Consider the following 72,089-nt stretch of genomic DNA (forward strand, 5'->3'; position numbering starts at 1 on the left):
CAAAAGGCCTTGGGGATGCCACTGCCGGAAGGCCATGGCTCGACCCACAAAAAAGGCGGTGACCAAATACCATCATCGGCACCGAAAAAGGCCAAAATAATGCAGAAGACTTCCGACTCGGGTCGAGAAACTGACACCGAAAAGAGTCGACATCGAGAGGTCGAGTCGAGCAACCCTCGGAAAAGCCTCTCAGAGCCGAGACCGACAGTATCCATTGGGGTTTCGGTACTGAAATACCGGCTTCGGAGCCAAAAAAGACTTCCTATACGGAAGAGCAGATGCTCTCTCAACAGCTCAAGGAAAGGCACAGATTCGAGCAGGAACTGGATTTGGAAGAGCTTGACCAAATTCAACCAAGGCTACAAATCCAAAAAGAGACAGGGAAAATACAAACCATCCCTCCGCTCAAGTTTCAAAGAAAACTGGCTTTTCATGAGACTGAAATACAACCAAAAGCCAAGGTGGTTAGAGAAAAGTCACCACCCCCACATTTCTCACCATAACCGTCCCCACTTCAATCACCGCAACCGTCACCAGTGGGTACACCAATATCACAGTCACTCACACATATTGGGATGACGCTGAACGATGCGGACCCCTGGGATTTATACGACCCACCAGTTTCCGACAACAGTCCGGAGTGTTATCCTTCAAAACCTTCACCTCCAGAGGATAGCACGTCCTACACACAGGTACTGGCCAGAGCAGCAACATTTCACAATGTTAGAATGCATTCAGAACCAGTGGAGGATGACTTTCTATTTAACACTCTGGCATCCACGCATGCTTCCTATCAAAGCCTGCCAATGTTACCGGGCATGCTAAGGGTCAAGAAAAAATACAAACAGCCCCCGTCAGACCCTGTGTTTATTACACAGCAGCTCCCTCTGGACTCAGTTGTAGTGGGGGCTGCAAGAAAGCGGGCAAATTCAGTCATCAGGGGATGCGCCATCCCCTGATAAAGCCGCAAGTTCGACGCGGCAGGGAAAAGAGTGGCATCGCAAGCTGCCAATCAGTGGCGTATCGCCAACTCACAAGCCCTCCTTGCCCGCTTACGACAGAGCACATTGGGACGAGATGCAGGATATTATCCAACATCTACCAAAAGAGCATCAAAAACTTGCCCAACAAGTGGTGGAGGAGGGACAGCCCATCTCCAACAACCAGATCCGCTCTTCACTAGACTCTGCTTTTACAGCGGCACGGACTGTTAATACAGCAGTTACCATTAGAAGGCATGCATGGCTGCGAAGTTCAGGTTTTAAGCCAGAGATACAGCAGGCAGTATTGAATATGGCGTTCAATCAACACCAAATATTCGGGCTGGAGGTGGACACCGCAATAGAGAAAATGAAAAAGGACACGGCCAAAGCCATGGGCGCGCTCTATTCTTCCCAATACAGGGGAACATTTAGGAAACCACAGTTTGGGGGAGGGTTTAGACACCAACCCTCAGAACCATCCACCTCCCAAACAAAACCCACTTACCCGTCCCAGAACCAGAGAGGAGGGTTTTGTGGTTCCTACAGAGGACAGTTACCAAGAGGAAGGGGAAAATTTCATCCTGCCAAGCAGACCCCTAGTAGCAAGCAGTGACTTCAATGTCACACTTCCCCAACACACGTCACCCGTGGGGGGGAGATTAACAAAATACCACAACCATTGGGCACACATTACCACGGACACATGGGTTCTATCAATTATCCAACATGGTTACTGCATAGAGTTCACAAAATTCCCTCCAGATGTTCCCCCAAGAATGCACCAGATGTCAATACAACACCTAGACCTATTACAAATGGAGGTCCAAGCACTACCAGCAAAACAAGCCATAGAACCAGTACCTTATCACCAGAAAGGATCAGGGGTTTACTCCCTATATTTCCTTATTCCAAAAAAAGACAAAACGTTAAGGCCTATTCCAGATCTCAGAACGTTAAATCTCTTCATCAAATCAGATAATTTCCATATGGTAACACTACAGGACGTAGTTCCCTTACTAAAACAAGGGGAATACATGGCAACACTGGATCTAAGGGATGCGTATTTTCACATACCCATTCATCCATCTCCCAGGACATAGACCGCCAAACACACTCTTCGCTTCAATGGTGGAACCCTGTAAATTTAAACAAAGGGCGGCCTTTTCAAGACCCAGTGCCTCACACCATTATCACAACAGACGCCTCCATGATTGGGTGGGGAGCACACCTCAACAATCACAGTATACAAAGTCAGTGGGACAGTAAAAAAAAAAAACAACTTCACATAAATCTCATAGAACTGCTAGCAGTCTTTCTAGCATTAAAAGCCTTTCAGCCCCTTCTAGTCCACAAACACATTCTTGTCAAAACAGACAATATGACAACTATGTATTATCTAAACAAACAGGGGGGGGGCACACTTGTCACAACTGTGTCTCCAAGCACAAACAATTTGGCATTGGGCAATTCACAACAACATTCGCCTGATAGCACAATATATACCAGGCATTCACAAATCAGTTAGCCAACAATCTCGGTCGAGATCACCAGCAAACTCACGAGTGGGAAATACATCCCCAGATTCTACAAGATTACTTCTACCGCTGGGGGACACCAAACATAGATCTGTTTGCAACAAAACAAAACGCAAAATGCCAAAACTTAGCATCCAGGTACCCACACCCTCAGTCCAAGGGCAATGCTCTATGGATCAGCTGGTCAGGGATATTTGCTTACGCTTTTCCCCATCTCCCGCTCATTCCTTTCCTGGTCAACAAACTGAGTCAAAACAAACTCAAACTAATACTCATAGCACCAATGTGGGCTCACCAACCGTGGTACACCACACTGTTGGACTTCTCGGTAGTACTGCACATCAAACTACCAAACAGACTAGATCTGTTAACACAACACAACCAACAGATCAGACACCCCAATCCAGCATCGCTCAACCTAGCAATCTGGCTCCTGAAGTCTTAGAATTTGGATACCTAAACCTTTCAAATTAGTGTTTGGAGGTCATTAAACAAACAAGGAAACCGACAACAAGGCATTGTTATGCTAATAAATGGAAAAGGTTTTTTTTCTACTGCCAGGCAAATCACGCCGCTAGAGGCCTCCATACAAACATTGTGAGTTATTTACTACACTTACAAAAAGCAAATCTCGCTTTTTCTTCCATAAAAATCCATCTCACTGCAGTATCCGCGTATCTGCAGATTAAACATACAAAGTCGCTTTTAGAATCCCAGTTATTAAAGCCTTTATGGAAGGCCTAAAAAGAATCATACCTCCAAGAACACCACCAGTACCTTTGTGGAATCTTAATATTGTACTTGCACGACTCATGGATCCACCATTTGAACCCATGCATTCTTGTCAAATCCAATTCTTAACCTGGAAAGTAGTCTTTCTAATAGCCATCACTTCACTACGAAGAGTTAGCGAAATACAGGCGTTTACTATCCAAGAACCCTTTATACAAATACACAAACATAAAGTGGTTCTCTGTACAAATCCACAATTTTTACCAAAAGTCATATCACCGTTTCATCTAAACCAAACAGTTCAACTCCCTGTCTTCTTTCCACAACCAGACTCATTATCAAAAAGGGCACTACATACATTAGACATAAAAAGAGCGCTAATGTATTACATAGACAGAACAAAAGCATTTCGTAAAACTAAACAATTGTTCGTAACGTTCCAAAAACCCCATGCCGGTAACCCTATATCCAAACGGGGCATAGCCAGATGGATAGTCAAATGTATTCAGACCTGTTACCTTAAAGCTAAAAGAGAATTACCCATTACACCAAGGGCACACTCCACTAGAAAGAAAGGTGCCACAATGGCTTTTCTAGGTAATATACCAATGACAGAGATTTGTAAGGCAGCCACTTGGTCTCCACCCCATACATTTACTAAGCATTACTGTGTAGATGTGTTAGCAACACAAGCCACAGTAGGACAGGCTGTATTAAGAACATTATTTCAAAAAACTTCAACTCCTACAGGCTGACCACCGCTTTTAGAAGGATTACTGCTTTGTAGTCTATGCACAGCAGGTGTATCTGCAGCTACACATGCCATCGAACGGAAAATGTCACTTACCCAGTGTACATCTGCTTGTGGCATGTTGCGCTGCAGATTCACATGTGCCCTTCCACCTCCCCGGGAGCCTGTAGCCATTTTAGTTGCATGTAAATTGTATGTATGTAAATAAATATTCCTTTACTACAAACTATATACATACAAATCTACTCCATTGCATGGGCATCTTTAGTATACTTATTTTACCAACTCCTACCTCACCCTATGCGGGGAAAACAATCTAAGATGGAGTCGATGCCCATGCGCAATGGAGCCGAAAGGGAGGAGTCACTCGGTCCCGTGAGTCGAAAAGACTTCTTCGAAGAAAAACAACTTGTAACACTCAGAGCCCAACACTAGATGGCAGGAACAGTGCACAGCATGTGAATCTGCAGTGCAACATGCCACGAACAGATGTACACTGGGTAAGTGACATTTTCCATATATAATATATATATATATATATATATATATATATACACACACACACACACACACACACACACGTAGATATATATTAAAGTGACATTATAGTGAAGTGAAAGTATTGGACCTAATGTATAATGCTTTAAAAGCAAAAAAAAATATCAGTTTTAGTTCAGCAAGCTAAGTATGCTCCCCACTGTGTCCTGCTTAGGACCTCACTTAACACATCATTCATTACATGTTCAATGTCATCATTGATGACCTCACTGCTACTATCACTGATGCCATCATCCAATGAGTGTAAGAGTTTTCTATACACTTACCACACTGAAAGGTATTTAGTAAGCTACATGTTCAGCAAATTATGTATACGTTTTGTCCTACTAAGTGTAAGTTAGTGCAACATATGTGACCTATAAAAGAGGCCTGGGAGGCTGGAGGGAGTGGACTTTTCATGGAGACTGCTATACAAGGTGACATTGTACACAGTAGGGACTTGGCCACCTATGGGTCTTTGATATCTAAGGGAGTGGGCTTTCAGTGAAGATGTGTGCATGGGGCAAAAAATGTCCATTGTGTAGGCTTAGCTAACTGGAGGGTGTGGGCTCTCCTTGAAGAGTTGTGCACAGGGTGAAGGCTGTGTGTAGCAGGAGTTGAGTCACCTAATGTGGCTTTGGTGTTTAGATGGAGTGCTTTCTCCATGAATAGGTGTATACAGAGTAAAGTATGTCCATAGTAGAGGTTTGTTCATGTAAATGGGCTTGAGTGCCTTGAGGGAGTGGGCTGTACTATATTAAATTTATATATGCACATGTGTTCATGTAACTTATGCTTTACATGATTATGCGCCAGTAAGTACTAATTTACCTATTTGAAAGGCTGTACTGGTTTGTAGAGTAATTTAGACAGTAGTAGGTTGGATGATGCCATCAATTATGTAGTTTGGAATTTCATCAGTGACGCTATCAATGATGTTGTTGAACATGTCCTGAAAGGTGTAATATGTGAGGTCATAAGCGGTGCATTGGAAGGGGGTTCTATATTTAGGTCACATGACATGTACTGTCTGCAAGGTGGAGTTCTCCAGGGGAAGCAACATGAAGTAGCCGCAGGACTTCTGTCATGTGGAGGCACATGCTGTCAATGCATCCTGTACACCTTACGCATGTAGAACACCGACAGGATGAGATGGAGGGTCCAGCACTGCCTTTGGATCATCTATCGGACTGGGGGATTAGGTGCCTGGGAAGTTCTCCAAGCATACTAGACTTTAATCCTGCATATTGGGAAACAAAAACTTGGAGGTGCAGCAAAGTGGTCTACAGTGGAGAACAGAGTACATCAGGAGGATTGTTACAACTGATGGATAGGGGCTGCCCTCCTTGAGACTCCCATATTGCGACCCTCATTCCCCAAAGAGACTTGATCTCCCAAACCTGTGTTATCAACCACTTTCGGTGCTCAAAGTTCCTTTCCTTTGCTTGGCTTTGTTAGCTCCTCCTGTTGTGGCCCATGAAGTGTTTTTTTTTTTCCACACAGGATGAATTGAGCAATCATGGCAATGAAGAAGTCAGCGTATTAGCTGGTAGACACGATTTATTTCAATGTCAGTTTCAGAAAATTCCATGCCTAAAAGTAGATGATAAGGTGTCAAAAAGGAGAAAACAATGTAATTAGCACGAACATTGATTACATTGATTTAAGCCAAGCAAGTCAGCAAAGTGAAAAAACTACTTTAGAGACTGGTGACAACGGAAACAGTTAGGGCTCTTGAAATTAAATAAACATGGTTTTTGATCAATCAGGCTTCTGTATTGAAAACATTTCTGTCTCACCATTCACGTAAATAACCCTCCGCAGGGAACCTTCCTCTGTAAGGGCTTTCCACTAATTGGAGATGTTTGCCACGTTTTCCAAACATAATCCAAGAACAAAAAATAGTATTATCATCCCCATATGAAAAAGCTAAGGCTGATTCAACATGTTTATTCTTCCGGTCTTTCACATAATGATGGGCCGTCTTTTCCTTAAAATGCTAAGTCAGAGAAAGCAGGCAACATATTAGATTTCTCCATACCTTAACATATTTTACTAACCCTTGTTTTGTACTAATCGTAAAAGCCGCTACTTCAGAATGCTAGACCTTTGTTATTGTACCAAAACAAATAGTGTTGACGCTTAATAAAGTGATAAAGTGGACCACAGCCAACCAATGGCATTGGCTTGCTGCTCCATGCTAAGTACTGCATTCTGTAAATATTCTCACATAGATCCAGTACTTGAGGAGGAGGATGATGTTCTGTCTCGGATTCTTTCAGTAGTTTATAGAACTTCATATCTACAGCAGTACTCTCACACTGTATACATCTAGGTCTGTACTCTGTGAGCTTCTTTCAAAGTTTGTTTCAATAAAAATGAAGAACTGCTTAACTTCCCCAGATTAGTCTGTCCTTGCTTTTTTTTTTTTTTTTTTTTAACTTGGGGAAACCCTTAATATATTATTTGAAAATCCGAGTCCTCATAAAACAAACACAATTTTTATGAATAATTTCAAGACGGCTCTTGGTCCCTAATAAAATCAACTTTTCGTTTGCAATAGTAATTAAATTGCTCCTAAAAATGATAAAAAACTGTTTGGGTGTGATCTGAGTATGGGCAGTTAGTATTGCACATTCTGCAAACAAGAGTACTGGAGAAGCATGGCTCTGCCCATCGCAGTCATTGTTTCAACAACATTGAAAATCCATCAAGAAAGCCCACACACATGGGAAAACATAATGTGCTTGGTACACATTTTTTGCTTACTGATTTAAATGCCGCCTGAGCTGGAATATCTAATGTAAATCTCCCAGATATCCACACAATATGCTAATGTTAGCTTGAAATGTACCCAATAAGCCGTATTTACGCCATGTCACCAAAACCGTTGTTCTGAAAAGTTTTTTTATTGTTCTGAAAAGATGCGTCTAAATCATTAGTCTCACTAAGGACTTTTGTGTTCTCTTCTGTCCAAGGCTTCATTGTTAAGAACTAAGAAGGGAGGAAATGCATAACCTTTGAATCTTTTCAGTTCTCAATTGTGCATCCAATACAATAAAGACGTATAAACAAAGTCAATTTTTTCGTCAAGTTGGAAATATATTACAGATGGTAACCCTACCGATACATTTCTCTTTAAATAAGGAGGGTGTTACTCTTAGCCAAATAATTAGGCCTCTTGGGTGTCTATCTTTAAGGTAAGGATAACTGGGGTCAAATCAGTAATACACCGCCCTTGGGTTTGGAGACAACATATTTGATAGGAACTCAGAAAGACTACCCACTCTTTGTTCCATTTTGTGATTAATTTATTCTTGCCCCATTCCAGGTAAAATACTGAGATGAGAAAACTTAGTTAATTCAGAAACTGGGAATGCTGGGGGCACCCAAAGTAGACAATATAAGGAGTACATATTAATTGACAATCACCTGATCATTTTTAGCATTTTAGCCAATTAAGAGAAATGGTAACAAAGGGATAACGTTTGGAACAGTGGCTGATACTTGGGTTTTGGAAAGTCCTGGAAAGAATGGATGTGTAAATAAGTATTAGGTCCGTTTGGAGGGATTGATCTGTGTGGGTTTGCTACAAGCCATTCCACACTATACCAATTTTTAAGTAATCTAAGTACGTATCTGTAAATTGTACCTTGTAACTTTGGAGGTCTGGCAGGAGTTTTCTTCCCATCTGTTTTTTTTGCTCGTAGCCAGTTCCATCCTCTGAGTTGATAGTGCTTTGGCTTGCATAGGTTGCTTCTTCGAAAAGAGCACAGGACTTCCCATACTTAAAACAGTAACTTCAACACCAACATACAGCAGTACCACCCACGAGTGATGATGCAGAGAAAATTGTTTTCAGGTGCAAAGTTTCCATGATTGATCCTGGGGTGTTTGTGTGTTCCCCAGCATTTATCAGAGACTCAGTATTCGTAGCTACTTTAAGAATCACATTGTATGTGCGAGGTAATGCCACTTCTTTAGGAGGATAGATGAGATGGGCAGCCCCATTATGATAGGTTAGCTGCCGAGTCAGTGTTGGAAACTGAACCTTGTGAAGGAACATAGGTGTGTCCTCAGATGTTTCTCTATCTCTCAGGCATGTTGGCTCAAGAAGGGTTCCAAGAGCAAGCAGGTACTCACTTCCACACACGTTCCACTTTCATCACGAGCAGGAAGATACAGAGTAAACGGACTGTGATTTCGACTCACAGAAAGATTACAGTTAGATGTTAGTATGATTTCACTCTGTAGGTGTATGTTGGCATTAATTATTTCCTTTATCAGACCTGTCTTCAGGGTCAAAGGTGAAACAGCAATATTAGAGCAAGGCAGACATCTCTGGTTCCTGACAACTGTGCTTTGAGCTGTGGTTTCTCGCTCTCACTCGAGTTTCTCATCTACTTTTTTTGTCTCTCCAGTATGTTGTAATTCTTTTTCTCGGAGTCCTCGCATCAGCTGCCCATTGTTGCCAGGAGGGTAGGATTTAGTCCTTGGAGTGTTTGTTCCTCTTCTACTGCAGGGGTGCTGTGGAGGCTGACCAACTCCTCTTTCCTGGTTGTGTGCAAATTTTCCTGGAATTCATCCACAATTATGAAAACACCACTAGAGAGATGATTGGTAAGTCGCAGACACAAAGTGCAACATTTCAGCTGTCAAAGTATAGCAATATCATTTATACACTGCTTTTGTCTTATTCTAGAGGTGGTTGTGCTCTCACAAGTATGTATGTACCTTTCTGTCTCCACCATCCTGAATCCCATGTGTAAATTGCTTTCCTCCATGTAGCAACTGGGGAGGTGTAGAGGGGATCAGGAGATTTTAAAAACCTGAAAATTAATCCCACTGTGATCATGGTCACTGTTCTCCGTAGCTTACGGTCTCCGTTGCAGCCAACCAGGTCTTCTAAAATTTCTAATATAGTGATTCCAGGAGAGGAGGCAACAGTCGTTCCTATAACTCTGGAAAGAGTGGTAAGTATCTTGGGCCAGTAAACCTGGAAAAAATCACTGTCTGTCATTGTTTCAGAAGTCCATTGGGAAGGAAGTCTTTCAGCGCTGCATTGCTTTCTAAAGGTAAAATAGCTCTTTCGTATGTGTACCCTGCCAAACGTCTCCCATTCTGGAGATTACAATGAGATTTCACCATGCAGAGCCTCCCAGGTGAGCACTATGAAGAAGCTATTCTCCCTGCCATAGAGGAGTTTCTACAATGGGCACTTTGTCCCATTTTAGAAAGTGGAGTGTTGATGTCCAGCTTACCAGAACTGCCTTTGTTACTTCAAGGAGTGAGCACAGGAGAGGCACTGTACATTAATCCCAGTATGTTCTCATTCCGAATTAGGCGTCCTGGGTTAGGGATGACCATTATTGTTGATAGATTGAGCTTGGGTGGGAACTTGGCTGTGTCAACAACCTCCAGACATTTATGCAAATGGTGTGGGAGAGAGGAACGATTTGAATTTTCTGCAATATTCGAATGGCAAGCAATTTAGTCCTGGAGGTTTGGCGTGGCTGTATGTAGCTAAAGGATTCTGCAATCTCTTCTGCCGCAATTGATTGCTGAAGCTCATTGTTGTCTGATGTGGACAGTCACTGGGGGGAGCCTCCATGAACGGAGCGGATCCCCCTCTTTCAGATCTCTCTTGTTGAGCATAGAGTGTTTGGTGTTAGGAGACAAAGATGAGGCAATCTCTGCCACCATGTCTCCCTTTCTTTCTTCTTGGTCTGTTATGCTAGGGATCACCCTAGAAGAGGCAATATCTATGGTTACGAACAAGCAGAGACATTTCCCAGACTTGTCCCCCGTTTTGAAGACCCATCTGTTTGAGGCCCTCCACTATTGCCTGGCTTCATTCAAGTAGTATTGTTGCTGGATCTCTTCATTCTGGTTAATGAACTTGTCACGCTCTAGGCAAGGAACTCTAGCTTCTAGCTTGGATACAATTTAATTTTTCTCCTTGTGCTTAAATAAGCTTTAGCCCAGCCATAAAGCCTGGCTTCTCCTGCCGCTCATTGTGTCCCAATGGATTCCACTGAGTCTTCACTAATGTCAAAGTAAGCCTTCAACTCCTAGGTTCGAAAATGTGAGCCTTGTGAATCAGTCGGTACCATGCATTTAGCCACCACATTGGGTGTTCTCCCATGTTAAGTGTCCTACTTTTTAAGAGTATTGAATAATGATTGTATATTCCCCAGGGAGGGATGTTTGCAGTTGTCATGTATGGCACATCTGTTGCAGGCTGAGAGAGGTACATTTTAGACATAGTTCTGTTGGCTGCTGAGGTGTGGCAATATTCTTTGTCTTGGGTTTGCCGAACCCACCATACACCACACAGCCCTAAAGCTGCATTAACATCTCTGCCTATGACGGTCTTGTCTTGCGGTAGCTAAGAGACCACTAATGTCATCTAAGATGGACTTATAAAGATGTACATTATGATAAAGGTGTAGTGACTCCCTTTCATCCATACTTCTCTTACTATGAATCAGCCTTCTGTGTCAGAAGTGACCTAGATGACTGCTAAGGGAAAGGATCTCTTGTAGTTGTATTGACATAACTCTTCATCCTTTAGTATGCCTGCATGGAATACTAAGATGTTTGCAAATCTGTCCACTAACGAAAAGCACAAACAAAGGACATGAGTCTCTTGGAGGAAGAGTGCTGCTGGAGAATGTCATTTCTTTTAAATTTGCGGGCTGCACCTGTTTTAATGCAGTCATTGAGTCCATGGATCTTCAACAACATTACTCCAAAGGAGGTCATGTGGGCGATAATGAGGAGATTGGCAGGTCTGGACCCTTATACTAACTGCAAATGATATCCTGCAGGACGTCTTATACTGGGGCAATTGTAATTCTTAAACTTTAAGGAATGAGAACACTGTGTGTAAAGGACCGACATAACAAACACCCACTTAATAGGTCCACGGCTACCAAGTTCCCCAAAGCATCCCCCACTCCATACGTCCACTCTAGAGTCATTTATCACCCTAACTTGCTCCAACAAACAGTAGGAACCTGCTACAATTGTTAAAAAACAGACTTTACCTGTAAAGAACAGAAGTTGAGGATACTGCACTACTGGCTCTGTAAACAGTACAAATGATACAAGATAAACAGGGGGAATTAATTAAATGAGTGAGGTGGAGGGCTGCCAGGTAATCAGATACAAGTTGAAACATGTAATGCTATTTAATGAATGGTTGGGTAAACCTGCCCATGCAATACCATGTTTAAACTGCCCACTTGGTAAACTTTTTTATACACAGAAGACAAATCCCCAGAATGAGAATTTGCTTTCTCTGAATGAAGAATAAATGACCCAACATGCAAGAAATAACATGGGAAAACAATATATTTGGTGGGGAAGAAGCACTAGCAATTTGAAGCAATGTTCCTACTCCACTAAAGACTAATTGAGGCTGTTAGTGTTTTTGTAAAGTGTTATGCAGCCATAATGTATGAAATTGGGTTATTGCTGATGCTAGGGGTGGAGATGGAAGCCCCACTTAGGCAACATCCACAATTCTTTTCAGGGTAATTGCAAAAGTCACTAAATTACCCTGAGCATAATTCTCTGGTAGCTTGGCACAAAAGTAGTCAGGTTTACCTTAGAGGCAAAGTGTAACGTATTACGCAGCACAGTAATAAAGTGAAAACACACCACAAGAAAAATCCCAAACCAGTTTAGAAAAATAGGCTACATTTTATTAAATAAAACGATACCAGAACTACAAAAATCCAGTCAGTAGAATCGGAGACATGCAATTTTAAAGATTTAAGTAGATATAGCACCTAAAAGCACAAAACATCCGTTGTGGTCATCTGATTGTGCTAGACTACGGAAAAGTCACAAGTTAAGGCTGACTACGATAGAACGCGGGCCGATTGCAGTGACCTAGTTAGTCAAGCTGAAAATGTTATATTCTCAAATTACGGCACAAAGAGTTCTGATTGCAGTGAAAAAGGCCGCAAGGAGTAGGGAGAGCATTGTGGATGGTCACCGCTGAAGGGCGAAGAGCAGGCCAGGTGTTGTGGATGATTGTCACTGTAGCAAGAAGTTCAGTCGGTCATCGCAGATGGTCGTTGCTGGAGCTTCGGCTTGGCAGTCACCTTGGTGCTTTTGTTGCTGTAGCGTGAAGGGCAGAAGGCGCAAATGATTAGGGAAAAAATGACAACTTTCTAAAAGTGACATTTTCAGACTTGTGACTTAAAATCCAACTGTACAACTGATTAAATTACAATTCATTTGAGTCTAAACAATATGTCCCTATGTGCTCCCAAACAAAAGTTATCACTTTTTTAAGGTAATAAGGTAACCTCATGTTAGTCAATGGGAGAGATAGGCTTTGCTGTAGTGAAAAATGACTTTAGGAGTTTTTCACTACCGGGACATGCAAACCTCAAACACACATAAATACTCTGCACCCTCCCTATGAGCTTTTAGGGCCTACTTTAAGGGTGACATAAGTATTAAAAAGGAATGTTTTGGCCTGGCAACATAATTTCAGGTTGAAATGGCAGTTTAAAACTGCACTAAAAGCTGCAGTGGCAGACCCCTGATGTTTTAAAAGGCTACTTTAGAGAATGGCACAATGAGTGCTGCAGGCCTAAGAGTTGCATTTAATTTACGGGCCCTGGGAACATGAAGTACGATTTACTAGGGACTTAAAAATTAATTAAATGTACCAAGTAGATGTATGCCAATTTTACCATGTTTTAGAAAGAGAGTTCAAGCACTTTAGCAGTGGTAAAGCAGTCCCAAGTCAGCAAAAATGAAATCAACAAATAAGAGGAGTGGAGGCAAAAGGTTTGGGGGAATTCCACACCAAGGATCTCAGTTCTAACATGTATATTGCTGCTGAGCTGTAGTTGAGCAAAAGCAACAGTGTTGACGGAAACAATTAATTCATTAATTCAAGTTATTAGGAGTGCAAATGCCTGATGGTACAGGTACGTCTTCAAGAGTTTACATCATTTTAGGAGCCTTAAGAGTACGGCATCAGTCTGAGCAAAGAGAAATTATAAGTGGAAGCCCTTAGGTTTCTGATCCAGAAGTGTGAGACAAGCATTATAAAAATAGTTCTGGAGTATTTGAATGCCAGGATTAGCAGGTCACATGTAGTTTCATTCATCCTTTTGCTTCATTAGCATTTATTACAGTATAACAAATGAATGGAGAGGTAATCATTTGTATTCTGCGGTGGAGGTGAAACAACACTACTCTTACACCACCTCTTGTTAGGTAAGGTCATACCACAGCAAAATGTTGTTTGTGAATTTTGTAAACACTGTAAAAGCACCATTTCTGGCAATTCTTCTGCTTTGCCAAAATGTATACACACAAATAACCATTGATTTTCACAAATGAAAAACACAGGAAAATATCCTCTGGAATCTAAAATCCCCTAATTAGACATAGCTGTTCTCTTTGGCAATTTGCTTACACCCTAGCTTTCAGTAAAATGTAGAAGCGTATTGCATACCATTTGCATCCCCCAAAAAAGAAAAAAATGCAGGTACGATAATTAATGGAAACACTTTTGTATGTTAATACCTCAGTGCGAATAGGAAACCAATTTGCTAAGGCAGAACACTTTGTAAGCTTATGGGAATCTATCTCAACCTGTACAGTTAGGTCTGTTGTATGGAAAATCGGGAGCAAGAACTAACCTCACAAATCCTCAGTCATCTCACAAGTAAAATTCCACTCTCCCTTGGCCTGTGGTAGTCATTCTAACTTCATCCTTGACTACTCATTTATAGCACCTACGCTTAAGGAATTTCTTTAGACATCCTACACTGGTCCTCTGGTTCTAAGTAGTAATTTCCCCTAATTCATGCTTGAACGACGAAGGAACCATGATAGTGCTGCTGAAGCATTCCTACAAAACTAGATTTGTAAGAATAGTTGCCAGAACAGATCCTGGTGTAGGGTGTCCATGGACCGGGAGGAATAGATGAGTAGGGTAAAAGGCACTCAAGTTTTCCCTGACTGCGTGCAACAGTTTAGGTGGCTAAGAGCCGATGACTTTCCGGCTTCCTGAGCTGAGATATTTCCAGTGCGATGCACACTTCTTGCTTGTCGTTCTATGGACTTGGTGGTTCAGCAGGTAAGCAGTTTCAGGCATTATAAAGTACTGTCTGCATCAGCCGTACATACACCACGTGGCTTGTAACCCAGAAGAACAATCAGTAGCCTTAAAGTGAAGAAGGAGCACTATTGTTTTTGGGCATTTGAAACAGACTATAACAAAGTTTCTGATACAATGCCGTTTACCCCTGGATCTTTACAGGATAATACCCATAATCTATTAGTCTGCATGTTACATTAGTAGTATCTTGGATATTGTTTTAGTACACAAAACTCTATTCTGTAGTGTCTACTGTTTCAAATACCAATATGAATGATGAGTCAAATGGACACTTGGTGACATGTCATGACAAACCGTGTGAACAGTTGTATGGATGGCCTTTTTCACACGTGCTGATTACACTTCCCAAAATATCTGTGACGTCTCCTGAAGTGACTTTACCTTCCTCTAACTCTCTAGTTATGGACTTTTGCGAGAGTATTCATGCTTTCAATAATTATTTTGTCACGTTTTCCCCACACATAGCACATCGTATTCTGTACAAATTGCCCTAAATTGGTCTCCCAGACTTCGCTCGTTTACACTCCTGGAATTGCACCTTCAAATCACTTCAGCTTTTGGTACGTAACTCATATTTTATTTCTTTCACTCAAATCCGACTAAGTTCGTATTTTTTTTTTATATCCATTCTCTTTTCCAGTAGGCCACCCCATATTATCCTCTTAGTTACCATATTCGTCTAACCGTGAACAGAGTTCTTCTTCCATTTGCATGGGCCTATCTATACTGAACCAAGATGGCATTCACAGTACACACCACTACACTGGCTTTGCATCTCCGACTTTCGGCGCACAACGAAAGCGCTTCCACCGTGTTACATGCACCGATGCCTCTTTCCCAGGGGTGCAGCTTAGTCAGATTTGGCAGGGGTGGGTGGTGAAATCTCAAAGTTCCCAGCAAATAAAGCAGTGGGCTGGAGGGTGAGATGACCAAGGGTCGGAAAAAGCTGTTTCAATGAGGATTTGGGTCAGTACTGAGTTGCATTATGTGGGCCTCTGTCTAGAGTGACAAAGTGGATTCAAAAAGATGGGTAGTAATGCTACCCCGAGCGATTGCGAATGGTTAAAGTATCTTCAAGCATTCATACCATCACCTTTGAGGAGTTTGACTGGCAGTAGTATGCCTGGATACTTGAGACTGCACAGCTTTCCAGACTAATAGGGTGAGCTGAGCCATGGCTCTGGCTTGGCTGTAAGTGTCTGTACTCGAGCTGAGCCATGAAAACGTTGGCATGTATATTGTGCAACAAACATAATGTACACATATGATACTTCTTAATATTTTAAAAAGTGTATTTGTTTAACGTGCAGAAGTGTTTTGCCTTAGTACATCAGAATATATCCGTGCACTCAGAGATTTATTAAAAGTGATAGTTTTTAGAAATATTCATGGCTCGCCCCAAATGATGATGCCATTAGTGAACTAAGAGGCAATTCACTAGTTATGTAAATCCCAAAGTTGGCTTTGATTCATAATTCAAATAAAGTAACATTAAAGTCTACTAAATCAAATGTAAGAGTTGCTTGTACTTCACACATCCCAAACTTTAGCATTTAAAGGTGTGCTCAATTGTGATAATAAAGATGAAGCTCTGTGAAATAAAGTATTTGCCTAGGGTCACATAATTTTGACAAGTAGGTAAGCCAGTACTCATTCCATGTTATTTGGTTTCACATTTTGAAATTCAGCCACCATGGGCCATTTTATAGAAGTGTCCCGGGGCCACAACTGGCATGTGTGCCCACTTTGCACGCCCCCGGGGCACTTTGAAGTTACAGAAAGGGCTGCCGACACTTGTGCAGCGCTTTCTGTAATATAGATAGCGCTGGCGTACATACTGCACCAGTGCTATTACCAGAGGGTGTCCCCTCATTTGCATGGGGCAACGGCCCATGCAAATGAGGAAATTATTTTGCCTGTGTGCCTGCACCATATTATAGATGTGGATGCAGAGACAAAGAAGCTGTCGGAGGGTGCACTGACAGCGCAACACCTGAAAGGTGCTGCACTCTCAGTGCGCCCCCTCATGACAGCCCAATGGCCCCCCCAGATATCCCCTTGCAGGGATGTGCAGCCACTTACTGCACCCGCCTGCAAAGGGATCTCTAATTCCCCCTTAAAAGTGCAGGCGGGTTGCCGCCTGCACAGGGAGACACAGAGCAGCTTTTAAACAGCTGCTCCTTATTTCTAGTGAACGCACTGCCCCGAGGGCAGTGCACGTTCACAGCTGCCATGGGGTAGTGCATTCATGCTAATATGGGCATTCTCCTTGTTTGCGCACTGTGCCCCCTTTGAAAGGTGTACCTGACGCAAACAAGGAAAATTATCCATATGTGTGTAATACGGCCCCAGATTGGGATCTATCTATCTATCTATCTATCTATCTATCTATCTATCTATCTATCTATCTATCAATATGTGTATATATATATGTATATATACCTAAAAAAAAAAACAAATGTTACAGGGACGTTATAGTTAGGATCTGAATTTACTTGCTCAAAACCATAGAAATTCAGCAGTTCTAGTTAACTCAAGTAACTATAACTCGTGCCCCAGCCATGCACAATTTTCGCCTAAATAATTTTACTGCAAATGTTACATTGATATTATGTCCTGTACTAACGGGTGGCATTAGCGAAAACATGCACCTCCCATAAGTGTCCCTGAGTATTCACAGCTGATAGGTGTATGTCCGAAGGTTCTGCCGGTGGTGCCATATGGTTGACTACCCTGTCCACCTACAGGTAGAAATATGTATCCTTTGATACACAGTACTTTTTTATATTACAACCAACGCACACAAATACAGTCGGAAAGAGTCCAGAGTTCAAAGGTGTATCAAATAGATACGTTCTGTGTTGACAAGTGTTCAATTTATTTGAAATCTACAATTCCATTTATGTTGACATATTTCAAATTTCTAATTCCATTCATGTTTTCAGTATACTTCTTCAATAAAGTTGGTTCATACTTGACAGCCAACACGTTTTTTGTCACAACGTGACTTTATCAAGGCTGTGAAGGTACAACAATCAACATATAAACATGGACATATGTAAATGTATTTCAGTAATACGTAAAACACACTTGTGCTCCGGCTGAAATATGAGAAAATTGCCAAAAAATCAAGGATATTCTGTGCACACTGTCACCAAACATTGGAAGAGTGTGTAAGAAAGAAGGAGCAATGTGTGCATGCATCAAAGGTACAGATACCCGCTATTAGAAAAATGTATAGCCCGTGGCACGAAAAACTGAAAAGTGAGTAGCAAGAACAACAATAGATGTCATAGTGTCTCTCCAAAAAGAAAGAAAAAGCGTCAGGAATGTGCAGTCACTCAGCAGCTTAAATGTACCCAGTTCCCACTGTGAACAGTAAAGAGTTACAGAGAGTAGCTAAGTAATAGCTAACCTGAAATTCAACAAGTCTCAAGGTGTCAAATGACCACGTCCGTATCCACAGAGTAATAAATCAGTTAGGTGTGACGGCCTGTGTTTATACATCACAAGGACGTGGAGTACTTTAATCCAACAAATATTACCAATAGCAACTAGCTCTAAGATGTTGAAGATAATCAAATGTACAGGCCTAAATCTGCAGGTAAAAGAACACAAATAAATTGGCAGAATATGGAATGCTAATGAGCAGATCCTAAGTAGTTAAACTTATGCCATATAGAGCCCCTACCAATGCTGGTAGACCTAAGTGAATCTTGCACAAATATATGGACTTATGTCAAGAACATAATCAGAGTACCGGCGCCACACGTAAGTTGTGTGACGTGTTATGTACTTGTTTATAAGGAGGGAAAAGAAAAAAAAGACATGCACTGTGTCATCCACTGTGATACACCAGTAAACTGCAAGTCAGACGGGAACCTGAACTGTAAATACAGAATGTGGTCTTACGTCAAGGACATGGTGAGAATATAGGTGGCACACGTATAATTTGTAACGTGTTCACATATTTTAGTATTTTATTTTTTATGTTTTTAGAAGGAGGGAAAAGGAAAACGACATGCCCAGTGTCATTCACTATAGTACATCAGTATACTGCAAAATGGACGGTGAACCTAACCGTAAGAACAACACGTAGAACGTGATGAGACAGAGAGTATGTTTAGAACGTCCCCATAAAGAGAACACCGGTGTGGAGTGCGCAAGTCTGAAAAGCCTCGTAATTAATACTTGCACAAACTACATAGAGTAATCCCGGCCTGCACAAAGTCTAGTAAGAATAAATAAACATCAAAGTAAGTAAACACAGTACCAGAAGTCTGGCGTAAACAGTCTCATCGGCGTTACGACCGAATACAGTCGGGAAACCATCTGGCAGCAAGCTGGAAGTCAAATAAATAAGGGTAATTAAACTCGAAGTAGGACAATGATCCCTACAGATATGTAAATGTGGCAGCCATCTTGGATGAGGAAGGCTAGATACAGTAATCTATAATGATTGTTTTTTAAGTGTGTATATATATATATATATATATATATATATATATATATATATATAAACATAGATAGATAGATTGATCCCCATCTGGGATGGTATCACACACGTGGCTCATTTTCTTTGTTTGCGTCAGGTACACCTTTCAAAAGGTGCAGTGTGCGCAAACAAGGAGAATGCCCATATTAGCATGAATGCACTACCCTATGGCAGCTGTGAACTTGCGCTGCCCTCGGGGCAGTGCATTCACTAGAAATAAGGAGCAGCTGTTTAAAAGCTGCTCTGTGTCTCCCTGTGCAGGCAGCAACCCGCCTGCACTTTTAAGGGGGATTAGAGGTCCATTTGCAGGTGGGTGCAGTAAGTGACTGCACACGCCTGCAAGGGGATATCTGGGGGCATCCATTGGACCCCCCTTTACCCCTTCCAGAGGGCTGTCATGAGGGGGCGCACTGAGAGTGCACCACCTTTCAGGTGACGCGCTGTCAGTGCACCTGACGACAGCTTCTTTGTCTCTGCATCCACGTTTATAATATGATGCAGGTGCACAGGCAAAATAATTCACTCATTTGCATGGCGTGCTCAGCCTTTGGCCATGTGAGGCAGGTTTGGCCACAGTGCCTGGCCTGGCCTGCAGCCAACCCGCTATAACTGCCAAACACCATTCCACACACGACCATTGGCTGCAGGGCCTGACCTTTGACCAGGCCCTGCGACCAACCCCCTATAACCACCCAACCCTGCACCTTGTACAGCCTTTGGCTGTGCACAGCAGGGTTGGCTGAGGGCCTGGACTATGGCCTAGCCCTGCGGCTAACCCCCTATAACCACCCAACCCCACACACAAGTCTCTGGGTAGGTCTGTGAGTGTGTGCATGAATACCTCAGTGGGTGCATACGTCTCTGCGTTGGTCTGTGAGTGGGTGCATGAGTCTCTGAGTGGATGTGTGAGTGGATGCATGACTGAGTAGGTCTATGAATGGATGCATGACTGTCTGATTGGTTCTGTGAGTAGGTACGTGCGTCTCTGAGCGTGTCTGTAAGTGAATGTGTGAGTGAATGTCTAAATAGGTATGTGAGTGGGTACATGAGTTTGAGTGTCTGAGTGGGTCTGTAAGTGGGTGTGTGAACGTCTGAGCGATTGGGTGCGTGAGTGCGTATGTGAGTGAATGTGTAAGTGTCTGTGTGGGTGTGTCAGTAGCTGTGTGAGTGATTCGGCCACAAAGGAACCTCACCTGCCCTTTTACCCAGCAAGAGTCCAAAGTTTTGCACAAAATATCTACTCATGTGGAGTTCTTTCTGCCTCCATGGGTAACTGTCCAGTACATATTCTACTCTACAGCTGTGTAATGGAGCACAACGAAATGTCACCAGTGACCTTGTGTACATTTTGGCAATATGATTGTACCTAGTGCTTGTTTACCCAGAAATATGTGATAACATGAATCCTCCTATAGAGAGGCCAACAATACTACAAAGACGTAAATCTCCACCAAACCAGGGTCCTCCCTGTTGTCTATACGATGTAAGTGCTTCTTTGTTTTGTGGAGATGTCCCAGTATTCCTCAGCATCGAGAACGCACCACTAAAATCAGCAGAAAACTCACTGGGGGACCCTTTATTAAGCTGTCCATCATCCTGGCAAAAGCTGGAAGACCTTTGCATACTACTAAGGTGGATGATGCCGGCCAGCTGGCAGACCTTCCAAGTGATTTGCACATTTGCATACTCGTAGCAACTTAAAAGGAGAACCATGGACTCTGCTCTCACCAGGAGAGCAGAAGAAAGAACCCACTCATCAGTGACATACTGATTATGCTTCAATAGATCAACGATGCATTCACCTCCATGAAAGATATTTTTTTGTTATGGAATTGCCAAAAATGTACACTTAATTGAGGAGAGGGGTTGGTCGGCCCCCCTCCCTGGAGCCAGGCCAAAACCAAATGGGGGCCCTGTGGCCCCCATCTCTGGATCAATTTCGGCCCAGGTTTCCCATCCCCTAGGACCTAGCCATGTCTCCTGGGTGCTGTGTGGCACCAAGTGGGCAGGATCGGGACCGCAGGGAAGCCTCAAGGCCCCCGCTGTCCCAGCCAGCTCCCCACCTCCTGCAGGAGCCGGCATTGCTATTGTACTCAGGGAGTTGCTAAACATGGAGATCCTTGTGTGCGAGAGCAATGGTTTTATCTGTTTCCCGGCGGGGAAATAGATGAAACCTCCACTTCCAGAGTGCAGGAGCACTTTGACAGCTCATGGACGCTGGAACCGGAGTGTATGCCTTTGCTTAGTGGGAGCTGTCAAAGCTCCTGCCAAGTAAAAGCAGACAGCTATGTCCCAGGGGTGGGCACCCCATGACGTAGCAGGAGCCTGCCCTGAGTGGTGGCCTTCCCTGGGGCCCCCTCTTTCTGTTTTTCATGGGTCACTCTGGGGAGGTGGTGGTCCCCGGTGCCAAGAACAAAAAAGCAAAAGAACGCCCTGGGAGGTGGTGGTCCCCGGGGCTTGGGGGGAGGGTTTGCATGGCCCCTCTTGTCAATTTATTTAGAGCCCAGGGAGGTGGCGATCCCCAGAGCTGCAGGGTGCCACGCACCCCCTCCCCCTTAATTTTACTCTAATTTGCCCTGAGGAGCTGGTGGTCCCTGGGGCTACAATAAGCCCTAGGAGGGAGGCCCCGTGCACACCCTGTCCTTTTTTTTTTTTTTTTTTTTTTTTTGTTGTTTTTTTTTTGCCCCAATGCCCACAGGACTTGGCCCACCCAGGGACAAACAAAAGTAGGAGGACGGAAGACCTCTCTATTAAAAAAAATAAAAACTCTGAAAAATCTTTTTTTTAAAGTGTTTTAAACCCTGGCAGGGTTCCCTGGGGACCCCTGCACCAAAGCTAGGGGCTCAGGCAGTTCGCTACTCTGCACCTTTTCTTCTTTTTTTATCTTTTCTTGTGGGACTCAGCTGAATCAGAGTTCTAAAATGGCTGCCGACACGTCCTTGCTGAAGTGTTGGCAGCCAATCGGATATCAGCATGGGGACAGTTGGACCCGTGGAGGATCCGCATCCCTACACATCTATATTTTTCCTAATGACTCAAAAACTAGTGAATAGATTTACACTGAATCCCAAACAGCATGCTTTTTGGACCAAGAGCTAGCTTTCTGACATATTTGGTGTAATTCTGTCCAGCGGTTCGGGCTGATGTTGTGTTTAAAATCCCTAGGGGAAAATGCAGAGAGAAAAATGTGTTTTGCGGCCACCCTTTTTCTCAGCCCCTTCTTGATGGATCACCCCGAAACTTTCAACTGAACCAACAAAAGTATACGTTTTGAAAATGTTGTGAAGATTCGTCAAGCAGTGCTAAAGTTATTGGCAAAACAAAAGACGCTGTTCCTATGGAAACTAGGTGCTAACTATTATTACCTACTGGCAACCTCCAGTAGGTAATATATATCCCTCTCTTTCTGTCCTTTACATCAAAGGTAACTGTTTTGTCTTTCATTCTTGGCTTACAACGAGAAAACTGAACACAGACAACAGACCCGACTCAGGGCCTCCAGTCCCAACTAGCAAGGCAAAATTGCATATATTTATGGATTGTCACACCCCAAACACTCCTTTCCTGTGAGTTATACCCCTATTCTTTCCATTCTTCATTTTCTACTACCTTTCTACTACTTTACTCCTGTTCTTTTTCACTTTAGGAATTTTAACAGGTGTGTCCCATCTGAGATATTGTTCCAAATGGGTACAAAAGTTCTTATACTGCACCACTGTGCTAATAAATATACAAAACATACATTCATACATGGTAAATGATTTACACCTGATCACCCTCTAGACCAGTGGTCTTCAAACTTTTTAATGCCGCGCCCCCCCCAATTGAAAAATAAAAATCATTGGGCCCCCCCTCAGAATTTTTCACATTTATTTTAGAAAGATGGCAATGTTTAAATAGGTCTAAACCTATTTAAACATTGCAGTTAAGTATTGTTACCTTTTTAAAACTGCAATAACATGCTTTTGCTTAAAACAAAGGCATGTTATCTATATAATATTTCTTTTGGCCAGAGTTTGGCGCCCCCCCCTGGGATCACTTGAGGCCCCCCAAGGGGGGCCCGCCCCCCAGTTTGAAGACCTCTGCTCTAGACGTATGCTATGTTCTTTTTCGTACTAATACCTGCCTTTATTTACAGATACTCATGCACATACACATCATGTTTTTATGTTTCCAATCAAAGAGACCTCAACTTTCACCTAGAAGAAATCACCAACCCAAACTCTACTGCCCTTTTACAAAACCTTGTAAACCTTGGCCTCACCGAGCATGTTACCAAACCCACCCTCGCCGCCAGACATGTATTGGACCTGATTTTCTCCGCAATCATTAACACCACATTCAACAAGCCTGGAACTATGACATTGACAGACCATGCCATCTTCAGTTTCAGCATACCCATGCAACACCATCATTGACTTACTATCACCGTAACCACCTGCCACAGCTGGAAAAGCATGTCAGAAAAGGAATCGTTTTCCTCGCACTCTGCGCACTGGCACAAGCACACAATCAATTTGCTGAAAGCCACCAAGAACCTAAACAGCTGGATCACTGCATGAGCCAACATCCCCAAGCACAACCCAATGGCTAGAGCTTGATCACAGGCCAGTTGGTACAAAGAGGAACTCAGGCTGACGAAAAGCCACTGCAAGCAACTGGAGCACAAATGTAGAGAGCAAGTCATGACATCAGAGATAAAGACATCACCAGCAGATGCAGGACACCAAGTGCAAAGCTCTTGCAGATCGCATTAACACCAGCACTAACCGCAGCAAGAAAATCATCGAAGATTTCACTGTGCCTCCTGCTGCCATGCGCAATATCACCCCCTTACAAGACCTTTGCAACAAGCTCTCAAAATTCTTCTTTAACTAAATCACCTCCATATACAGCATTTTCGATCCTTAGCTTCCCATTACGGCTAAAGAACAAACCTTGACCTTGTGGCCTGTCATCACCACAGTCCAAATTGCTGCTACCATGAACACCGTCCACTCAAGGGCCTCATCTGACCCTTATCCTCCCCATGCCCATCCTCAATTCTTTAATCGGCTTAGCCACCTGAAATCATACTAGCCCCTGCTGAAGAAACCATCTGCTTACTCAGCCACGCTTTCCAATTACAGACCCATCTACCTCTTACCATATCCAGCATAGGTCTTGGAGAAACCATGTCAGCAACCACATTCTTCTTGATGCAACACGGTCACAGCACTCATCGCCACCACAGACGGCATCCACGTGATCCTTGACAGAGAAGACACAGCAACCCTCATTCTCTTGGACCTCTGTACATCATTTGACACAGTCTCACATCCCATCCTTATCAGGAATCTGCACGAGATCAGCATCAAAGGACCCGGTCTCCATGAGATCTGCTTCTTCCTAACGCATAGAACACAAGCCGTTAGCCTGGAAACGTTCTCCTTGGAAGCCCGCAAACTCATCTGTGGCATGCCTCAAGGTTCATTGCCCAACCCCAGCCCCTTCAACGAATATATGATCCCTCTGGCCAACATTATCCATGCACATGACATCAACATCCTCTCCTGCACCACAACTCATGCTCTCCCTCAATCCAGTTTTGTTGGAAATTGCCTTTTTTGCCGGGTCATCTCTGGGCACTTTACCACTGCTAATCAGTGCTGAACTTGCATGTGCTTTCTGTGTAAATTGTATTGTTGATTGGTTTATCCATGATTGGCATATTTGATTTGCTAGTAAGTCCCATGTAGAGTGCACTAGAGGTGCCCAGGGCCTGTAAATCAAATGCTACTCGTGGGCGTGCAGCACTGATTGTGCCACCCTCATACGTAGCCCTGTAAACATGTCTCAGACCTGCCACTGCAGTGTCTGTTTGTGCAGTTTTAAAACTTCCCTTTTACTACATGTAAGGCACCCTAAGGTAAGCCCTAGGTAACCCCATTGGCAGGGTGCAGTGTATTTAAAAGGTAGGACATGTACTGGTGTGTTTTACATGTCCTAACAGCGAAATACTGCCAAATCTGGTTTTCACTGTTGCAAGGCCTATCTCTCTCATAGGTTAACATGCGGCTGCCTTTAAATACTTTTAATACCCTGATTCCCTTTGAGGGCAGATAGAGATATGGAGTTTGGGGTCTCTGAACTCACAATTTAAAAATACATCCTTTAGTGAAGTTGGTTTTTAGATTGTCAGTTTGAACATGCCACTTTCAGAAAGTAGCCATTTTTTGCTTAAACCATTCTGTGACTCTGCCTATTTGTGGATTCCCTGTCTGGGTCAGTTTGACAGTTGGGCTGTTTAAACCTCTCCTCGAAACAGTGACACAAAGGGAGCTGGGGCGTAGCCTGCATATCCTGATGAGCCATCTGTGCTAGAGGGGAGGGAGGAGTGGTCACTCACACATGAAAGGACTGTTCCTGCCCTCACACAATGCAGTTTCCAACCCCCTCCAACTCCCTGGTGTGTGTCTGGGGCCTGGCCTGGACAAGGAAGGATCTTGCAAACAACTGAGACTTTCCTTTGAAGTTTACCAACTTCAAAGGCAGAAAGGAGTATAAGTATTGGACTCAAAACCCCTGACTTTTAGAATCTTTCAGGAATCAAGAAGAACCCTTGCCAAGGAGAAGAGCTGAAGAGCTGGAGGAGGAGTACTGCCCCTTTGCTGTGTTGTTTTGCTGTGTTGGCCTGCATTTGCTGTTTCTGCCTTAAAAGAGAGCAAAGGGTGAACTTTGCTGTGTATCCTGCTTGAGAAAGTTCTCCAAGGGCTTGGAGTAGAGCTTGCCTCCTGTTGGCTCAGGGATATCTAAGACTTCAGCTTTATCTACCTACAGCACTGGGAACTGTGTGTTTTTTGCGGCAGCAGAAGAAAAACCACTGTGAGGCTGCCAACTATGCCGCTGGCCTGCACCGTGACCTGCCACATGGAGTCACACTGCCCCATTTTGCGCCCCAACCCTGGTCTCAGCGCCGCCGCCATCTGATGCCACAACGAGCCGCTGCTTGCACCGTGACCTGTGGGCCCCACACTCCGGCATGACCTTGCTCATACCTCAGCCTGGGCATCCCAGATACTGCCGCTCCTGCTGACACTGCACCGTGGCTTGTAGACAGCGCTTGTGAGGTACACAACGCACTGTCCAGCACCGCAGCCATCGACTCCAGTGTCGTCAACAGATGTCCCTGCTGCACCGCGACCCGTGGACGCCGCACCGCCGACTTGGGCCTACCAACGACAGTGTTTCAGCAACGACTGCACCGCTGCCTGCACCGTGACCTGGTGACACTGCACGTCACACCGCCCCGCTTCACACCTCAGCCCTGGTTTCACCGACACTGCTGGACGCTGTCACCGAACCGCTGCCTGCAATGTGACCTGTGGCCACCGCACGTTGCATCATCCTGCTTCACACCGCCGCCCCGACTCCATCCACGTCAGCGCTCCTGACTTCATCAGCCTGGAGTTCGATCCACAGCGTGTGTGACTTCAAGTGCCCGACGACCCCCACACCGATTCCGGAGCTAGCACCGCAATGCCAACGACACCGCTCTCCAGATCTCATTGTGAGGATCACAACGCCCTGCAATTCCAAGGTACTGTTTGCGGGTCTTCCCGACACCGTAGCTGGCTCGCGACACCTCGGCTGACCTGAACTGTTGGTTTTGTTAATCACGACGCCATGATGGCACCAAATGGAGCGATCGACTTCAAGGAAGTGTCTTTTTAAGTAATTCTTGCAAAATTCATACAGGGAGTGCAGAATTATTAGGCAAGTTGTATTTTTGAGGATTAATTTTATTATTGAACAACAACCATGTTCTCAATGAACCCAAAAAACTCATTAATATCAAAGCTGAATATTTTTGGAAGTAGTTTTTAGTTTGTTTTTAGTTTTAGCTATGTTAGGGGGATATCTGTGTGTGCAGGTGACTATTACTGTGCATAATTATTAGGCAACTTAACAAAAAAAAATATATACCCATTTCAATTATTTCTTATTACCAGTGAAACCAATATAACATCTCAACATTCACAAATATACATTTCTGACATTCAAAAACAAAACAAAAACAAATCAGTGACCAATATAGCCACCTTTCTTTGCAAGGACACTCAAAAGCCTGCCATCCATGGATTCTGTCAGTGTTTTGATCTGTTCACCATCAACATTGCGTGCAGCAGCAACCACAGCCTCCCAGACACTGTTCAGAGAGGTGTACTGTTTTCCCTCCTTGTAAATCTCACATTTGATGATGGACCACAGGTTCTCAATGGGGTTCAGATCAGGTGAACAAGGAGGCCATGTCATTAGATTTCCTTCTTTTATACCCTTTCTTGCCAGCCACGCTGTGGAGTACTTGGACGCGTGTGATGGAGCATTGTCCTGCATGAAAATCATGTTTTTCTTGAAGGATGCAGACTTCTTCCTGTACCACTGCTTGAAGAAGGTGTCTTCCAGGAACTGGCAGTAGGACTGGGAGTTGAGCTTGACTCCATCCTCAACCCGAAAAGGCCCCACAAGCTCATCTTTGATGATACCAGCCCAAACCAGTACTCCACCTCCACCTTGCTGGCGTCTGAGTCGGACTGGAGCTCTCTGCCCTTTACCAATCCAGCCACGGGCCCATCCATCTGGCCCATCAAGACTCACTCTCATTTCATCAGTCCATAAAACCTTAGAAAAATCAGTCTTGAGATATTTCTTGGCCCAGTCTTGACGTTTCAGCTTGTGTGTCTTGTTCAGTGGTGGTCGTCTTTCAGCCTTTCTTACCTTGGCCATGTCTCTGAGTATTGCACACCTTGTGCTTTTGGGCACTCCAGTGATGTTGCAGCTCTGAAATATGGCCAAACTGGTGGCAAGTGGCATCGTGGCAGCTGCACGCTTGACTTTTCTCAGTTCATGGGCAGTTATTTTGCGCCTTGGTTTTTCCACACGCTTCTTGCGACCCTGTTGACTATTTTGAATTAAACGCTTGATTGTTCGATGATCACGCTTCAGAAGCTTTGCAATTTTAAGAGTGCTGCATCCCTCTGCAAGATATCTCACTATTTTTGACTTTTCTGAGCCTGTCAAGTCCTTCTTTTGACCCATTTTGCCAAAGGAAAGGAAGTTGCCTAATAATTATGCACACCTGATATAGGGTGTTGATGTCATTAGACCACACCCCTTCTCATTACAGAGATGCACATCACCTAATATGCTTAATTGGTAGTAGGCTTTCGAGCCTATACAGCTTGGAGTAAGACAACATGCATAAAGAGGATGATGTGGTCAAAATACTCATTTGCCTAATAATTCTGCACTCCCTGTATCTTTATTACTGTATGCTGGATTTTCTTGTTTTGATCTTGTTTATATAGGAAAATATTGGCTATTTTTCTAAAACTGTTGTGGTGTCCTTTTGTAGTGTTTTCACTGTTACTCTGTGTTATGTGCAAATGCTTTACGCATTGCTTCTGAGATACGTCTGACTACGTGTGCCAAGGTACCAGAGGGTGAGCAGGAGTTATCTGAGCAGGTATCTCCCTTATCCTGACTGGAGTGAGGATCCCTACTTGGACAGGGTGCAAACCGACTGCCAACTAGAGACCCCATTTCTAACAAGTTTCAATGTTGTGTATAAAATCTGGGCTTGTACTGTGTATCTGGAGCCATATCAAATACATACAGTTCAGTTTTCTGGTTCAAGCTATGTGATTATGAGTGAGGAATGTATGGATTTGTGGGCAGAACAATGTACTGTTTTTTATATTGATATCCCTGAAATATCTCCGTGAAAAATGAAATCGAAGACAGCACCAGAACGCGGCTAATCTTAAATATTTAGAACTGACCTAAGAGAATATGCATGTGATCACATCTTTAGTGCTGGTATTTTTCTTGAGTAGAACTACATTATGCATTCTTTTGCGATAACAGCCAGAGGGAAAGTACATTTCTTCATAAGTGTTCGTTGTTATCGCAGCTCGTGCCGATAGAATGATCAGATCTACACAAGCAAATATTGTGGCGAGTCAAGCTTGAATCCAAATCTACTGCCACCCTTTCTGCTTTGAACAGGTGATAGGCAGTTATGCGGTGTTGTAAGTGTTATCTTTGACTTTCATCAGTCGTACTTAGGAATGTTAACTCAACCCTCGTTTATCTCCCCAATAAGGGTAATCATGCAATTCATTGTCAATATGTAGACATGATATATATATTGCTACAGAACCCTATGAGGTCCCATGGTTGCATAACTTTAATTACTTAAATATGTTTAATGATGGATGACAAGATTTCCCTACATGAAGTTAGCCATATTCCTGCACATAAACGATTATGTTAATGTTAATTGAGGTGGCATTGCCTACAATATTAGCAAATTAATACTTTTATTGTTTTGTATTTATAATCGATTGATCTATGCATTCACTAACTTACTGTGACCAGTTAGTTAATTTATCTGGATGATTGATTTCATAAAAGTTCGAAAATTCTGAATTTTAAAAAGAAGTTATTAAATGTTCCCGCCACGTTAAGGTGTACCAGAAATGAACTGGAAAGTATTCACCAGCGTTTCGCAACAGATTTTCCCAGAGTAAGGCCAAAGCTGCATATGTTTTACAATTTTCAAGCAACTCTGCGTAGGTGCTGTAAACAAAAAAGCATCAGTGAAGCTTCTTGAAGGCGTTCAGAAATATTGAGAGTAGGCCACGAAGAGCTGGAAGCCGTTCTAACTGGTAGGTGTGGGTTTCTAGCCACACTGAGCTGTAAGGCACACCTGGAAACTTTTCAGTATTTGTAAACTCACTGTAAGCTTGGTGGGTAGTCAAATCTTTCTTTGTTGCTTTGGGTAAAATTTCCTTAGAGGAGTCCGTGGTAGCCTATGAAGCATCAGCACTCGCATAACTAGAAGTTTACCTGCTGTCTCAATGCAGAGTGTATATTTCTGTGTATAGTGAACATGCAGCACTGAAGATCCCTGATTTAGGCCTGAAGCATGCAACTCTTAGAAGATGTTCCATCTTTGAATAGCGCAGTCTGGTTCAAACAAGCAAACAATTTGTGTTACAAAATTGACACTAGAAATGGTAGACATTCATGTATAAACATAATTGCAATGACCTTCACACACATTTGTACAATCTGAACTTACACCTGAATGACCCATGGCATCAGTGATGCAGCATCTGCGATGAAGTGCACTCATTTTTGCAATTTACACACTGGTAGGTGTTAGAAAGTTGGTTTCTGGTCGGCAGAGGTATGCACCCTGTCCATGCAGGAACCGCAATCCTAGTCAGGGTAAGTCTGATACACACCATAAATTAAACTTTGCATACCCTCTGGTAGCTTGGCACAAAGCAGTCACGTTTAACTTATAAGGCAATGTGTGAGGTATTTGTGCAACACTTCAAACAGTAGAACAGTGAAAACGCAACATGAAAATAATCCACATCAGATCAAATAGAACTTAATCTAGTGAACAAAGCAAGCCCGCAATGACAAAAATCCAATAAGTAGAAGTTGAGATATTTTTTTTTTTTTTTAAATAACTGAAATGTAGTTCTTAAAAGCATAAAGTGTCAACCGGGGCTATCTGGTCACATTAGACCGGGTTCAATCCCAAAGTTCAGGCTGACCGCGATGGAGCTCGGGTTGGATACAGTCCCAGCTAAGTCTGGCTGAAGTTTTACCTTCTCAAGAATTGAGCTACGAATCCTATTTGCGTGCAAGAAGTTCACCATGAGCAAATACAGCTTTGTTGGCGGTCATACACGGGCGCGAAGAGTCACCCTGGTTTTGCGGACAGAGCCTCATGAGCGATGATACTTACTGTGTGACGAGATGAACTTGAGTAGCTTGCCCTGATTTTTCAGCCAGTCGCATGGTTCCCATGCTAGTGGGACTGTTTGCGTTCACGAAGAGCCCAAAAGCTTGATTTCAGAAGGCAAAAAACACTTCCAAGGGCCCAGGAATGGAGAGGTGCCACTTTGAGGTCAGGGACTGGTTAAAGAGGGGTGCAGGAGCTGTAGCAGGTGAGCCAGAAGTCTTTTGAGCCCCTTAGACTTCACAAAACATTAGGCAAGCCAGCAAGTCCCTGAAGTCACTTTGGTTCCGGGATATAGAGATACAGGTCCAGTCCTTCTTACTCCCAGGCAAGAGGGCAGCAGGTCAGCTCAGCAAAGCAAGAGTCCAGCAGAGTAGCAGCTCAACAGAGTGGCAGTCCTCGTAGCAGTACAGCAGTCCAGAAGATTCCACAGGTCCAGAAGTGTACTGAGGTGGTAGGGTCGGAGGTCCAGCACTTATACCCACTGTGCCTTTGAAGTGGGGGGTGCACAAGGGACCTTTCTTCCTGTCCTGACTCCAGACTCCCTACACGTGGTTGAGCAACCCTTTGTGTTGGAACAGGACACTGCCTATTCAGGTGTACATGTCAGCTCCTCTCTCCGATCCTGCCCAGGAGGGCCCATCAGGATGCTGATGGTCCATCACTCAAACCTCAGCTCCCTTTACTTGTGGCTGTTTAGAGGGAATGCACAAGCCCACCTGTCACCCCACCCTATATGTGTATTGGAAACAGGCAGAAGGCAAAGTAAGAAAATACCAACTTTCTAAAAGTGGTATTTCACAACTGCAATTTAAAATCTAACATCAATGTAAGTTATATTTTTAAATTGTGAGTCCAGAGACACCAAACTTAAAAAATCAATCCCTTCACTAATGGGAATTACGTTTAAAATAAGTATTTAAGTAATCCCAGTGTTATTGTATGGGAAAGATAGGTCTTGCAATAGTGAAAAACAACTTTGGGAGTTTTCACTACCAGGACATGTAAACCTAAAAGTACATATCTTGCCTTTTAAGTACATTGAACGCTGTTCTCTGGGTTGTCGAGTGCCTGCCTTAGGGGTGACTTGTATGTATAAAAAGGGAAGTGTTGGACCTAGCAAATGGGTTATTTTGCCAGGTCGACATGGAGGTGTAAAAATGCACAAGCAGGCTCTGCAATGGCAGGCCTGGGACGTGGTGAGAAGGCTACTTAAGTGAGTGGCATAATCATACTGCAGGCTCACAAGTAGCATTTTATTTACATGCCTTGGGCACATGTAGTGTACTTTACGAGGGACTTATAAATGAACAAAATTTGCCAATTGGGGTTAAGCTAATGTTACCATGATTGGCACAAACACTTCAGCACTGATTAGCAGTGGTAAAGTGCCCAGTGTCCTAAAACCAGCAAAAATTAAGTCAGAAAAAGTGGAGGAGGAATGCCAAAAAGGTTGTGGGTGGCCATGCAAAAAGGGCTATTTCCAACAATAAGGGAAAAGGAAAAGATTTTAATGCAAAATCATTTTCCACGAATAGGAAAGAAATGAACACAATTGTTTTAGAATTGGGCATACTTTTCTCAGTGTATGCATAGGTACCCAGGGTCAGTAACAAAGAGACCGAAATCTGTAGAGTTTGCCTACCTAACTAAGATGCAATTGGTTATTGTTTGTATTGAGATTCTGTTTCAGTATAGAAAATCTCTGAATAAGGTTACTGAGAGGACTGTGGTGTATTACATGTTATAATTGTTTGACCTTACCGTGTAATACACTCGCAAAACTGTCTTGGGTCCAGTCAGGCTTGTTTGTAAGACCTTTAGCTCAACCCTGAGTAGTTGTGGCTTCGAGCAGCAAGGTGTAAACAAAGGAACTAGCGTAAAGCATTTAGAAGCACCAAACACTGAAATAAGAAAGTCATGCAACACAAAAGAAATCTGACACCAATTATTAAAAATAGTTTGTATTTTTGTGAATATTTAGATGCCAAGATTAGCAAAATCCACTAGATTTTGCGCAAACAAGCATTAGTAAATGTAAAGTTTAGAATCTTTTGAAATGTTTGAAAGAGTTGTTTTCCCCTTCTCCTGCCCGAGTGGGGCGACCAGTTCCAGCAGGGATAAGGTCATGGGGGGGGTGGGTTGCAATAAGGAGTATTTGGACAGTTACCTGACCACCAAAGCAGGCTCAAATCCAGTTCCACACTTTAAATCAAGACCGCCATAGGCTTCGAGAGAGTGGTCATGATTCTGAGGATGCAGGATGCTGAAATATGCTCTGGGTGCTGTGCGGACAAAGGGGATGTCCTTACGGTTATGCCTCCGTCCAGGTGTAAGGTGGAGCAAATTTGGCAAAGGGAGTCCGCTTCTCTTGAAGTCCTCTTTGATCTAGTAGAAGGCTGTGTACTGATCTCCGTACACAGCAAGTCATGCGGTATCTTTTGGTGAAAGCTGGTATCCATATTTGGCAAACATTCTGGACTCGGATGACACTGGCAGATCCAGCAGGCTCAGTTATAACTTATGGCCGTTGAGGATCGGTTTCTTGGGTGGCCCGCTGGTGATCAGCAGTGATTTGAAGAATATGGCTAGTGACTTGCTGGCGTGGGTTTGTTCAATTTTGATGGTCCTGGTGCTGGTTCCAGTGTGTCAGCCGACTGACCCTTGGAGTCACTTGTTTAGTCTGGGGCTCAGGATTGACTTTTCCAGGAGCCACAGACACAGTTCTATTTTCGCTATCCTAAAGCGCAGCAGATGCACTCGGTGCAGCCTCTCTTTGCAAGGTCCATTGATCAGCAGGGAAGTTTTTCTTTGGTCCTTTCTCCAGTTTTGTTGTGATCTGAGATTCAGAGTACTAGGGGTGCCATATTTATGCCCGGGCAGTGCCCTGGGGAAATGGTGCGTCACTAGCTAATGGGCTACCAGTATCACTGTCACCCCGTGATGACATCCGGCTATGTGTTGCATCCAGCAATTTCAGAGTGCACTATTCCGCCCGTCTCAAGATGTCTGAACCCTTCCGTGGTTGTTAAGAGCTTGGTAGCCCAGCCTAGAGGTGTGGCTATCTGTGGGCTGTGCGTGCACCTGAAAACTGGTTTGACCAATAGTTTCCCCTTTCTGTTCCCACTGCTTACCTGTCTACCTGAACAAAGGGGTAGCCCTACATGAGTGTGATCACTAATTGTTCACCATGGGCTGCTTCGTCTTTAAAGCTCACCATTGGGCCAACAACCTGAGTGGTTTCTTACAAGATGGGGGTAACACTGCCTGGGTCTGGGAATCATTAACTCTACTCCCCAGGAAGTGAGAAGGCTGCCTGGTGGCCAGCATCTGTGTGAGGCCACTGGACAAACTGGGCAGCAGAGTGGCACCTTTCAAAAAGTTGCCTTTCCTTAAAAGTAACATTAAATTCAACTTGGGTATCAAGTCAGGTATAATGTCACGATTAATTTGATACCTTGAGGTTCTCATTTCAGTAGTCCCATTCAGATGTTAGGCAGACTGTGAGGTCAGTCGGTAACTTTGTCAGCCAATGGGGCTACTAACTTTTCCACAGCAAAAATGACAATTGGAGGTTTTGCTGTTAGGACATATTAAAAGTATATGTTCTCCTTAATATTATAGAGCTCCCTGCCTTAGGGCTCTTGAGGTGTTCCTTATGGGAGACACATATATTGTTAAGGGAAGTGGGGGTATTTGCCACTGGTTTAATTTACAAGGTCAAACTAGCAGTTTTAAAAAACTCTCTTCCATGTGGCAGTGGCAGGCTGGGACCCATTTTGTACTTTATCAGGCACAGGGTGGCACATTCAGTATTGCAGCTATAGTGGGCACATCAACTTACATGCCCTGATTCCCTTGGTACCACATACTAGGGACTTACAAGTAAATCAGCTTATGAAAATTGGGGGCAGCCAATTCAACAAATGGGCTTTGTAATGGATTTGAACACTGACACTGAGGCCTGGTTAGCAGTCCTCAGTGCACTTTCAGAGTCGAAGAGCTAACGGCAGCAGCTTTGGGGTGATCATGCAAAAAGAGGCATTTCATTACAGTTACTCAGTGAGCTGGTGACAATATGTAGTTCTATCACTGAAAGTATGTTTTGCCAAATCACAGGCCATATAAAGAGGCTCGGACCTCTTATTTTCACTTGCTGTGTGCTTTTCCCTTGATAGTCAGCTCTGAATTTCTTCGTCCCAGGGTACTTCATTGCATTGAATACTTTGGATTTTTTTTGCGGCAAACTTGCCACACTGAGTTTAACATATTTGCTTCAGTTAGGGACTGCCTACGGGCTTTTGTTGAGTGGCACTTGTTGCTAATCAATTGCATTACACACTGTAACTAGATTCCATGCAACACCTGACAAAAATGCAGGTAGTGTCTCTTAAAGGACTATCATAATTTCTACTGAACTGGTTTGCATGGGGTATGGTTAGTGGGTTTGTCTTTTTGAAGTTGTGAGGATATGCCTGTGATGATTTAGTTCCAACATCATCAGGGGAAGGCCTGCTACCAAGTATGTTTAGCTTGGAGGTAGGCTTCGATCAGGATATTGTGTGATCTTTAAGCTTCTGTGAGTTTGCAAAAATATGTCTACAAGGCCAAGTATTGTCCTATACCCAAGCAGATGTCTGCAGCTTTAAAGCATAGCCACTAGGCCATGCATGAGTTATATATATTTAGGAGTTGTGTAATTCCTTACATATCGCCACACAGCCACATTAGTTCTCTCTGGAATGAACAGAGTAGCAGCAGTTCCCCATACGTTTGGGCCACGCCCTCGCCTTTTCCTTGACAAGAAAAGTGTCTGTCAGTCTGAACAATGGATGTGTGGCTTACCTTAAGTCAGCCAATGAGGGAAGGCAGCAGTCCCAGCCCTCCTGGAACCTCTGAGGATTCTTCTTGGAGAACCGTAGTTTAGGTACATTTTATGTGTTTGGTGTGTATGTATGAATGTATGTGTATCTGTCAGTGTTGTGAATGGATATGTGTGAATGCATGGGTGTAAGTGAGAGTCTATGTATGAGTGTGTGCGCCCCCCCATCCCTGGTAAAATTACCCGTCACCACTGCAGGGTAGACAACATAAAAGCATATGGAGATTAAAGAAAGGGATGGATTAACATACAACAATAAATTAAAGGCAATCTACGAGGATTCATTGTTATCCCCCTGACTAGGATCAAGGAGGGTGGATTTGTGAAAAGGATGATTCTGAGTCTGTGGGTGGTCGACTTGGTTTCTTAAAACTTGGTCAAGGTCGTTCCATAATCAATGGCCCGATTACTTCATCTATCTTCTTCCATTTTTCGGCCATTTTGGCTTGAAATGTATGAACTGAGGTGCACTGGCTGATCTCAAGGTTTTCTGGAGTTGGTATGGGGAGGCCACATTTTGAAGATAGTTGGGTGCTGTTTTATATAATGTGTTCACCTTGTTATAGACTGCCGTAAAGATACTGACAGATGAGAATGAGTGGTGTAGAAAAAAAGGCATCATAAACGAAGCCATGCTGACATCATTTTAGGATGATTTGTTCAATTACTTGGGATATTTTAGGAAAGGCTTAATAGAAATCACGTTAGTATTTGCTGGTTGCTTTGTCCAGTGCATGTTTTTAAATTGCAATGTTTATGCCCTTAATTCCAGTGAAATGTGTTGCATCATCCCCAAATATTTTCAGAGGATTAGGTTTAGGTTACATGTGTGAGTGCTAATGAAAGTAGGGACGCTTCTGTTAGCAGCATTTCTCAGAAGCAAGTAATCCATGCAATTCAAAATTTCACATGATATTTGCTCTGAGGTTTGTCACTCTTTCAGGTTGAATTGAATTTCTAAGAATTAAACAAGGCAGCATTGCACGCATTGGCCTACTGTATTTAAAGAGATACCAAAACGCAGGAAGGCAGGGTTGGACTGGCCTATAAGACAACCAGGTAGCGGTTGAAGTGCTGGACTGACAAGTCAGTGTGTGGTCTAGTTTCTGTGGCTGTTTATGGGCCTGTTTTATGGTCCGCTAGGTCAGCCTTTACAAACGATTTCGCTGCTACTGAAACAAACATTACCTGCAGCAAGCTCATGCTGTTTTCCTCGCCTTGCAAAACACATCTAGGTTGTGTATTTGCAAATCTGGGCTACCTTTTTAGCTACCCAATTCACTAATTGGGGGCTACTTTTAGTTTGGTGCCCGTGGCTGTTTTCTGTTCTAGCCTGACCCTGTATGAAATATATATGCAAGTCAGAGAAGGAATGACTAGATGATCGATGTGGGTATTGTTGAAGTTATAGCCAAAGGTGTCAGAATAGCATGATGCATATACTTTTCTATTTTTTGTGTATTTCTTACATAAACTCAAATCAAACATTTTAATACAAAAAAGACTTATCTGAAATACAGTGGTCCATGGAATCTCGAGTTGTGGTTTCCTATCGGGACTTGAATGGCAAATTTTTGAATATGGTAGCCGCTGTAACAGTTTTCCCACTAAACAAAAAAGTTGTGCAACTGTTGACTGATATGAAGACGCATCAGAGAAAACTAGAAATACAACCAGACATAATTCAGAAATCAAATTCTAATGAGAATGATTGTGAGGATGATGGCACATTAAAATTGAGAATTACTTGAGGCCCATTACCCATAGAAGGAAAAAACAATGAGATGTACTGTGAACGGCGCTGCCTCTGATTCAGGAACAACTGGCAATGTTATTGAGATTTGGTTTGGGAATAAATATTAGAATCTTTTGGAAGCAAAGTTCTGGCGAAGGTTCAAACAGTGGATGTTCTGAGTTCGAAGTCACTGTATTGTAAATTATTATGGATGGAATCTGGACTAGGTATACCGCTTGGAGACACTTTGATTAATAATCCTTTTTTAACTAGAGTATTAGGGATGCCATGTGATTCACCAGTTTACACTCCACTGGGCACTCGTTCCTTGCAAACCTGAGTGAGATGCCTAGTATACCTTAAACCACTCTATTCTATTGATCCTGTACCACGGGAAAAGGACAAAGGATTAAGCTTAAAACTGATTTGTATTACATGTGCATGCTTAGCAAAAGGGTTAGCATTTTCAGGAATGCACAATGCTTTGCAATCCTTTGCAAATTCCCATATTTTGTTTTTCAGAGGCCTTGTTTGCGTCATGTTACATTTTAAGAGGTGCATTATGTTCGATGGTCACAACATCAATAAAGTTGACTTGCTCTTCCTGTCCTGCTACTTGATTTCCCATACGAGACAGTTGTTGTCCTGTGTCAAACAATGATGTGCTCGAGATTTTGAGAATTGAATTTAGTTTATGCTGCCTCGGTTTTACGTTTTGCTGAGTTGTTGCTCATCATTCATTATTGGAGCACTGATTTCTGCTGTCGTAGCCTGCTCATTTGAATCCAACTGACTCTCTCTGCAATTTCTTCCAATGGTTAGAGTAATACACCATTCATATTGTGATCTGGCTACTCAACATTTATGGACTAAGATTCCCCGCTGTTCCTTTTCTGACATTGTAGATTTTCACTACAAATCTAATGTTTTTATTTTTAGGCACTGATTCATGTATGTGATGCTAGCTACCTGACCCACTGAATGTGAATTTCAGTAGCGGACAGTACTATTTAAAAATGGTGGTGCGGTTTGTGGCCCAATACCGAAAAGACTCACCCATGCTGCCCGAGTCCCGGGTGAGGAGCAGGAACAGAAAGGTGGTTCATTACTTCCTGTCATGCCAACAGCCAGTCCTGGAGCTGCTCTCATGATGTTTTTAGGATTGATTGAGGCAGGTTGACTGAGCGCTCCTTTTGAGACTAGGTGCTTGTGCCAGCAATCCCCTGGCTGTTTCACAGACCTGAGATTGCTGGGTCTACAGCCAGCGTATCTGACATGCGCATTGGCAGCCCTCATCATGCTGCTATCGCAGCCCTGTCCCCTCCCTCACACATGCACTGTAACAGAAGGGGCCAGCACTGCAGCACACACAATATTAAAATGGTGATGACCATTTTCTTATTCTGTGTGTTTTCCTGTGGTGCTTTCTGCAGGTGGGGCAATGCTTCTATTATGAGGAATCACCGCTGGTAAATTTTCAAATTTGTCAGGATTTCAAATCACAACCAAAGGAACACTTTCTGAAAAAATTCCTTTTGATCATAGGTTTTAAGTAGGAGAAGGTACCACTCAAGTTGTCCATATGTATGTTTTTCAAACTGTGGATCGCAAACTGTGGGTCATCTTCATATATTCTTCATTCGGTTTGCAAATTAAAACCATAAGACAGCAGCAAATAAAACAGTAAAAAACTTTAAAAGATACTTACAAGTGGTGGTTCACAAGCTGATTTTTGGTGCGTCCTGAAAGACTAAGCAATAAATAAAGATGGTTTTAAATACTGCATTTATCTTGTCACATTTGCTGCTCTTTAAAGACAGAGGTAAAATGTCACGCTACATGTTCTGAAAAACGAGTGCTTATTTTTTAATGGAGGGATTGATGTTTACAATCTCCTCTCACTTCGCAGTCAGAGAAAAAAGTAAAGTGAATTATGTGACAATCTTGCCGGGTTACAGAGTGTGTGAAAGCAAAGGCTGTAGGATGTCATGTTTTGTAACATACAAAAATGAAACACTTTTTTGTTATTTCAAAGTGTGACGGTGGCAAAGACTTCTTTAGGATCAAACCAAGACAGTTTACATGATAATGCATAAATGATAAATATTCACTGAAACCCAATTTCCGCACATTATCATTCATTTGCAATATAGTTTTATCAGTAAAACTGTATGCCTGTGGACTTTTAATGGCCATTTCTATGAAAAATGTGCTGTCTGCAAATGACAGTGCACTGCCACAAGATGCTTTAGTTGTTACATTAATAAATCACCCACTTAATGTTCATTAAAGCAAGGTGAGTCTTTTTGTTCTAAAAAGGGTGTTGTGGTTCTAAAAAATTTGGGAAGCACTGGCCTATACCATAAGAAACCACAATGTCTGTATCGACTAGATGAGTGTACGTGTCTAGGCTTGAAGATAGATTCAAATAGGTCAGGAAAGAAAAAGTAAACCAGTGCTTAGAATTATTTGCAAGCTGTCGTTAGCTTCCACAACTAGCCCCTACTCTATTGCTGAAATATGTGCAGCAAACATAACACACATATAATTTGTAATAACTGTGGTGGAGTTAGCAACTTTTCTATGGAAGCAGTGTGTAGATTTTCTCCCATCTCTTATTGGCCTGCAGACAGTGATTGTCGTGCAGCTTCCTTACCAAGCATTCTTTTTTTACATGCAGGGTGGGTGCCTCTGTATGTCCTGCAAAAACACCTATGGATAATCTCAGCTAGTTCAAGCGTAACTTGTTTTCCTCCTCTTTGTGTGTGGGGCTGGGTTTGAAGTGTGGTTCCATGTTGCGGACCGATGGCATGTGGCTGGGCTAGATTGCAGTGTCTTGTAGCTCATGCTGTTGCCAGCAATGGGAATCCAGAAAATGGAATACACAGAGGCAGGCTGAGGGGATTGCTACGTTACTGAATGTCTGAAAGGCGGTCCTTTGGCTGTTAGTGGAACTACAGCCTCCACTCTCAAAAGAACTTTGTGAGACATCTGTTGAATGTGAGTGGAACTGCACCCTTTTATTAAAATGTGCTTTATGTGATTCCCTAACAGTAATCTAATTGGTGATGTGATATGTAATATAACCTGTGATGTAATTAAGAACTGGCAATTGTGGTTTCATGTGTGAGGCCATGACAATTGGATTGGGGAGGGCTACCGTACCTAAATGTCCATGTTTCCTTTAGATTTCTGTATCATAAACATAGTTTACATTTAACATGTTTTTCAGGTTCATTCACACATTTTATATTTATGTTAGTTTTAGACTCCAGTAGAGAAACACAATGGTCCAAGAGAACGTGTTTTTCAATTAATGTGTTGGTAATGATCTACTTTGTCAACTTTATAGATATTGGCCAACAGGTCATAGGACATTGCTTGTGGCCATTACTACAATAAGTCCAGATTATGGTTTCTACTGTTGCCAAGATTTCTGGGCTCTGAGCACAAGATATGGCTTAGTACCCATGACTGAAGGGCATTGTATTTGTGAACTTTGTACAAGTAGTGGTCTGTGGACATTTCCTGTGCCCACATGTTGGGCCAAAAATATGCCTAACTCCTCCAGCTGCAATCATAGACTGTAGTTCTTGCCACATGGTCGCAGGCATTTTTATTTTTAAAAGACTGAATATCTAGTTCTCTCAATGGTAATGGGAGTAAAAATGTTAAAGTACTAAAGGCTAATGAGATTTCAATGTGAGAATCAAATTTTGGTTTGTAGGCCATCCAAGAACTGGCAAACTGTTATGTGTTGATTTCTTCAACAGCTGAACAATTTTACACTAAACAAAACAGGACCCTCTTTCATCCTAAGGTCTGTGCTCACACTCTGCATATTGTTCTCTCTGCAGCTTTTTGTGGCCAGGCAGCAAAAAAGCCAAATAAATAACTAAGGTGTATAAAAGGCATTTGGACAAAATATTGAGTTGTAAATATTAGGAGACATAAATATCGGGAAAAAATATTGTGATTCAAAAATATAGTGATGAAGAAATCTAATTGTCAAGAATACTGTTATTTTGTTGGCGGGGAGCACCCTATTGAGTAGTGCACACCATGCTGGAGAGTACATGAATGGGGAGCAAGCAAATGGTGTAAGAGAATAGAGAGGCGGCAGAGAGGGGCTTTGAGTGTCTTAGTAATCCCCAGTTAATACTCCTTTCCTCAAAAACTTCCAGAAGTGGGCTGTGGCGGCTACAGTGGTGTCTATTATCCTTGTGGAAGTCCTGCTGGAAGCAGCTGCAGCTGCAGTGGAGGGGATGCAGAGCCGTCGTGAGTCGGAGTGTTGGTCGAGAGTCACGCTCTGGCTCTGGTGAGGAAGGATTGCAGCAGCAAGAAACCCCTTCTGGGGGAGAGTGGGGAGAGACAGCACTAGTACTGGTGGCTGCAATTGGAGCTTTTGGTGCAGCAGCGATAGCTGGGGAGCAGGAGAAAACAATAAGAAGCTTGGTGGAAACTGACAGGAGAGGGTAATAGGGAAATGTTGTGGCTTTGAGTGAGCAGAGCAGGAGCCTGGAGTGTCCATTGAGAAGTGCTACTAAAGAGGTATGCAAGGGCTTGAATAAGGTCAGCCCTAAACAGTCTGACCTAGGCTCTGATAGGAGGGATTGTGAGATGACAGCAAGCCTTTGGGAGAAGGAGGAGGGCCTACCATGGTTCTAAGGTTGGGAAAAAGGGGCAGTCGAGTGAGCCAAATAAGAAAGTTACAATCACCCCCTCACTACAGCAACATCTGATCTAACGTCCACTGCCGCTGCTCTGCTGTAAGCCTAGATATCACTTTAGTTGGTAAAGCTGAGTGGTCTCACAGATGGGCCCCCACATGCAAAACATGCTGAACAAATTCTTTTAATGTGGTAAATGAGCTCTGAATAGATATAGAGGAGTTTTTCCATGTTAATTCTAAATTGAGCTTATCTGGGGATGATGTGGGACTCCTTTTAAAGTCTTTCTAAGGGCCAGGACATCAATAAACTTTTAGAAATACATTTTGCTAGGGTTATGAGGTACTCTGGCAGGTTAATTGAGTTTGGAGCATCTACCACGTACCATTCTATGGAGAGTTAATCTGGTTAAGATGTGCATTTTTCCCAAATTAATGTTTGTTTTCAACTTGGTGCCATTGATGTTCAGGAAAGGTGGTTTGGTAAAATACAGGGCATGATAAACAGCTTCATCTAGGCCTCAAATGGGGTATGTATTGCTTGGAAAAAGCTGAGAATTTAAAAAGAGAAAGAAGGGTTGACACTGCCTGATTTCCATTATTATGTGTGGGCAGGGGAGTCAGGGGCAAGGGCTGTATATAGAGCTGTGTTAAAAAATATTCAAGATGTGGCTTTAGTTTTTTGTATAACTTTGGCTACCCTACACTTTAAAAAAATGTGAAGTTTAAGTTGGTACATGAGTGGGCAGAACTTTAGTATCAAGTCAGGAACGCCACCAATCTCTCGTACTACAGCAAGCATGCGCCCATATGACACTCCCCAGCTTCCTGGGAATGGACTAATGATGGTTTTGCAGTCCCCCTGAGGGAGGCGGGTTTTCAGGAGTGGGGCCATTTTGTCAAGGTGGGGCGCTGCTGTGAGTAATTTAATTCGGAGGCGGGCTGGAAAGTTGCAAAGTTTAAATATCTTCATGTTCAAAGCTGGGTGCAGAGTCTCTGTAATAAGGTGGGGCGTTCGACAAGATGGTATTGGTTGATGGTGGACTTAACAGATGGAGACTTCCTGCTACCAGAGGAATTATGGGGAGAAGGCCTGTCCGGATTGCAGATAAGAGATCTATGGCAAGTATCTATGAATCTTTTGTACAGACAATGCAGACCCGCATATTTAAGCAGGAACTACCTGTTTTCCATTAACAGGGCCTTTTGGACCCCGGAAAGGCTGTCGAAAATGAAGATCGGTGGTATGGTTAGCTGGAAGGAAGTGTGGGCTTGGAGGTGCCAGCCATTTGTCCGTGTTTTTGGAATGCCCAGTAATCAGCAAATTTTGGGAAGATGTGCATATTTCACTAAGTGAGATACTTTCTGTAACATTCCTGGTAAGCTCCTCTCGTTATTTTAGGAATCTTGCAAATCCAAGTTAAGTTAAATAATGACAGCGACAAATTGCTCTTCTGTATGATTGTATTAGCTCGGAGGGAGATATGCAGAAGATGGATCAGTAACCTCCCGCCTCTTTACTTAGTCTGGAGGGGGTCGCCTATATACAACTTAAATCTTGATGTAAAGGACATAGAAAATAGAAAGTACAAGTTTTGGCTCCCACTAATGAAATGGTCGGAAAGATAAAGATCTAGAATGATGGGGCAAGTCCTCAGAGAGAATTTCAACAAGGCTGATATACTACTTGAACTGTCCTATGATTACACCTAGTAGTGGCTGTTTGACATCTTGCTGAAAGGCCAGGGTGGCTGGGAGAATTGGGCTACTTCAGGCAGGAGTCTTCCCTTCTGAGATACAAGACAAGGGCGGTTCTAGATAAACATCTCATGGGGAATACCTGGAGGTGAATGAGTACATTAAAAATATATATATATTGTTTTTTCAGGTAAGTAATATTATTGTTAAGAATATCATTTTTAATATTGCTGTCAATAATATAGTTGTAAAAAATATTTCTTTAACTTCATGTTTTACTTCATACATTAATTTTATGTTACTATTTCTGTAATTGTTACTTTTTAAATATAGTTTGTAATTTGAAGTGATTTAATTTTTTTTAATTTAATTTCTAATAATTTATATTGCAGTAGTGGGTTGTTGGGTTTGCAAGGGGATAGGGTGCAAAGTTAATTAAGTAATAATTACTTATCAATGCATTAATCATTTTTAAGTAAGTATGTGATTGAAATGAATTATGTATATTATGTAATACCGATTTATTTTACTTACATTATAGATGCAGGTTGCTATATTTTTAAGGGTATATGGTGGGAAATTAATTTGGTAATAATTAACAATTACTTTTTAATTTATTATTTATTTAATTGATAATTATGTAAACTGTATAATCATATATTTTAGTTATATTTAGGTGTGGGCTGCTAGGTTTGTAGGAGTGTAGGGTGGATAGTTAATTAAATAATAATTAACAATTATTAAGGTATTAATTATTGAAATGATTATTAAATATGTATATTATGCAATACTGATATAGTTAAGTCATATTTTAGTTGTAGGTTGCTAGGTTTGTAGGGGTACAGCATAGGAAGCTAATTGAATAATAATTAAAAAATAATACTTACTAATATATAATTAAATATGTACTTGATTAATATGTGAATTATATAACAATTATATATTTTAATTATAGTTTAGATGTGAGCTGCTGGGTTTGTAGGGTAGGTAGTTAATCAAGAATAATTAACAATTAATTATTAATTGTTAATTCTTTATACATCAATTATACACATTGAGCTATACTTATTTATTTCAGTTATATTTTAGGTGTGGGTTGCTTGGTTTGTATAGGTACATGGTGGCAAGTTAATTACGTAACAAATAACAATTATTTTTTAATTCAAAAGTATCACATTGTTTATGAATTTTGTAAATTGGTAGTTTTATAAATATATATATATATTTATGCTAAGTAATAATGTTTATATTAAGAGTTTAATATTTTGTCTAAATTAATAGGATAATTAAAATAGGTAATGTGTTTGAAGTGAAGTAGTTTACCTACTAGTGCTTAGACTAGAGGAAAAATAGTAAATTTACCCCTCCAAAGTCCAACACTTCCCCTACTGGTGAACAGACTAGAGTGGGAATTGTAAATTTAACACCTCCGCTTTCCCTACTGTTGCACAAGCTGGAGTGGGAATAGTAAATGTAACCCCTCCAAAGTCCCACACTGTCTCTTTTTTTGGACTGTTTGGACTGGGAATAATATAGTCCTACATTTTCTCTGTTGTTGCATAGACTGAAGTGGGAATAGTACATCTATTATCCCCAGACTCCAATACATTTCCTAATATTGCTTAAATATATTTAGTAATAATATATTTGTAATTTTAATTTTATTGTATTGATTTTTAAAATTTGTACAATATTTTTTGTAAATGTCTTTTTTTTATTTGTTTGGTAGTTTATTTAACGTTTTGGAATTGAATTGTTCATATGTTTCATGTAACTTTATAAATATATATATATATATATATATATATATATATATATATATATATATATATATATATATATAAAACGTGTATATATATATGATGTTGCATAGTAGTACATTTAAAGAGTTAAACAAAAGTATTAATATGATGTATAAGTATGTATTTATAAACATACACATATATGTGTGTTTGAATAAATATATATTTATACATAGTGTTAAATATTACTGAGCTTTATTATTGGTTTAAATTGAAATATTTTAAGGTGTACTACTTTAAACTATATATTAAAACAATACTTTTGCATTGTTTATGATATTAGTGTGGAACAATATTTTGTTTGATATTTTTTTCAATATTTTAGTACTTAACCTTATAAGGATAGGAACAGGATATTTTTGTAAACAATATTTTTGACACAATATTTGTGTTGCACCATGTTGTTGATTTCGATATTCTGTCAGTAATCCGTATAGAACCGGAAAAGTAATTTTAGGTGACTGCCAACAGTGAATTCAGATGTCTGTGGAGTTGACCCGTTATGCAGCCATGACGCCAAATCTTGACACCAGTAAAAATGTCATAAAGGTGCCATTTAAATATGAAAAGGTTTGTTAAGGCTTTAGTGCTATTTATTTTGCTTTGAAAACACACAACTCTGGAAAACGGTGGCAGCAAAACACAATAGTAAAACAATGTTGAGTTGCGATTTGAATTTTAGACCTCAAATTGTGATCACAACTGTTCAGCTTCCAACTTGTCCTGCACTAAAACATTCTTATCTGATCTTTTGGGGTGGGTAAAGGCCATATTATTTACTTTACTTCTTGCATCATTCTAACTACTGATACGAATTGTTTTATACCAAACGAACAAACATTTTTTTATCTCTGATAATCTGTGGTTAGATACATTCGGCATGAACTCTCGAGTGTCGCAAAAATCGCTGCATTTCGTGCACGCTCCGAAAATATAACCATTCATCAAGTGCCTGTAATGTAAGACACAAAAAGCTTCTCAGAACCTGAGGCCTGTTTTAAATAAATGTAACATGAATCTATTAACGCAATTAACACCCCTTGAGTTCATGAAAATACAGTAAGGATTTGTCATACGTTTGATGCCAAGTGTGCTGAATACAGGCGACGATCGTCAACATTTTGAGAGCAAGGGTGGTGCTAAAAAGAAAATGACGGCAAGTTCAGCTTACTAGAGCAATATGGCGGCTGAGTCAGCATTTTATTTGTTTTCCGAAGCCAGACTAACCCAAAAACAGGCAGGTAGTCAGCAGGTTTTGGCCACATGCGTTACAAGTGCAAGGGGAACTGAACGATTAGCCATTGTGTTCCCACTTTTGTTGAAAGAAAATAATTGCTAGACTCCCACTTATTCACAGTGAAAGCAGCTATATCATGTTTCTATAAAGAGAAACCTCTCCCAACATTTAGAACAAAATCGTAAATCATGCATATTGGTGTCCACCCTCGATATTTTTGCAGAAAGGTGTGCCTTCCTTCACAAAAACAATCCTGCCTGTAACTCTGACAGCAGCGCACTATGATGCAAGAGTGCCTGCGCTGAGAATAGGCAGTACACAGTGCACCAGTTCAAGGAGAGCGCAGAGAAGCTCCAAATCTTTGCAAATATGGAGCAGTTCTGTTCTCTCGCTTTAATGCAACTAAGTGCAAGAACTTTGCTTGCTGCCCTGCATTTCATGAAAGATTAGTAAATATGCCTCTAGATATTTTCAGGGTACTTCAGCTGTGTGAATTAGGTATTTCTAAGGACCACACAAATGGGCTATATTATTGTTATTTTATTTGTTTTGGGGGCTGGATTATTGGGATCATTGCACACTTGCATGCAGAATGTAGTTGTTAAAAGCACAGCTGGGTCCCCATCCTCCAGCAAAAGAAAACAGTGCACTTATACTATGGTGTTAATGTTAAAAACAGTTATTAAGAAGTTCCTATTTACACTATAATGTTCATAATTCATCACTCGGTGGCCATTGAAGGTAGACATAAATCAATCAGTTAATGTTGTAAGTAAGTTGATCTGGCATTGAAATGCAGTTTGGCTTGAATCATCAATTGGCATGCATTTTTGCATGATTACGGAAGGTCATATGTATTAAAACTGAATTGAATTTCAGAAGAAGCATTTTCAGGGTTTTAATGACATGATGTTGCTACTGGCAGCTCTCATCAAACTCGTGGTTAGTGGTAGCTGTTGGTTAAGGACTATAAAGTGTACACATTAATAAAAGTTCCTCTGTATGGACAGCTACTACCAGAAAGTGCCACGGGCATAAACACATTTTTGGCTGCTGCGTTCTTCCTGTTCCCATAGCCCCCGGCGAGCGGTCATATTTGCAACTTGAGGGAGAAGCAAATGTTAACTTTTTTTCAAGACTGACACATTTTTCCAAGGCTATGGATTACTTTAAAAAGGACCCATGTACGAGTGTTATACATCTGTGTTGGCTTATTCCTGTCACAACTTCCAAAAAAACTCTGGACTCTGCCAGTTACCAATCACATTTTTATTGAATGCACCATTGAATGACATTATAACATTTCAAACCTAAACAAACACTGAAATTCCCCAGTTATAATTTCCTGAGCTAACTATAACTCCCCACCTCACACATTACATCAGTCTTGACATGTTAAATGACATAATTGATGACATAATTGGTTACATCACTGATGACATCTCAAATTACATCATGGAAGACATCACTGACGACATCTTAAATGACATAATTGATGATTTCACTGATCAAATCTCTGATGACATCATCTATCATATATGAGCTTGGTATAAGCTTTTCATACTGGAAAGTACTCAGCAAGGTACATGTAGCTCCAATATTCCATAACATCTACAGAACATATGGTTGTATCCTTTCTCAACAAGCAGACCATGAAGCATATCTGTGAAATCACCCAAATTAAGTACATATTATACTCTTTTTTTTAATGATATTGAGGTGCATTAGAAATGTAATGGTTCTGTAAAAATTAATGACATCAACAATTTATTAAACATTGAATGCCGTCAAAGGTTTAGTTATTGTTTAAACAACATACAATTTTAAGTCAAGGGCTTCAATTCTATACATTAGCCATTTTTAAAGCATGCACTGCCAGGCCCTATGCACAACCCTCTGTAGTATGTTCAAATACTTTAAACATATTCCTGGAATGAGCAGAATCGTGTACACAATTTTAAGAGTGGTTACAGTCATACTGCAGATTGATCTGCCTGTACCAGAGTGAGCCATACATTATACAACCTGAAAGAATGTATGTTTTAGAATTTTCTCTGACTATTCGGAACGAAATTTGGAACATTCGGAACTACATATCTCCACTTTCTAAATGTCCTGTTTTTAATTTAGAATTTTAATTTAGAAATGGTTGATAGCACTACATGACAACTCTTTCATTTCAGCTTCTACACAGGCTTCCACAGGGGAAGAATGTATTGTAAGGCAAAGTAAGAAATTGCTGCAACTCACACAAGCTATGCTCATGCTATATCTTGGTTTAAAGAAGTACTGCTTGCACTTAAAACTTTACTGGTAGCTAAGTGTGACCTCATAATGTTAACAATTCTGAGCGATACTTGTCTCCAGTACTGCACTGTTCTATTTGGGGAGCAGTAGCCTGGATATCATCAGTGATGTGATCAGTGATGTCTCCAATGATGTTATTTGAGATGTCACAAGTGATGTAATATGTGAGATCATAAGCAACTCATGGCCGGGGCACAAGTTAGTTAGCTCAATAAACTTTAACTGGAGAATTGTGGTTTTAAAGCGTTAGCTTTGATATTATAGATAAAACCTAACTATAGCATCACTTTAAACTTTGTTTTTTCAGTGAATTTCTGTGTTTTAATGAAAAGTATATTACCATACCTAACTTTAACGTCACTTTGACCTTTGTTTTCTTCAGTGAATTTGTTTTTTTTCATCACTTTCATCCAACTGTCCTACTCAGCACAGATTTTGGCCATTTGCTGTACTTTTTAACTACTCTGTTTTTCTTTTTAAATTATATTAGTTTTAAATTTAACTTTATTTATTACTTGAATCTTGAACAGGAATTGAGGCATTTGGAAACAAGAGGTGTCACACCAGACCCAGGCGGCTAAGCAGCTTCAATAGATGCGCGAACAACACAAGGAAGAGGAGGTGGACTGCAAAAGCACTATTACAAGTTGCACATAACCGTGTCGAGGAAGACAGCTCAGGGAGGCTACTAGCATGTCTGGTGAAGGAGAACCAATGGTGGTCTCCAATAGGTGGAATTAGGACAGACAAGAGTCTCTGATCACAACGCAGGTGGCTGTTAACACCCTGTTTCATGATTATTACCAATCACTGTACAGGACAGTGGACACTCTGCCGCCAGAGCAAGCACATGTGTTTTTCCAAGACTTACAGCTGACCAAATTGTCCACCCCAGCGAAGGGCCGACCTAGATGAATCTCTTCAACTGGAAGAAATAAGGGCTGCTGTTGCCCAAATTTCCCAAAACATGACACTGGACACAGATGGGGTGCCAATTAAGTATTATGCTATCTTCTCTGCCCACATTGCTCAAAAGTTTTTGGAGATGTTCAACGAGGCTAGGACGACAGGACACCTCTCAGACTCATTGCAGGAAGACTTGATTGTGGTCCTGCCCAAGCCATATAGGGACCCATTGGATGTCTGCTCCTACCGACCGTAATCACTCCTGAACTTGGATTATAAAATTTTAGATAGGGTATTACCGAACAGATTGATCCCCATAATTGGTACCCTTGTACAAGAGGATCAATTGGGGCTTATACCTAGATGCAGTACCTTCCTCAACATCCTACGGTTGTTGCGCCTAATCCAGGACACCCCCCCCTGCCCGAGGCCCACAGCCGGGTTGTGGTGTCCCTGGACATTGAAAAGGCATTAGACACCCTGAACTGGGACTATCTATTGATGACCCCTTAATATGTGGGGTACGGACTGGGGTCCTCGGTTGTATACACACACTGTACAAGAGCTGAATCCGGACAGGCCACCTTTAAATACTTAGGTGTCCAGATATACCATTCAGTGAAGGACATCAAGGAGGGTAATGTGTCAAGGTGTGCTGAGTTCCATCCGGCAGTCACTACCCTTTTGGCAATTGCTGACCCTCTCTCCAGTGGGCCAGGTTGCGATCTCCAAGATGCTGGTGCTACCCCGGTTGCTTTGTTTCTTCGCAGCTGCCCAGTGCTTCATGTTCAAACTCTACGGCCTCCTACTGGAAGTGATATTGGGTGAAGGTCAGCAGCAGTTGGCTCTCACCACCGTACAATACCCCCCTCTTGAGGGCGGACTTGGGTGCCCAGCTTTGAGTTGAACTATGTGGCAGCGCATCTGCAGTGGCCGCTGTGCTGCCTACAGGCATTTGTGTGCCCTGAGAAAGCAGTTATTTGCGGCATACTAGGGAGAATGAGTATTTACATGTGGCTATCAGACCCAGAGAGGTTCCCACAGTGGGAAATGTGCCAGGTGACAGTGGCTCGACTGTGCTGGTGCAGATTTGTGCATGGAAAGGGACCCCTCATGCCATGCTTCCCTTTCATGGAGGTATGGCTCTTGTGGAGACTCCACAGGGGCTGGCCAAGTGAAACAGTGTCCTTCCGCAACTGTTCTCGGACAAGGCCTGGTCCAATGCGCTCCAACATTTAGAACAGGTATCTCGCAACTCCAGATTTTGCTTCATGCAATTTAACTATGTACATCATGCCTACCTCTCACCACAACGTATTAAGTGTATGTTTCCAGCCCTGGCCCTGAATGTCTCAGGTGTAAGTTGGTGGATGCTGGGTTTTACCACAAGGCATGGGAGTGCCCGATGATTCAAGAGGTCTGCCACAAGATCACCACCTTCGTTACGGAACTTGCGGACCACACCCTTGAAATACATCTGAATCCTACCTGTTGGGTCTTCTCCTTTAAGTCAAGGGAGACAAACCTTTACACAGGTTCATTAGCCTTGCATTTATTCTGTTTAAACTGCAAATATCAATGTCGAGGAAGGCACCCATGGCCCTGGACCCCCAATGCTGGTTAACCACATTACTTACATGTGCGCGCACAGAAGCAAGCACCTTTAGACTCTTCTAAATGCGGGCTGACACTAGAATAGGCGGTGAATGCTGGTAAACATACCTTACCAACATTGAGGAAAACAAACAACATGCACCCACGTTAAAGCACACGCTGCTTTCCGCAGCTAGGGAACATACTCCTACACCAAGATGTAGGCTTCCTAGCCCTGAGAATACGAGCACTCAGAGGATCCACACTCTTGTGGATGACACCCCATCCACTCCCCCTCCTGGGGAGCCCTAATCCCAGCAAACGTGGGAGGCTAAATAGGCAGCGCACAACACACATAACAGAAGCAAGCACCTACCTAGTCACTGACGTACATGGCGGCCCCCAACGCTGACTCCCAGAATCGGCCCACAAGCAGTGGTGCCCCAACACTCATAGCGGACGACGGTGCCCGTCACACATCCCTGCACTACTGCTCAGACCTGGGGTTCACCAGCATGCCTCAGTAAGCATACATGATATGCCCTACCCACTTCATGAGTAGACTCTATGGTTTCTTCAGAAGTATGATGTCAAATCATTGTGATATACTCTCTGTTCAGGGGGACTAAGAACAATTATGTTGCTTTATCCATGCTATAGCACTGTTTTTTTTCTTTCATGTGAAAAACCAATAGATTTTTTTTTTTTAACGTTATTACTTATTTTTATACGTCTTGGTTCCCTTTTCCCCATATGCTGTTCCATAGCCCTTTAGTATATTCTTCTGTTTACTTCACCACAGGTTGCAACTTTATGACACTGTCTACAGTATACTCTGAAATGCTGCATGTTGTCATATTTACTTCCTACTCTTCTTGCAGCACGTCCTCTGGAGCAGTTGATTGTCCTTCAACTGCTAATTTATTTTGTACCTCTGCACGGGCTATGGTGTTTGGGTGCATAGCTCTCAGGTGCTTCCGCATTTGAGTGGTTCCCATCAAATACTGGTCAGTCTTCCTACTGTTGAGCACCTTCTGGTACAAAGTTTGTTTCACCTCTGGTGGGCTAATTTTTTTTCCACCAGATGGAAGTTCAAACAAATCCCCATACCAGTGATTCCTTTGCTGGTCTTTCTTCGTGTGGTGCTGCATAAGTGCCTGGGAGGATAATTATGTCAACATTGTCTAATGATGAACCTTGGAAGATATGTGGATGATGCACATGGTGTTTTCAGGTCTCCAGATTTGCCTGAGGCCATGAAGGCTTTCAATAGCATATACTGTCAAACTGCTCTCTTAAACACCAATATAGTAATGGTAGCAAAATCATTTGGGGTTGATTCTAAAGGGTATGGGCTTTTTTGAGTGGTGTCTTCTGAGTGGCCAGTCAAATTACTGTTCTATTTTTTTTTACCACCCATATGTTTCTCAGTAAAATAACACAGGTCTTTCTTGTTTTGGTAGAATTCTGCATTTGTAGGTGTCACAGTGCCTGAAAATGGTACCACAGTGCCTGTGATAGAGAGAGGAACGCCATCTCATTGGCTAATACAATTGGTTTAGCATATAGCTAGGAAGGCCCTGCACCCAACTCTTCAAGGGAAGCCAACTACCCTGCTGCAGATGGCGTTAGGCCGTGCAAGGCATGGAGTTAGCTACAGTGTCTATCCTTCAGCCAGGTTCAATGCCCAACCCCCCACGGATGGCCATCCCCCCACAAAACCATGCAGCACATCTTTCATATTTTTCAAATTATATTTTTGTTGTACCACAGTACTCCAGCGGTACCACCACGAGGCCTCCACCCGCTTCCAGATATTTCTACATTTTAAACTATAATTTCTCAAAAACAGCTGAATGGATTTACACCAAATCAAAAAAACATGCTTTTGGGAATTCTGCTTAGCTATTCTATCTGTATTAATTACCGAAATTCCTAAGAGAAATTGCATTGGAAATAGACATTGTGAGATAGGCTGCTTTTTCCTTGGGCCCTTACGTGACGGATCACTCCAAATGTTTCCAGGAAGGCACTGAGGGGGATGAACATTTTTGGGAAAGTTTTGTCAAATTTCCTCAAACAGCACCAATGTTATTAGCAAAACAAAAACACTCTTCCTATTGCAACTCTAACCTAACTATAACTACACATTGGGCACTGTCACTGATAAAACCAAAGAGTAGAGTGATGTTATAGATAGGTGCTGACATAAGATAAAAAACGAATGTTTATGAAAATATGTCATTTTGCACTATATATTATGTCAAAATGTATTCTTGCGTCAATTTTTGGAATGAGGATGTATTTAAACAAAAGCATTGTGAACAACAGCCTCTCGTGCTCTGTTTGTTATTCCTAATGCAACTGGAGCATTTCATGGTCATTTTGTTTACTATGAATGGCACATAACTACACGAAGTGGCATAATTTTTGGAATTTTGTGTAACAAGCATAATGCAAAATTCCCGAAATCACACCGGTGTAATGTAAATTTCGCCCAGGAATAGTTATGACCGCACAAATTACATAATTCGTGATATTTTGAATGACTTCTTTGAGGACATCACTCATGACATCTCAAATTATATGATTGATGATATCACTGAGGACACCACTGAGGACACCATAGAGTCACTGAGTGTGCATGTGTGAGTCCATAGCATAGAAATAATTTAAACCCTTGTGGCAAATGTAATTGTGTATGTTGAAAGTTATACGGTACATCATTACAGATCACTAAAGTTGGGGTGCAAGCATTACTCCATGTAAAACATGGTAAAAGCTGAGCACACCTGATGTGGGTTGCAATGGTATGTTTCAAAGGAGGTTGTTGGTTAAAGCTAAAGCCTGTTCCAAAACTCTGTGATAAATGCCAAACCATTATATGGGCACATCTCTGGATTTCTGTGTATGTGCTCATGTTAGAAAGTGGTAATACGGAGCTATAGATAAACTCTATATAGGAAGAATGTTTATAAGGTGTGGCTGTTTATTTCCAGAAATTTGCTGACAATTTTGAGGCATTACATATTCTTGAATAATGTGGGGTGTCTCACTTAGAGGTAGTTTATTTTAAACTGGCATGGCTCCAAGGTAGTATGCCATTGTTCCCATCTTGGGAATGTGTGTAGCGTGGTTTACTAAATTACGGAGGGTTGTCCATACGGCCTGTCAGAAGGTACCTTTTCAGGAGTAAAAATATATATGTCACAGGATTTACTACCCTAGGACAATAGAATGGGTGAAACATGATCATCGCTTGTGTGCATTTGGCCAGCAGGGGTCCTTCCTACACATCCTATGGGAATGCCGAATGTTGATGCATTTCTGGATAGGGCGAGGCTGGAAGTTGCAGTGGGCACACAAATAGACGGGCAGAAACCACTAGTGCTACTGGGTGTATAGATGGGTTCATTGATTGTTGCGCCAGAAGCTGCTGGTAAACCTGGGACTGTTGCTGGCCAAAACAGAAATTACACAAAAGTGGGGGAAGGCTGACCAACCACGAGTTTAGGACTGGGTGACGGATATTAACTGGTGCTGTTCACTGGAAAAACTGGTATACGATGCTCAAAAAAGTTTGGAAAAACCTGGTGTAGCTGGGGAGCTGAGGAAGACTAGCCCAGCTGCTAAGGTAGCGGACTGTGGATGGTGGACATGGAAGGTCAGGAGGACTATGCCAAGGCATGAAAATAACTACTGGTGGTTGTCAAGTGACTATGAGAGACAGCTCAACACTTGGAATCATACCAGAAGAGACTGAAGAGATACTGTTATAAACTGGGCTGGGGAGGTTAAAAAGAGGGGGAGAGAAGGGTAGGAAAGACTGTGCACAGTTTTATGTTGGAGTGTGATTTGATTTGACAAGATAGGAATGGCTAAGCACACGGTAAGCACTCGGCCACTGACATTGAGAGACTTGTCAATGCAATAAAAAGGTACCTCCTAGTTTAAATTTCCATGAGGTCTTACAGAGGGTAATCTGATGAAGGTCAAATCTACAAGCCCTATAGGTTGGTGTCACAATGAATGTATGATGTCATCAATGATGTCATTTGAAATGGCATCATTGATGTCACCCAGGATGACATCAATGATGCCAATTAATAAATCATGAGTGATAAGCAATGCCTTGTGAAAACACAAATTATAGTTAGCTCAGTAAACAATAATTGGTGAATTTCAGTGTTTTTTTGATTTTCAAACAATTGTTTTTGTCTTATTTCAACAACTAGTTTTAATGTCACTTTATACTTAGTTTTTTTCACCTACTTTCTAGGGTTTTTATCATATTCAGCCAACACCCCTCCCCCCCAACTGAGCACAGCCTTTGTCTGTGAGCAGCGGGGTTGAGAGGGTTGGCTGCCCTGCACTTAACGCCACCGCATGCAGCCAACCCCCCTTGCACATGGCCCTACGCCCAACCTGATTCTTTATCAGGCCTCGGCTGTTGGGGTGCTTCAGAAGTGGATGGAATAACAATAATATTGTCATCTTCTGATCATCCGCTGCCCCTGTAATAGGCCTGGTGGATGATCTGCTTGGTGTTTCTTGGTGTCCATTTTTGTTTGAGGCCATGATGGATTCAGAGTGCATTTACACCTAACTGCCTCTCATAAACACCAGTCTGATAATGGTGGTTAGGAAAATTATTTGAGGCTGTTTCCAAAGGAAGTGGGCTTTTTTTTATAGTGTTCCCTGAGTGGTCAATGGAATAGCTGCTTTCATTTTATTTTATTTACCGGACCTCCCATATGTACAGCGGAATTCACGCTGGACTAGTACAGCCACTGAGAGAGTGGTGCTGGAATCCTGCATGAGTTTTACTGTTCCAACTTCCTGTTATAAAAGTTGCCTTTATTATGAAGGAGTCACAGTATTTAAACTATGAGCTTAGAGGTTTTCTCACAGGTACAATTAAGCAAGATATCTTGCAGGTTATAGTGAAATTTCAGCTGTTTTTGGGGTCGAGATATCACATTACAAACAAATAGCACTGTAGTACCTGTGGCTGAAAGTAAAATAATGTATTCTTCTTGTAATGGTTCCCACCACAAAACTGTAGTGAGAGTTCACTACAGTTTTGTGCTTGAGAGAGTTCACATCTAGTGCTCTCTTTTCAGTTTTTCTGGTAGGTCCCCATTTTTGGTGGGATTAACTATTTTCAGAAGTACTTGTGTCATCAAGCAGAGACTAAGGCAATCATCAGGACCATCAGCAAGAAGATGTAAAGAAGAGAACCATTCCTCAATCTATAGTGTAAAAGTATGAACGAAGTATCTTCTGAACTTCTTACTTGCAATTTGTGCAAAATAGATTTCAGGCATGGGACACACAAAACAATATTCTTTCAGGACTTCAAAAAATGCTTATACTCCTTAGAGCATGCCATTCCCACCAGTTCACCGTGGAAAAACAGAGACACAATGAAGTGGAAGGACTTTCTACATCTTCTGCTGCTCTCCAGAGTCTCCAAGCTGGAACAGCAGGTATTCTTAGTGTGCCAAAGAGGGACCTAAAGCATTCCTATTCAAGGATTGTACTGTTGTGCATGGACTGTGGCAAATTATTGTCTGTCGTAGAAAAGCGGTCCACAGGTGAAACAAGTAGGTTTCTGATCATGAAGCCATTTGAAAACTATAATATTTTTGCAACCGAGCACTGATGTCCTGTTTTATTCTTCTTCAGGTAATCCCCAAAATATAGAACATTTACAGAAACATTTTAAAAATGTTTAAAAGACCAAAAAAACACAAAGGTTCTTGTTAGAACCACCTTTTGTTTTTAAAAGATAGATTTTTTTGCTGTTGTTTGTGATGTCTGTCTCTTAATGCTAATATAGAATTGCAGCCCACTATAGCAGGCTATACTGGCCAATAAAATAAAAGCCTGCAACAGTGTTGTAGGTCCAAGTGAAAGTGTTGTAGGCCTCCACTTATGTGCAGCAGAGGGTTGACTCCCTGGCCTGGTCTGTGGGCAAGCCCTATGTCCAATCCCCTGAGGGCAGCCAATCTCCCACTGTGCATAGCCTTAAGCTGTCAGTAGTTGTAGGTAGGCATCTGGCCAAGTCCTGCACCACCACAACCCAGGGGCAGCCAAGCACCACTGCACACAGCCAGGAGTTGGCCATAGGGCTTAGCCTCAGTCAGGCCCTGTAACCATCTCCATGTGGACAGCCAACCCCCTCTAAATGTGACCTTCTGCCACGAGTAGCAATGGTTTGGATGCAAAACCTGGCCACTGGCCAGGCCCTGTGGCCTACACCCCCACAGGTGGCCAGGCTGTGCTCCCAAACCCACTGCAAGTAGCAAGCGCCCAATGCACTGCTGCACATGGTCAAAGGGGTATGCTGCAGGAGGTGCAGTCAACCACTGTGGGCAGACAAATGCTCATGGGTGGCCAGTCAACCGCTACACATTGTCTTGACCCATGCACAGTCACATTGCAGGCAGCCAATCCCCTGCCATTCATGGCCTCCAGCAGAATGCAGTGAGGGGTAGCTACATTGCTTCACCTCTGGCCAAACCTTGCCCTAAACCCAAACTGGCAACAACCGTCAGCCACAGGCTGCTGTTCTCCGGCTGTGAATGGCCAAAGTCCCTGCACAGCCAGTTCCTTGCTATCCGCAAAGGGGCTAAGACCTCCGCAGCTAGCCATCTCTGTGCAGGTGGCCAATCCTGACCTGTGCACGGCCTTCAGCAGAGTGCAGCAGGGGGTGGCTATAGGGCCTGGTCACTTGCTAGGCTCTGCACGCAACCCGCTGCAGGCAGACATCCCCCCACTGGCAGCCATTCCTAAGCTATTCATGGCCAAAGGCCATGCACAGTCAGGTACTGACTGCGAACGGGGTGGGGGGAGGGGTGTTGGCTGCAAAGCCTGCCCTCTGGCCAAACCCCTGCTGTGCACGATCAAGGGCAGCGTTCAGCAGGGTGCTGGCTGCCTGTGTGCTGTTCAACTCTGGGGCCAACCCTCCCCACAGAACGGCAACCAACATTTCTTTTATTTTTTGTTTTTATTTTTAGGGTACCAAGGTACTACTGCAGTACTTTGCGCTCAAGCATCACCCCATGGTGCCTTGGTACCGTGCAAACTTCCCCATAGAAGCTTAGCAGTGCTGGCTCATGTGGGAGTACCGCAGTACCTCACGTGACTGCCCTATTGAATCCCGTGGAGTACCATGGTAGCCAAGGCACAGAAAATGTTTTTTTGCTGTTGACTGCTTGGGGTGGGGGTCCATTTGGGTCTTCTCACAAACACCAGGAGATCAAGATGCCCCCTTTTTTTTGTTTTTTTTTGTTTTTGCACTAGTTCAGGACTCAGAGACCAAGTCTCCCAGTCTTTTGATGGTAGCTACAAAAAATTTCTTTGGATTGCGGCCTGCCAATCAGATCACTCTGTAACAAGGAACTGAGACCGGTCCTGGTGCACTGAAAAGGCTGACGGGGTAAAAGGTTTCCTCATTCAATCAAAGGGTCTTAGTTCTTAAATTTCACTACCTCCGGACCAACCGTCCAGATATACCTAACTTTTTAACCCCTTCATAATCACCCGAGCACCTCTTTAAGTGTGAATTTCTCAAACAGCTGAATGAATTTATACCAAATAACAAAAAGTACACTTTTTGAGTAAATGTCTAACTTTCTGCCAAATCTCAGGCTTCAGCTGACTTTTTCTGTATCGGGGTGCAAAGTATCCTATACGAATTAACATGATAAATCAATGTTTTGTGACCCCCCTTTTTTTCTTTGTCTCTGCTTGATGTATTGTTGCAAAAGTTTCAGTGAACAAGCTGAGATGGATGATCTTTTTTTTGCACAGTTTCTTGCAGACTCATTAAACGGTGCCAAAGTCATTAGCAGAATAAAAAGTGCTGTCTCATGGGAAACTCTGACCTAAACTATCACTGTCAGTTTCAGGATGATCCATTAAGTATGAATAAAGGGGGGGGGGGTCAAATTGCATTTCCACCATGCAGTTACCCATTGGAAATGTACACACAGCTACAGCCAAAACGACTGAATAGATGTACACCATTCTGCAGTGCACATTGAAAGAGGAAAAGGTATCCCTTCCTGCACATAAACAATCATCCCTGCACCATGGCGCAAGGGTGCCTGCATTGGTGCTAGGCAGCAGTTTGTGTGTTAGCACACAGGAAAGTGCAGGGATGTGTTGTATTTATGTAAATACGATGCATCCCTGCACTTTCCAAATGACACAGTGCAGCGAGCTGTCATGCAGCGCCACGCTGCGTCATTTCTCCGTAAATGAGCCCTTCAGTGTTTTACCATGGCTGCGGGTTCTAGATTTTGCAGAGAAATCTACGTTCAGTGTTTTACCATGGCTTTGATTACAGTGCTAATCAATGGAACAAAGTGACAGATAAAAGGTTGTAGTGAAACAAGTGTGCAATATTATCTCTGACGTCTGCCCAGGTTCTCAGCGGCCCTGAGTGAAAGGTAGGACAAAAGGTGGGATAAGTGCTTTCTCAGAATGCAACAATGTCATAAAGCTCAAGAACGTTTTAGAAACCTAAAGTCCTGCCACTCTAATGAAGAGGGATATGGACATGTTTTCAGCCTGCCAAAGGACTGATTTGCGAAATGAAAGTTCACGGTATTGTTAAAAGAGCCAGTGTGGCTCTAGTGGTCAGGTAAATTGATAGTAGGCACAGTCCCAGAGGAGACCAGTTACATCTCCAACTGGCCTCCTAAGTCAATTGTTTCAACAAGAGAATCACTAGTGCTGGGATTGGGATAGTGTTCAATGTAGATACCAGGGGCGGCTCCTCCATAATAGCTGAAGCCCGTCGCCCCCTGCTCAGTGTCAAGCAATGAACAATGAAATCATAATAAAACATCTTTATTATCATTTTATTTGTCACTCTCTATCTGACAGCCATGGAATCTAGGGCAGGGCGTGGCCGGACCAGAGGGAGAAGGATTGGTGGGCTCTGTAAAGTGTGCATGTAGTTTTGGCTGCCCGTTTTAGGATGGCCAAACTGACGCGCACTTGCATTTCTCCAACTCAGCTGTGTTGCACGGGCGGGTAAAGAAATGGCACAGGATCCCTCTGCCTGAGCGAGTGTCAGACCAGCTCTATTAGGCCAATTGGAACTGGAGCAGCAGATACATTTTTACAAACTTTAGAGGCTCGTCACATGCACAGTGTCGGGATTGTGTGGGGTGTTACATGCCACCCCTGCATCTAATAAATGTATTTTCTGCTCAGTAGTTGGGTACAGATGCTTTCAGTCGCTTATGGTGAGGTGTCTGTCGGATTTCACCAGGAATTTTTACATAAATACCATGGAAAAAACACATACACGTTCTCCCTCTTTATTTTGAAAGTCCTTGAAACTGTTGGTTATTTCACAAATTATTATGATTTCTCTCACTTAAAGTACTCCTACCAATCGGCATTCCTCTCCCTTTCCACTGCCCCTTAAGCCCATCTCATGCACCCTGCTTACCCTATAATGTATTTTAACATTCTATCCGAGCGTGAATGTTGGAACAGCTGAAGCTCACACCACCACCCTCCTGTCACCCCCTCCCCAATCTTACTGACCAAACGCTGCTCCTGGGGCTCGCCTCTTATTAATGGCTGGAAGCAGATTACGTTTTCAGACAGTGCCAAAAACAGGATTTGGGATGTGCCTTTAAAGCTTGATCTCCTGCAATCATGAGAGTAGGGCAAATGGTCCAAGAACCAGGATGGCTAGGCACAGCCGCTGAGACTCTACATCCAGTCGTAGGGGAAAGGAAACCCTTGCTTAAGTACCTCTGTGGCTGTACCGATGACAGAGTGGAAGATTGCCCAGGGCCGCCACCTTCCCAGAGATCCTCTAGTCAAGCAGTTGTGACACTCGCTCTACCACACCTCAAGCCTGTTTCCACATTTCTGTCTCTCTTCCCTTTTCTCTACCTCACTATTGGCTGCAGTCCACTACTCTGTTTCCATCTCATCTCTCTCTAGCTCTCCTCCATGTACTTTACCTCTATCAACTGCAACTCTTTTTACCTCATCACTCTCTCCATTGAACAATACTGCCCCTCTCAGTATCCCTGTCACCCCTTTCTCCACCGGTCCTATCTCTACTTCAAGTCTTTCTGACTCACAATTCTTTCAATTTCATGTCTACGTGGCCCTCTCTCGCTGTCTAACCTTTCACTGTACCTCATCGCCTCCTAACCACCCCATCTCTTTCTGCCCCCCCACTTCACCTCCCACTGCCTCACTATCCGTCTACCTGTTTTTCTTTATCATTACCTGCTCTCTCATTTCTCCTTGCACCTCTTTTTCTATTTCAACTCCTCTGATCTACCTCACTTTTCTCTACCTCTCTCCCCTTCTATCACGCTCTATCTCACCTGTCTGACACTATCTTTCTGTACCTCACCTGATCCCTACCTGTGTGTTGAACTTTTCCTTCTTGTTCGACTTCACATTTCTACTTCCTTTGTTGATGCTCCACCTCATTATTTTTCCCACCTCTCATCCTTTCTCTGTTCGTTTTTCTACTTCAGCTGCCTTTCTGCAATTCATTACTCGTTTTGCCCCTCTCTATTAACCTCACCGCTTTCAGAACAAGTACAGCCTCCTTTCCCTCTAGGACAGGCCGGTACTGCAGGGTTTCCTCCAGAGCTTTAGACTTGTTCCCTTCCTTTGGTAATGGAGCGACTCCCAGTTTAATTCCCCTGGTCATACATCATTTGGTTTGCTGCAGAAGAACCTCTCCAGATAGCTGGCCAAATGCAGAATGGATATGAGTTATCCAGTTCAATGGGATACTGGTCGGAAGTCAGGCCAAAACTATGGCATGCCTTCTTCAAAATCCATACCTTCAGCCACCCATTGCAGGGATACTCTTGTTTGGCTTTCACCACAATGGAGGGACCAGGCACCCAATGACACATGAATTTATATTCCAAGTGGGCTAGTTTACATTTCTCATTGGACTTTTCAATTTCGAGACAGCTTTACCTCAGGACAGAAGAGGGAGGGCAAAGATGTCCACAGGGTGTGGACTTGAGGAGTAACTGACCACAAACTCCAAGCAAGGGTAGGTGATTGCTGAGCAGGTTCGCAGAACGTTTTGAATAAAAGCGTTAGAAACCAAAATTTAGAAAAATGTGAGGGAGTTTGGAAAAAAAAGTGAAAATGTAACGAAATATTTGGAACCAATAAGGAGCAGGGTTAGCTTTAGAGTAAGTGTAAAGTTGTGCCCTAGGGTTACGTTTAGGGGTAGGCTTAGAGTAACGTCAAGAGGAAGGGTTAGAGGACAGGGTTATGAATTATTAGAGACAGAGTTTTTCAAAATGTTATTGAATTTTATGTTGTTATGTTATACATGACATAGGTGTTGCACACCTGCTTTTAGACTCGTCACCAGTTTTCAGAACAGAGACCAAACGTTAGGCCACGCTCCGCTCATGATTGTTCTTAAAAGGAGAAAAAGAACAAATTAGGACTAAACTTTAACAATCAAATAGAAAATATTAGTCAAGCAATAACTGTTGATTCGATCTGTATCAGGAATCACAATTTAATGACAGGATTAAGGTTCAAAATGAGGTAAGGGGGAGAGTTATGATATTGGATATTTGTAGGGTTATGGACAGGGCGACAGTCATGTTAGTATTGGGCATGGTGGTATGCTTAATGATGAGGTTAGTGTTAGGATTAGCAGTGGTAGGTTTGGATTAGGGCAGATGTAGGTGAAGGGGTGGGCATTATGAACGAGAATGAAGGAATTAAGGGTAGATTACATAACATCAAGACTTAGATCATGTTAAAAAAATACGATGTCCCTCCCATGACACAAAATAGTTTTTATTCCCATAGCTGACTACCATGTATGTGCATGCAGAGTGGCCATCTTGAAATGGTTTGAAAACAGCTGCCACCTATGTGGCAGCAGGTGGCACACACAGTGCTGTGTATGGGGTAAGCAGTGGTGAGGGTTACGTTTTAATAAGAGGGATGGGAAGAGGGAGGGAATGAAGAACAAAGAAAGAAAGGGAGAGAAATAGTACCTCATGCACTGCATACAAGGTCTTGGTGTCAGCAGTGGAACGATACTACTCAAGACCTAAAATGGTTATATGGCAAGTGGACAACATTTTGAACATTCGTCTTTGACACTAATTGTCAAATAAATACACTGTATCAGAACATTGGAGTGGCTCTGGGTTTATAATGACTGGTATAAGCATTCTCCTCTAACATTCCAATGTTTGTGTTTCTGTTTCTCCCCTTTTTAATTAAGAACATTTTACCCTTGGTGGGTGGAATGTTCTAGTAGTTTTATAACACTTCTGCCTTAGGTTGTACCTGTTGTTAAAGGCCTGTAACTCGAGTTCAGGACATTTAACACCTGGTATAACCCTCGGCAACAGTCTATAAGGCTATATTAAAATTTGAAATTTTGGTTTTCTACTTTTATTTTCAAGAATTTGGCTTTCTCACAGTTTAATTTTGTATTGTCAACCTAGATTCCTCTAGGAGGGCCAAGATCCTGCTGGACCTACATGTACATTCTTTAAGCATTCCTGTTTGGGCTGCAGCACACTATAAGGGGGAAACAATAAGAGTAATATCACACCCACAAGGTGCATACACAGGAACCTCCACCTAAATTGTACTATCCTCGGGGGGGACACCATACACACTGCACACAAATTAAACATTCCATTTTCCACATACAAGTAAAAGGGAAGCAGAGGAGTCAAGCTCTGGTTGACATGGCACATTTTATGTAGAGAGTTTTAGTAGACTTCTTTCTTGCAGGTTCTTGTAAAACATTTGTACTCCTCAGTAGAACTCAGCTACCACTAACCATTACCTTTCTCTAGGGGGCATTATTCACCTTCTACTATGATTGGTGGTACTCTTTCCTTTTGGAGGTCCTTCCTGCACAGCAGAACCTTCTTGTTTGCTCTTAGAATGTCAAAGAAATACATGGACCATCCTCATTGGGCTTGCATTTTGTCCAGTGCATAGACTTAAATACAACCAGGCAGGTTGGAAAAAAAGTTAAAATGTGAGAATGGCGGAGTGGAGGCTTTCATCGTTGCAACTCAACCTAATTTATAGGTGAAGTATGAGGTGAGACATTCCTGACAATTTTTTTTTCATGTTCAGCTAAATGACCTAGAATCAGGAGATATTTAAAGAAGGTTGGCTCTGAATTAGATTCATATGTCTCGTGCACTTTTTTAAAAAGGGGAGGCGAAAGGTGATTTGACCACGAGTGCTTGATGGCACACCAAAACCTACTAAAGGCTCTGAAGCAACACCCTAAGGATAGGAGAGACAACTATGAGGACGAAAATTTATAAGCAAGGCCTGGCAGCCCGTGAAAAAGAAATTAAGATGAGAGCTTGGGAAGATTTGTTCCAGATAAATGTTTTAAACAACAATTGTAAATTTGGACAGATTGTCAACCGACCCTTCTTTACAGGGAAGGTTGACAGCGCCGTTGACTGTAACATAACGTTCAATGGCATATGTTGCTGCAGATACACATGTTTGGCACAGTCTGCTGCCTGGTGTTGGGCTCGGAGTATTACAAGTTGTTTTTCTTCGAAGAAGTCTTTTTTGGTCACGGGACCGAAGGACTCCTCCCTCTTCGGCTCCATTGCGCATGGGCGTCGACTCCATCTTAGATTGTTTTTTTCCGCAGTCGGGTTCGGACGTATTCCTTTTCGCTCCGTGTTTCGGTTCGGAAAGTTAGTCAGAATCTCGGAAGAAAGCGTCGGTATTGTTCCGTTCGGTATCGGGATAGTTAGGTACATCGACACCGATCAACCGAAGACTTTGGGGTAGCTTCGATTCCCCCATCGGGGCCTGGTCGGCCCGACCCCGTGCGACATCGAAGCCGATGGAACGGACCCCGTTTCGTTTCTGCCCAAAATGTCACAGTAAGTATCCTTATACAGATCAGCACTTGGTCTGTAACTTGTGCTTGTCCCCCGAGCACAAGGAGGATACCTGTGAGGCCTGTCGAGCCTTCCGGTCCAGAAAAACACTCCGGGACCGAAGAGCCAGGCGTCTACAAATGGCGTCCACGCCGACAAAACAACGTTTCGACGACGAAGAGGAAACATTCTCGGTTCCGGACTCAGAATCCGGAGACTCCGACGTCGAACAACAGCAACAAACAGTGAGTAAGACGTCGAAAATTAAAACCATCGAGAAGACAAAAGCCCAGGGAACGCCACTGCCAACAGGCCATGGCTCGACCCATAAAACAGGCGACCCGTCGAAGGCGCCGAAAAAGAGCACGCCCATAGCGAAGACACCCGACTCCGGTCGAGGGACCGCCATGGAGCAACCTCGGAGCCGAGATAGCGGCTCCGAGAGGCAAAAACAAGATACCGGCACCGAAAAACATCGGCACCGAGACTCACTGCCGAAAGCCACAAAAATTCTGTCGGTGCCGAAGCCGAAAAAAGATTCTCTCTCGGCGCCGAAAATTTCCACACCTTCATCCTACACAGAGGAACAAGGAATAAGTGGCCAGATGCACAAATTTGGACAAGAGCTCCAAAGTGTAGAATCAGACTACACACAAAAGAGACTGTACATCCAGCAAGACACAGGGAAGATATCAACCCTTCCCCCAATAATGAGGAAAAGAAGGATCGGACTTCTCATGGATGACGCACAACCACAAGCCAAAGTGGTTAAAAAAGTCACGCCTCCGCCCTCTCCACCACAACAGGCATCGCCGGCACAAACACCGCCACAAATGCACTCACCAGCGCAAACTACCATAAGTCAAGATAATCAGGATCAAGACGCTTGGGACCTATACGACACCCCAGTGCCGGACAATGATCCCGATTCATACCCCACAAAGCCGTCACCGCCAGAGGACAGTACCTCATACTCGCAACTGGTGGCTAGGGCTGCAGAATTCCACAATGTCCAACTGCATTCTGATCCTATAGAGGATGATTTTTTATTTAACACCCTCTCGGCTACACATAGCCAATATCAATGTCTCCCAATGCTACCAGGGATGTTACGGCACGCAAAACAAATTTTTGAAGAGCCCGTAAAATCAAGAGCCATCACCCCAAGGGTGGATAAAAAATACAAACCACCACCCACAGACCTAGCGTTTATTACTTCGCAGTTACCACCTGACTCCGTAGTAGTAGGGGCAGCTCGCAAGAGAGCAAATTCCCATACATCTGGCGACGCCCCACCTCCGGACAAAGAAAGCAGAAAATTTGATGCGGCAGGAAAAAGAGTAGCATCACAGGCAGCCAACCAGTGGCGCATCGCAAATTCTCAAGCGCTGCTGGCAAGATATGACCGCGCACACTGGGATGAGATGCAACTTCTCGTAGACCATCTTCCCCAGGAATACCAAAAAAGGGCGCAGCAAATAGTTGAAGAGGGACAAACGATCTCAAACAATCAAATCCGCTCTTCACTGGACGCAGCCGATACTGCAGCGAGAACAGTCAACACTGCTGTCACCATAAGGAGACACGCTTGGCTCCGCACTTCAGGCTTCAAACCTGAAATCCAGCAGGCTGTCCTTAATATGCCCTTCAACGAGAAACAACTTTTTGGCCCTGAAGTGGACACAGCCATTGAAAAACTTAAAAAGGACACAGACACGGCCAAAGCCATGGGCGCACTCTACTCCCCGCAGAGCGGAGGCTCTTTTAGAAAAACTCCATTTAGAGGGGGGTTTCGTGGCCAACCCACAGATACCACCAGCCAACAAACAAGAACCACACCATATCAGGGTTCATTCCAAAGGGGAGGTTTCAGGGGATATAGAGGGGGTCAATTCCCAAGGAGTAGGGGAAGATTCCAGACTCCAAAAACACCTCCACCTAAACAGTGACTTTCAAGTCACACAACCCCTTCACTCAACACCAGTGGGGGGAAGACTAAGCCAATTCTACCAATCTTGGCAGCAGATTACAACAGACAATTGGGTATTAGCAATAATCCAACATGGCTATTGCATAGAATTCCACAAATTCCCACCAAACATCCCTCCAAAAACACGCAAAATGTCACCACAACATTTAGAACTTTTAGGACTAGAAGTTCAAGCACTACTGCAAAAGGATGCAATAGAGTTAGTACCAGTACAACAAAAAAGCACAGGAGTTTACTCCCTGTACTTTCTAATTCCAAAAAAAGACAAAACATTAAGACCAATATTCGATCTCAGGACACTAAATACCTACATCATATCGGACCACTTTCACATGGTCACACTACAAGACATCATTCCACTGCTCAAACAGCAAGATTACATGACCACATTAGACCTAAAGGATGCGTACTTTCATATACCGATACACCCTTCTCACAGAAAGTACCTAAGGTTCGTATTCAAAGGAATACATTACCAATTCAAAGTGTTGCCATTCGGAATAACAACTGCACCAAGAGTGTTCACAAAATGTCTAGCAGTAGTAGCAGCACATATCAGGAGACAACAGATACATGTGTTCCCTTACCTGGACGATTGGCTAATCAAGACCAACACAGTAAAAAAGTGCACAAACGACACCACATATTTCATACAAACCCTTCACAAACTGGGGTTCTCCATCAACTATACAAAATCACACCTCGAACCGTGTCAGACACAACAATATCTAGGAGCAACCATCAACACATCAAAGGGAATTGCCACTCCAAGTCCACAAAGAGTGCAGGCATTCCACAAGGTAATAAGTGCTATGTTTCCAAACCAAAAGATACAAGCAAAATTTGTGCTAAAACTTCTAGGCATGATGTCATCATGCATAGCCATTGTCCCAAACGCAAGACTACACATGCGACCCTTACAACAGTGCCTAGCATCACAATGGTCACAGGCACAGGGTCAACTTCAAGATCTGGTGTTGGTAGACCGCCAAACATACCTCTCGCTTCTATGGTGGAACAGCAACAATTTAAACAAAGGGCGGACATTTCAGGACCCAGTGCCTCAATACGTTATAACAACAGATGCTTCCATGACAGGGTGGGGAGCACACCTCAATCACCACAGCATTCAAGGACAATGGGATGTACACCAAACAAAATTTCATATCAATTACCTAGAACTGTTAGCAGTATTTCTAGCGTTAAAAGCCTTTCAACCCATAATAACACACAAATACATTCTTGTCAAAACAGACAACATGACAACAATGTATTATTTAAACAAACAAGGAGGAACACACTCAACACAATTGTGCCTCCTAACACAAAAAATATGGCAGTGGGCAATTCACAACAACATTCGCCTAATAGCACAATTTATTCCAGGGATCCAAAACCAACTAGCAGACAACCTTTCGCGAGACCACCAACAAGTCCACGAATGGGAAATTCACCCCCAAGTTCTGAACAAGTACTTTCAAATTTGGGGAACACCCCAGATAGATTTGTTCGCAACAAAAGAAAACTCAAAATGCCAAAACTTCGCATCCAGGTACCCACACCGCGAATCACAAGGCAATGCTCTATGGATGAGTTGGTCAGGGATATTTGCATGCGCTTTTCCCCCTCTCCCTCTCCTTCCATATCTAGTAAACAAGTTGAGTCAAAACCAACTCAAACTCATACTGATAGCACCCACATGGGCAAGACAACCTTGGTATACAACTCTACTAGACCTTTCACTAGTACCGCATGTCAAACTACCCAACAGACCAGATCTGTTAACACAACACAAACAACCGATCAGACATCCAAACCCAGCATCATTGAATCTGGCAATTTGGCTCCTGAAATCCTAGAATTCGGACACTTAGACCTCACACAAGAATGCATGGAGGTCATAAAACAAGCTAGAAAAGCTTCCACTAGACACTGCTATGCATCTAAGTGGAAAAGATTTGTTTGCTACTGCCATACCAATCAAATCCAACCATTGCATGCCTCTACAAAGGACATAGTGGGATACTTACTACATTTGCAAAAAGCGAATCTCGCTTTTTCATCTATAAAAATACACCTCGCAGCAATATCTGCTTACCTACAAACTACTCATTTATCATCTCTATTTAGAATACCAGTTATTAAAGCATTCATGGAAGGGCTAAAAAGAATTATACCACCAAGAACACCACCAGTTCCTTCATGGAACCTTAACATCGTCTTAACAAGACTCATGGGTCCACCTTTCGAACCCATGCATTCCTGTGAAATGCAATATCTAACCTGGAAAGTCGCATTTCTCATTGCAATCACATCCCTCAGAAGAGTAAGTGAAATACAGGCATTTACCATACAAGAACCATTTATTCAAATACACAAAAATAAAATAGTTCTAAGAACAAATCCAAAATTTCTGCCAAAAGTAATCTCACCATTCCATTTAAATCAAACAGTAGAATTGCCAGTGTTCTTCCCACAACCAGATTCCGTGGCTGAAAGGGCACTACATACATTAGACATCAAAAGAGCACTAATGTACTACATTGACAGAACAAAGCTAATCAGGAAAACAAAACAACTGTTCATAGCTTTTCAAAAACCACACATAGGAAATCCAATCTCTAAACAAGGCATTGCTAGATGGATAGTCAGATGTATTCAAACATGCTATCTTAAAGCCAAAAGAGAATTGCCTATTACACCAAAGGCACACTCAACCAGAAAGAAAGGTGCTACAATGGCCTTTCTAGGAAACATTCCTATGAGCGAAATATGTAAGGCTGCAACCTGGTCTACGCCTCATACATTTACTAAACACTACTGTGTAGACGTACTAAATGCACAACAAGCTACAGTGGGCCAAGCTGTACTAAGAACATTATTCCAAACTACTTCAACTCCTACAGGCTAAACCACCGCTTTTAGGGGAGGTAACTGCTTTATAGTCTATGCCAAACATGTGTATCTGCAGCAACATATGCCATCGAACTGAAAATGTCACTTACCCAGTGTACATCTGTTCGTGGCATTAGTCGCTGCAGATTCACATGTGCCCTCCCGCCTCCCCGGGAAGCCTGTAGCCGTTTAGAAGTAGATCTTAAATCTTAAACATTTGTACATTTGTAAATAATTATTATAAACTTTTTATGTACATACATATTCACTCCATTGCATGGGCACTATTTATAGCAAACAACTCCATCCTCACCCTCTGTGGGGAAAACAATCTAAGATGGAGTCGACGCCCATGCGCAATGGAGCCGAAGAGGGAGGAGTCCTTCGGTCCCGTGACCAAAAAAGACTTCTTCGAAGAAAAACAACTTGTAATACTCCGAGCCCAACACCAGGCAGCGGACTGTGCCAAACATGTGAATCTGCAGCGACTAATGCCACGAACAGATGTACACTGGGTAAGTGACATTTTCATTCTGAGACATGGGTTACACATTTTCAGGGTATTTACAGCAGCCCAGCAGAGGTTTCTATGATCCCAGGCCCAGTACCACCAAGAGGAGATACCACTTTGATTTTTACTCAGGAGGAAGTGAAGGAAGGTATATTAACTATGTCAGCGATCAAAGCGCCTGGACCAGATGGGGTCCTTGCTGACCTATCCAAGTCAAATCCTCTAATGTGTGTGAAAATCCTAACTTGTGACTTAAAAACCTTCTGACTATTAGGCCTCCTCTCCTCGTCAAGGTCCATTATCATTTTGGTTTTTAAGAAAGGGTCAAGATCAGACCGATTCAGTGGTCAAGGTTACGGGAAGAGTGATCCTTTCCAGATTATCTGATTCGTTAGAGCAAAACAATGTAATCTCTAATTTACATTTGGGATTTAGACCAGGGAAAGGGACACTAGATCAGTGCCTTACAGTTGATCATCAGGAAATTTACAGTTGCCAAGAAGGGCATGTTACATGAGGTCTCTCTGGACCTAAGATCGACTTCTGATCATGTTAACAGATCTAGGCTTTGGCTGTTGCTCATCAATTTGGGTGTGGACAATAATAGTGTCAATTTCTTACATGAGTTCCACATGAATTTGCAGTGTGAGATATAATCAGACTGGGGACTTGTCATCAGTAATTAGTGTGCACAGAAGAGTAAGACAAGGTCGTATTCTATCTCCACTCCTATTCACTTCATTCATCAATAATCTGTGCCCTACTCTGTGTTCAGTTTTTAAAGATATCCCTAGGGCTGAGACCAAGTTAATTACTGCACTCCTGTGTGCGCTGATAGCTAGAACAGCAGTAGGGCTCCAGCAGCTACTTAGTACCAATTCCTTAAAGTCTCACGCCATGGTTTTGGGCGCTAGGAAAAAGGGCAGAGGAAATGTGTTGCGGATAAAACTGAA

This window comes from Pleurodeles waltl, chromosome 6 (assembly GCF_031143425.1).
Source record: "Pleurodeles waltl isolate 20211129_DDA chromosome 6, aPleWal1.hap1.20221129, whole genome shotgun sequence".
Classification (NCBI taxonomy): Eukaryota; Metazoa; Chordata; class Amphibia; order Caudata; family Salamandridae; genus Pleurodeles; species Pleurodeles waltl.